General features: G+C 37.6%; 1 protein-coding gene and 2 pseudogenes across 1 annotated transcript; all 3 read left to right on the forward strand.

Annotated features, from left to right (window-relative positions):
• Positions 1-2987: 2987 nt before the first annotated feature.
• Positions 2988-10316, forward strand: LOC147508702 (uncharacterized). The gene is given in 7 exon segments (XM_086597546.1): positions 2988-3547; positions 3708-4433; positions 4521-4799; positions 4890-4995; positions 5197-5403; positions 9697-9930; positions 10104-10316. Coding segments are annotated over 7 exon segments (2325 nt in total).
• Positions 10317-16988: 6672 nt separating this feature from the next.
• On the forward strand, positions 16989-24113 carry LOC147508703 (phosphoinositide phosphatase SAC8-like; annotated as a pseudogene).
• A 12-nt stretch (positions 24114-24125) lies between these two features.
• On the forward strand, positions 24126-46682 carry LOC147508704 (uncharacterized; annotated as a pseudogene).
• The last annotated feature ends 25407 nt before the right edge of the window (positions 46683-72089 follow it).

A 72089-nucleotide genomic window follows, 5' to 3' on the forward strand; every position in this document is an offset into this window, starting at 1 on the left:
AAATGATATAATAGCTATTATACCAAATATCTCGGAATAAATTAAAGAAAACAGAAATCCCAAAAAAAAATAGAAGTCTAAAAAAAATTGAAATCCCGCTCTACAGTACTATCTAGCTCAGGAATATCACGAACTCACGATAATGGCAACTGCCGTTCTAATCCCAAGTATCTCGCTCTCTGCTATCTCTTCGTGTATTTTTAATCCCAACTATCTCGCTAAGTATCTCGCTCTCCACTATATATCTCTTCGGGTATTTTTAATCCCAGCTATCTCGCTCTCCACTATCCGTGTATTTTGCCCTCTCTTCACCTCTCGCACCAACGACTCAGAAACAATTTCCACTACCCATTTCAACTCCAGTTCAACAACTCTTATGGATTTTCAGGTACTAAAATGATCTTAGATTAAGCTAGGAGATTATATAGTGTTCAAAACTAGTCAGATTTTTGAAAATTCATGTATAAATAAGTTAGTGCCTAACCTTTATAATCTGATTTGCAAATTTTCCATCAGCTATTCATTCCTTGTTAAAACAAATTGGATCTGAGGAGGTTCTAGTCGTCCTGCCTCAACTTGATTTGCTTTTGAGCAAGTATTACTCTTATCTTTTTTCAGATAAGGCCTTCTTGTACGTAGCGAGCTTTTTTCTTGTATCTATGACTATATCAAGCTAGTGCTATTATTTAAGGTAACGTGATTGCACACAAATAGTTGATGAGAGTATGAGACCAAACAGATTCTTCCGATTAACCAGAATTGAACTTATTCCACCGGCTAGCTTGTCTTCATTATTTAAAATAAGAATCATTCATTCTATTTCCAGTTCGTCTATGCCTTTTCCTTGGTATTTGAACTCGCAGTTTCTGTAACACCCACTGGAGTTAAGAATAGATCCAAGCCTGTAGTATTAGAACATATAGTGCTATCGATAAGCTTGTTAACGAGTTGCCCTCCATAAGACGAAACGAACTTTGTGTCTAATAACATGATTAACAGAAACATTGGCTGCTAGTGGAAGCAATAAGGCATTGATGTACAAATGGTCGGTCACCTGATAATTTAGAGTTCTGGCCACCCAAAGTCAAATACTACTTTTAAATGTCGAAAGCTACCTTTTGCACAACCCCTTAGTCTTCTTATGTGGTCTTGGTAATCTGCATTTTGCTTGGTAATTCATAGCTTTGCAATCTATGTTACTTTATTGCAATCTGTTAAAATTGCAACCCTCATAAGTTTAGCTTTCAGGGTAGACTTCTGCCCTTGCAACTTGGTTTTATGTAAGTTGAGATTGCAAGGTTTTTGTCATGAAATTTTGTATTTGGGTAGTAGAACCATTTGATATGCTTTCTCAATTGTAAATAGGTTCACTCTTGTTTTTTCAGCTTGTTTATTGCCATTGTTATATCCTGAGTAGTGAATTAGCGGCTAAACATTTTATTTATTTATTTGCAGATCTTTTATCACTTCCGAGTCCTTGTTAGAATCGAATTGGACAAGAGAAGGTCCTGATTGCTTTGCTCCAACTTGGGTTGCTTTTAGAGTTGGCACACTTCTATCTTCTTTATCTGATTAAGTTTAATCTTTTTGGGTTAACCTTTGTTCATGTGTATATGACTTTATCAATTTTGTTTTGTGTACATGAGTATGAGGAAACATGTTTTCTGTTATGCACCTTTGTTTTTGGATAGTACAACCATTTTTTTATTGGTCAATAGTCCATACATTTATAGTTTTAGTTGTTACTAAAACTTAAAATGTTGCACTATTGAATTCAAGTATTGTTACTTTCTTGTGTATATGCATGAATATCTATTAATTCAGTAAGTTAACTTTGATTCTCATAGCATAGGTCTTACTTTCAATGATGTTGATATATAGTTTTACCTAAAAAAGAGGAAAACCTGTTTTTTGTACATCTAGTTAAGCTATAAAATGAAGAAGTACCATGGTTACGCATGAATTCTAGTTTGTTCACCTCGTTATTTGTCCCAGTATGTATTAAATAGCTAGTACCGAAAGCAACCCCTAATTCATATAATACGTTAGCATTATTAATGTTTTATTAGAAATAAAGGTTTGGTCATGTAGTGTTCTTGTTAGATTTCAATCCGCATATTAAGTGGGGATTAAAAAATACCTTTTGATTACTTTGTTAACCGAACAATATTGTTTACATTCAGATTACTCTTTGACACATTTAAAATGGATAAGGGTTGGATGTCCAAGGATAAGTTATCTATTGAATTCCAAGTAGGGTTCAGAATTTTCTCTGAGTTGCACCTGGCCATCTTTGGAGGGAAATCCTATACTATGTCCATGCAAACTATCTTGGGAATGTCAAGAAATTGATGGAACTTCGATGTTAAAAATCATTTGTATTTCAATGGCATGTGCCAAAGTTATACTACATGGACATGGCATGGGAAAGAACAACAAGTGCAGCTCCCTCAGATATGGATCTGGATGAGCCTTCCCATCATCATTTTAAGTAGGAGCCTGTAGAGGATGCAGCTGAAACAGCAAAATTGGTTCAGGCCGCGTGAGATCAGTATGCGGGTAACCCTGAAATGATTAAGAAGTTGCTTGAAGATGCTGAGGAACCTTTGTATAGAGGATGTTCAAAGTATACGAAGTTATCTGCCATTGTTAACTTGTTCAATCTGAAAGCGGAGAGTGGGTGGTCCGACAAAAGCTTCACAAAGATGTTACAAATAATGAGAGACATGCAACCAAGCGAAGAGAATGTACTGCCCAAAAATATGTGTGAGGTTAAAAAGACATTGGCAGTGTATGGAATGAAATATGAGAAGATTGATGCGTGTCCCAATGATTGAATACTATATCGGAAGGGGTTTAGTGGCAGAAAGACATGCCCTACATATGGACTTCCAAGATATAAGTTGAAGGATAATATGATTGAGCAAAGTAATGGTTCGCCCGTAAAAGTTTTGTGGTATTTTCCACCGATCCCTAGATTCGAAAAGATGTTCCAATCAGCAGAGACAGCAAAAAATTTAACATGGCATGCCAATGAGAGAGAAGTTGATTGGCAACTACGTCACCCAGTAGACTCACCCGCATGGAAGCTAGTAGATGATAAGTGGCTAGAGTTTGGAGCAGAACCAAGAAACCTTCGCTTAGCACTTTCGGCAAATGGAATCAACCCACATAACTCTCTTAGTAGTGAATATAGTTGTTGGCCTGTTGTATTGGTCACTTATAATCTTCCTCCGTGGTTGTGCATGAAAAGGAAGTTTATGATGTTGACAATGTTGATTTCGGGTCCACATCAACTTGGAAATGACATTGACATATACTTAGCACCTTTGATCGAGGACTTGAAAAAATTGTGGAAGAAAGGGGTTAAGATTTATGATGCTTTCCAACGACAAAAATTTACACTAAAGGCTATTCTCTTGTGGACAATTAACGATTTTCTTGCAATTAGTAATTTGTCTGGTGCTTGTGTTAAAGGCTATTACGCTTGTCCGATATGTGGTGAACACACAGATTCTTGCAGATTGAAGCATTGCATGAAGAATATGTACATGGCTCACGAAAGATATCTTCCGGAAGAGCATCCGTGATCGAAAAGCAAAAAGGCGCTTTAATGGTAAATGTGAGTTTCGATCCGCACCAACACCACTCACCGGTGTGCGTATATGGAAGAAGGTTAAAACACTTGTAACTTTTTGGGGCAAAAGTGACGAGTCAAAAAGGTTAATAGCAAATATTGTTCATGATGATCTTACACGTTGTTGGAGGAAGAGGTCGATTTTTTTCAGGCTTGTGTATTGGAGACATTTACTTCTCCGACATAACTTGGATGTCATGCATATTGAGAAAAATGTTTGTGATAGCATTATTGGGACCTTGCTTAACATTAAGGGGAAAACGAAGGATGGGGTTGCTTCTCGTCGTGATCTTAACGAGATGGGTTTGAGAAAGGAATTGGCACCAGAAAGAAAAGAATTGAGAACATACTTGCCACCAGCTTGTTACACATTATCCAAAGCGGAGAAATTACGAGTTTGCAAAACCTTGCATGAGCTAAAAGTTCCTAAAGGTTACTCATCTAATTTCAGGCCACTTGTTTCAATGGAAGATTTAAAATTAGGTGGTCTGAAATCCCACGATTGTCATGTGCTGATGCAACAATTGCTTCCGGTGGCAATAAGATATGTGTTGCCAAAGCATGTGAGATATGTAATTATTAGATTTTGCTTCTTCTTCAATGCCATTTGTGCGAAAGTAGTCGATTTGCAGAAATTACGTGAAACTTAGAAAGAATTGGTAATCATATTATGTCTTCTGGAGAAATACTTTCCACCATCTTTCTTCGACATTATGGTTCATTTAACCGTACATCTTGTGAGAGAAGTCCAACTTTGTGGTCCAGTTTTCTTTCGATGGATGTACCCATTTGAGAGGTAAGTTTGCCAAATATCATTTATAGTTCAAATTATACCAAGTTAAATATAGGAAATTCCATCAATATTCCTTTTCTTTTTGTTAAGGTACATGAAGGTTTTAAAAGGCTATGTAAGAAATCGTAATCGTCCAGAAGGTTGCATTGCTGAATGTTATATTGTAGAAGAAGCAGTTGAGTTTTGTAGTGAGTTTTTATCTGATTTGGGTGCTGTTGGTACTCCACATGTTGAAAGCAACACAGCCAAGGAGATTGTTTCTGGAAAGCCTCCATCAGGTGGTGATTTGGTAGTTGTCGACCGGAAGTCCTTAGAGGAAGCACATGGTTATGTGTTGCACAATACAAATGTTGTTGAACCTTATATCGAGTAATGACATTTCAAATACATTTGAGGAGTTCAATTTTTTTTCTAATTTTTCTGTCATATCTAACCAAAGTTGGTGTTCATAATTTGTAGGGAGCATATGAACTACTTAAGGCAAAACCATCCCTGCCAATCAAAAAGCCAAAAGTGGTTACATGATGCACATATTAGCACTTTTAGTGATTGGTTAAGAAAAAGGGTGAGTTACTAAACAACTTGAATTTTTTATTTACTACTCTAATAAGCGTAACTAATTTTATAAAGAACATAGGTTTCAGATGAAAGGAGCATCCCTGGTAATAATGTCTCGAAAACCTTACGTTGGATAGCTCAAGGTCCTCATATACATGTATTGAAATATCACAATTATGTGATTAATGGTTGCCGTTTCTCCACAAAGGATCGTGATGCGTCACGAGTCAATCAGAATAGTGGAGTGAGTTTAGTTGCTAGTGGAATTCAGATAACAAGTGCAAGAGATAAAAATCCACTCTTTTTAGAAAGTTTCTACTATGGTGTTATTACCGAAATATGGTTGCTTGATTATACTAAGTTCAAACTCCCAGTATTCAAGTGTGATTGGGTTGAGAATCGGAATGGCATCAAGGTAGATGACTTGGGTTTTATACTGGTTGATCTTGGTAGAATTGGGTACAAATTTGATTCTTTCGTCTTTGCCTCTCAAGTGAAGCAAGTTTTCTATGTACCGAATCAGATCGATCCTAAATGGTCAGTTGCCCTAGCAACTCCTCAGAGATATTATGATCATGATAATGAGAATGAATGTAACGCCCGTATTTAAAATACGTAATTATTTATTTATTTAATTAATTAATTAATTTATTTAAAAATTGGTAGGATTGGATTTGGGATACGCGGGCCTGATTTCTGGGCCCGAGTCTGTGTTGGGCTTGGGTTTCAAACCCAAGTATATAATCACATTGTTCTAGAGAATAGGGTTTTTAGAGAATAAAAAAATAATAAAAATGGAGGCAGAGATAGAAGCTCGGTTGCTGGAGGGTGGAGCGCGACGATTCGGACTAGGAGGAATTCGTCGAGCTGTTAGTTAAGGTGAGTAGTTATATTTTTACTCTATTTCACAAAAGCTTTACTGTCAGAGTTTTTGTTCGCGCTTAGTTTTCTACTTTTCCTATGTCGGGTTATTTTTCTCATCGTCACGTGGGATTTTTGGACTGGTTAGATGTTAGTATAGTTATTTAGTTAAGCATTGAAATTCTTTATTTAACTGTTGGAACAAGGAAGAGGTCGGAAATGGGGGCGCAAGTCTAGAGAATAGAGAAATTGTCTCTGCCTACTGTTTGAACTTGTATTGGGTTTATTAGGTTGTTATGTTGGTTGGATGTTTGATTGGGTGCTGGGGAGTGTGGTGGAAGCTTGAACAACTGTGTTAATGGCGACTAGAAATCGCCCAGTTTAGATTAAACTTTGTTGTTTGGGTTTTTGTTTGGGTATTTGAATGGGTTGTTGGTAATGGGATTAGGAGGATTGATTGAGGTTGGAATGAGGGTTGTCGAATGGGAGCTGTCGAAGCCCTGTTAATGGCGGCTCGCCCAAACACTCCAGTACAATAGTTTAAACTGTGTTTCGGTTGTTTATGTTGGTGGATTGAGGAGTGGTTGTAGTGGGGTAAGGTAGGGTGTGTGAGGGCTGTAAAAGAGGTAAGATTGAAGCTTTGAGAAGTCGTTAATGGCGGTGAAAATCAAATCTAGTTTTGAGGAAGATGGGGGTCCAAATGATTTGGGGATTTTGTTTTTAGTAAAGTTATAAGGTTTTCAATTTGGATCAAAACCGTGGGGTTGAAAGGGGCGGACGATCGGAACTGGCGGTGGCCAAATCAGTGGCTGCTGGTGGAGGGAGAAGAAGAACTGTTGATCGGTTTGGGCTTGGGCTTGGGCCAAAGCCAATGGGTTTCGGTTTTTGGGCCTTAGCTTATTAGTTGTTGGGTCCGATTTTGGTTTAAATTGTTAGGCCAGACTAGTTTTGATATTAGTTAGTGGGTTGGGCCATTTTCTATTTGTTTAGTTTGGGCCAGTTTAATTTAAAGTTTTTGGGCCGGTTTCAGTTCAATTTTTGTTTGGGCCAGTTTCTAATATTGTTTGGGGCCAGTCCATAGGACTTAGTAGAGATCCAAATGGGTCTTTCAACATTTAGACTTTCGGGTTCTAAGGTTTGGGCTTGGCCAGTTGGGTCCGAACCATTACCTTAGTCATGAGCCCATGAGCCATGCACATTGCCCTTAGCCATGAACCATGGCTATGACCATGAACCTGTTGAACATAGAAACGACAGTTTGACTTTGACAATAACAGTTTGACTTCGACCATGATGTGTTGACTTTGACAATGACGTTTTGACTTTGACAATGACGTGTTGACTTTGACCGTTGACCGTTGACTGTGGAATGTTGACTTTTTCCAGTTTTTCTCATATTTAAGAATATGGACAAATATAGTAATAAAATATTGTCGAAAATTGTATAACCTTGGTTGTCATTATCTAATTAAGTTTTGACGTGAGTAGTGCAATATAATATTGGCACGTAACTAGAGGGGAATTCTGATAATAAGAATTTGATATATATATTTTTATGAGTATTAAATTATATACGGACTTTGATTGTGGACTGTGGACTGTTTAATTGTGCTACATTTTATGTTGTAAATTGTATGGACAAATCAAATGCTAAAATGCTGTGGAAGCTTGTATAAATTTTGGTTGTCATTATCTAATTAAGATTTGACGTTGATATTGTGACCTTATATAATATATTAGGATATATATTAAATGCAATAGTTTTGGAGACATAAATGTATAAACGCTCTATTATTTTATATGTGAGATGCTACTATGAGGTAGTATAGTATGTGTGGATATTTTCCCATGGGATTATGGCTTAGTGCAATAATATATTGGCACGTGACAGAATGAAAGTGGTTATGAGATATAATTGAGATATTTCTAACTATTGTGGCTTAGTGCAATAAGGTATTTGACCTGCACGTGATATAGTGGAATTATTATGAGTCATTAATGTATGACATTTGATTAAATTACGTAATGAAAATCCTAGAACCTAGCTACCACAACTCATGTGATTTGCCCTGTGTGGGCGTGTGCAATTTGATTGGCCCTTCTGGCATTTCAGTGAATCTGAATGGCCTTCGGGCGTAAGTAATGTGATTGGCCCTTCTGGCGTTTCAGTGAATCTGAATGGCCTTCAGGCGTAAATAATATGATTGGCCCTTCTGGCGTTTCAGTGAATCTGAATGGCCTTCGGGCGTAAGTAATGTGATTGGCCCTTCCCGCGCTTCGAATCTGAATGGCCTTTAAAGAAATGGCGAATAGTGGCTTGATTATTCCGTTCGCAAAATAGAACGAGACGCGCGATATTTTATGCCGAATAGTAGCAGTACTTACATAATGACTTTCGTGTGAGGGTTACCTGGTGTGTAGCATCCCGCTCAAGGTAGTTACGCACGGAGTGGTTCATTATGTAAGGGGAGGCATGTGGATGTACATGTTCGGCGTTGGAAAGCGATTGTGGTAGCCAGGGAAACTAGGTAAGATACAGATACGACGTGATTTTAGGGACATGCAAAGAAAGCCTTAAATAATATAATTATGGTAATATGTTGGTTATTTGTTTAGTTAGAACCTAAGGCGCCTCGATGGAGGAACTACATGCCTTATTTATTATACGTATAGTTTGTTTTGTGGTTAGTGGGAAGTTAATGTGCCTCAGTGGAGGAACTACCTGCCTAAATTACTGTACTTAAGGATGTTGTATTAGTCGTTAAAGTTAAGGCGCCTCGTTGGAGGAACTAATTGCCTTATGGATTGTGTATATATTTGTATAAGAATATGTTGTATTTTAGAGCTACTCACACCAGCATTTTTATAATGCTGACCCGATTTGCATGTTTGCTTATCGGGTGTGTTCATTAAATGAACATAGTTGATAAGTCTTGACAGGTTTAGTGTTGAAGAAGATTGGTTGCTACTTGTGGTTTGCGTTAGCGTCGCATTTCAAGATAGGTCTTGTTTTCGTTTGAGGTGATATAGATTTTCAGTTGAGATAAGGTTATTTGCATTTTCATTTGTGAAGTTTTGTAATGAATAGGACTTTTGTTTAAGTTAAAATTTTATTGGTTTTTAATTATCCGCATATTTAAAATGTTTATGGGTTTTTGGAAGTTGAGAGTGCGTCACACCTCGGAGATCGAAGAGTCGGGAACAAATATTGTTTTTCCGAATTCTGTCGAAATTCGGGGTGTGACAATGAAGATGATGACTTCATTGATGATGGTATTGGAGACAACATTCGCAACGAAGTATTTCCAGATATGGAATCTCTGGATGTGAATGACGATGAACAATCAATGTATGGACGTGAAGATTGTGAGGGGATCTGGATTGCTCACAAGCCTTCAAAGAAAAGAAAAGTCCATAAACGAAACATTTCAGCTCTATTTATTTGATTATTGTATCTTTTATTTTCTTTTTCTTTTCTGTTAGTTCTAATAGTGTAGCTTGAATTTTCGTGATTTAGGAGAATCTTGAGATGATCCAATAAAACTAATAAAGCTTTCGTGCCTTTGTTTATATTCAATTGTCTTGTTTATCTTGTTATTTTCATGTCATTGCTTGGTCATAATTCAAGCGTGTTTTTATTTTTAATTTTGCACTTCTCTGCCTTTGCCTTTTTTTTTTTTTGGTAAAGATAGTCTCTGCCTTTGCTGTTGGAAATGCTTATTGGATGCATTAGTTTCCTATATTTTTGTTTATAGATTGTTGATTCACTGTCCATTTTCTTCCGAAATTAGAAAATTGACCGACATAGATTTAACATGTGTTGTGCATTTTTATTTTTGCCATGTAGGTTATCATGGGTACAGAAGAAGATGGCCAATCAAATGACAACCGAAAAAGGAACGATGCAACCGAAAAATCGAAAAAGGGAAACACGAAAAGAGGAACAACAATAATGATTGAGCTTAACAAGAAATGGGATGGAAATAAAATTAGAGTTGTCTATGATGAAAAAGGAAGGCCAAATAATCGGGTAGTACGGAGAAAACTTGCTCGTATGGAAGGTGCATTGGCAAGGTCCAAGGTACCATTGAGTGAATTTGAAACTTAGCATGATTTACCAGAACCTTTGAGAGATGATTTATGGGAAGCAATGCAGGTATGTAATCGTATAATTCTATGTACTTTATATTATGAACAATTTGTTTTTTGCTCTTCTTCCTAAAGCTGATGTCTTACATGTTTTTTTATGTCTAGCAAATATTTGATATTGATCCAAATTGTATGGATAAAGTCATATCATCCACTGGGGAAAGATGGAGGACTTTTAAGACCAATTTGACTAGGAAATATATTACTCCTTACATAAATGACCGTAGCCTACTGGAGAAACCACCAAAAATTTATGATTTTATTCGTCAAAATGACTGGGAACAGTTTGTGAAGTCAAGATTGACAGATGAGTTTTAGGTATGTATAGTAATTGTTTAAACTCGGGATGAATGAAATTCAAATTGCATAGTGATAGTTAGTTATGTATGTTCATCCCTTACTATACTTAGTTATTGTTGTCTTTTTGAATTCAAAGGAGTATAGCAAGCTGCAATCTGAGAGGAGAAAGAAGAATGTGTATAACCACCGACTCAGTAGATCAGGCTATGCTGGTCTCGAAGAAGAGATGATAATCATTTAGTTTTCTAAATTTTATGTTATTAATTTGTTTTTTTTTGGTCGGTAAGCGAGGTTTTTACTTTCTCTATATACAAGGTTGATGCTGAATTGCTCCATCTCTTCCTTCATATTTTGAATTTTTCGGATCATCTTCTCTGCTGCCCATGGGTACTTGGTTTTCTTTTTCAGCCACGCTATAACATTTGTTGAGTCTGTTTGTACCGCTATCTTACTTACTCTTTGTGTTAATGCCATCATCATTCCTTGCTCTACGACCTGTAGCTCTATCAAAGCAATATTCTGCATGTTTGACTTGCTGCAAGTACTTCTCCTCTATCATTACGTAGTACTGCTGCCCATTCTCCCTCTGTTCCTTGTAGAGTCCCGTCAGTATTCAGATTGTGTATCTCCTTCTCTGCTCTCATCCACTTACAGTACTCATACTTTTTCTGTTTTACTCCAACCTCTATCTCCCACATTTCCATGAAGTTCTGTGCTTCCGGTCTTTGCTCCATTCTTATGTTAAAAGCCAGTAGTCGTCTTCTTACATCTCCGATCACTGAGTTTACTAACTGGTCTGCATCAACTTGCTTATTCTGAAAAATCTTGTCATTTCGCGTTTTCCATATCCCGTATACAAAAGCATTCCATGTAAACCTGTGACTATCTTGTATGTAGCCTTTACCTCGTAATAATTTTTTAGCCCATTGTACCTCTTCTTGCCACATATGGGCCATGGGCCTGCTGAATCCTATCTTCTGAAGCAGTATAATACATAATGTTTGCGCGACTATACATGTATGAAAGAGATGATCTACAGTTTCAGTTTCCCGCCAACACAGCACACAAACATCAGTTTCTACTTTCTTCCACTCTTTTAGTTTTTGCAACGTCTTGATCCCTCCTTTCAATGCCATCCAGCTGATGAAGGAATTTTCTATTATTAATTGACTTCACAAGTTTAGGTGGCTGTCTGGTTTAGGTGTCTGGTTCATGTAGGATCAAGCTATTAATTGATTTACTATCTGGTTATCAAATCAATTCTCAGATGTCCGATTAGGTGGTCAGAGGGTCCAAGGTTTATCACCTCACCTTTTGTCCAATACTCTAGGTCTTATTATATGTTACCGTTTGTAGCAATGAATATACTCTCTAGTCTAATTTTTTTTTTTAATGTTTAATAGAAAGAAGAGTTCGGTTCCTCAAGAGAACATGATGATCGGAGTGTCAAATGGTTAAGGGCTCGTCAAAAGAAGAATGGTGAATTTGTGAATGATGCTACTATGGAAATTGCGTAAAAGAATTGTGAGTTTTCTTGAAGTTTTTGTTAATTTCTTTTTTTTACTTTTATATATAAAATAATTGAAATGTATTAACATAATTCTGTCATGTAGGCTCAATTGAAACTGAAGGAGAAGGAGGGGAATTTAGTAACTAAGGGAAAGAATGATATACTTACTCAGGCTTTAGGAACCCCGGAGCATAGTGGTAGAGTTAGGGGGGAGGGGAGGTTTGTAACTCCAACAGCATACTTTAAACTTCCTAGACGTACTTGGAAGAGAAATAGAGAGGAGCTTGAGACCCAACTACATGAAGAAAAAGCAAGAAGGATGGAAGCAGAAGAAAGGGTGAGGTTTCTAGAAAAGGAAAGTGCATTAAGGAAGAAAGAGATGCATAAGTCGCCATCACCTGAGAATGTTGGATCTAATAGTGCTAGAAGTGATAATAGAGTAAACCAACAGGTATCAACTTAGTTATGCATCTGATTATGACTTGTTTGCGTTACGCATTCAATTTCTTTCTTTTTTCTTTGTGGGACTTAATTAGATCTATCAAACATACAAGTAGAAGATGGGGATACACTTAGCAAGATGTTGCCCAATCTTGAAATCAGTACACCCAAGGTACTTATTCTTTAAATTGATATGATTCTTATCACGATATATGCATAAGCTCTAACTCATATCCATGTTTCTTATAGGCTATTAAGTGTTCTCTGGCTTTGAGATCCAAAGGCAACATTGTTGCTAAAGGTTTACTTTTCAAGAAGAAAAAGTCCACAACATTCCTTTGGGAGAACACAATGTACGAGTATAGATTGACCTAATAATGAAACCTGATCTCCCCCTCCCAATACCAGTACCAAGTGGTGACTTGAGCGTTATTAGCGATGCATGGCACAGCTTTGTGGCATGGCCAAAAGAATTTGTCATAGTCTGTGATGTGGTAAAGAATCATAGAAAGATTAATGACGTATTTGGTTGATTTACACTTGTTAATTCATTTGATTCATTATGTTGTTTTCCCCACTCATTTATGTAGGAAGGAGATGGTGTTTTTGATGCATCCGAGAAGGCTAGAAACTATAAAAAATCAAGGAAACAGGTCAACATTTTATGTTTTTCACCGATATCTTCTTAACACTTAGCACTTAGTACTTTTAGTGTACATATATTGATTTATTTTTATTAAACATGCAGGAAAGATGCTTTGTATCCCAAAAATGAAGAAGACTCCGACCAATCATGAATTCAAGACACCCAAGGTACTTATCCTTTAAATTGATATAATTCTTATCACGATATATGCATAAGCTCTAACTCATATCCATGTTTCTTATAGGCTATTAAGTGTTCTCTGGCTTTGAGATCCAAAGGCAACATTGTTGCTAAAGGTTTACTTTTCAAGAAGACTGGACCAGAAGAAAAAGTCCACAACATTCCTTTGGGAGAACACAATGTATGAGTACAGATTGACTTAATAATGAAACCTGATCTCCCCCTCCCAATACCAGTACCAAGTGGTGACTTGAGCGTTATTAGCGATGCATGGAACAGCTTTGTGGCATGGCCAAAAGAATTTGTCATAGTCGACGATGTGGTAAATAATCATAGAAAGATTAATGACATATTTGGTTGATTTACACTTGTTCATTCATTTGATTCATTATGTTGTTTTCCCTACTTATTTATGTAGGAAGGAGATGGTGATTTTGATGCACCCGAGAAGGCTAGCAACGATAAAAAATCAAATAAACAAGTCAACATTTTTATCTTCTTAACACTTCGTACTTTTAGTGTACATATATTGATATATTGATTTATTATTTTTTTTTTTAGGGTGTCAAGTGTAGTTTGGCTTTGACTTTGAAAAGCAACATCGTTGCTAAAGGCTCAGTTTTCAAGAATACTCGACCTCAAGAAAATATTAATGATATTCCCTTAGGAGAAGCCAATTTTCAAGTACAAATTGACACTGTAATCAAACCTGACCTCCCTCTCCCAGTACCGGTTGGTGACTTGAGATTTGTTAAGGATGCATGGCATAGTTTTGTGGCATGGCCAAAAGAATTTGTGATAATCGGCAATGTGGCAAACTATTAGACAAAAAGTAATGATTATTGATGTTGACATGCATACACTATTTTTTTTTTCTCCTTATTCATGTAGGAAGAAAAACATGATTTACTTGGATCAGAGAAGGCTAGAAAGGATAACAAAGGCAAACAGGTCAAAGTTTACATTATTGTATTTTTATATGCATTTTGTACTTTTAATATATGACTTAGATTTATTACTATACTCATGCAGATAAAAGATTTTGGTGTTATGGCTAAAAGTAAGAAGACATTGCCTAACTTTGAAATTAGTACTCCACAGGTATTTAGCTTATTTCATATGATCATAATCACATATATTTACTAATTGTTATTTATAGACTTTTGCATAAAGAAGAATTGGTTTTTCTAGGAACAATCTCATTTCTAGCATTCCCCAGTACAAAGAGTAAATTTACATAGAGGAAGGTACCAATGAAAGGCAGGGAAATGTTCACACTGCACTCATAGCATTAGATAGGTTAATCTAGTAAATAAGTAAAACTAGTACATTGGTAATCAAACACTATGTGCCGTTAATTATTATTAGAGTTTGGTGAACAATCTAAATTGGTTCTAGGATGACTAGGAGGAAAAGTTATTTCATTTTGTATAAACTCGGGTTGTTGTGCCTCCTGGGTAGTATTGAGTTTTTATCTTGCCGCTATTCTGGAAACAATATTGGTGGAGAAACATGACTTTTATGCTTTCATAGCTTGAACGACTAATACTATGTTGATTTAACCAGTATACAGACTGATGTTATTGTCAGAATGTATGTCTATGGACACTTATATTCAAGTAATTACACATAATTTATAAGTGTGAACTGTTGCTTTCTAAAGATGCAAATTGTTATCTATTTGATTGGTCATATTCGGGGGATACAGTTATTTTTTTCTCCAGCAAACATATTTTCAGTTCATATTGTCTTATCAATAACACAAGTCCCTGTAACATGTTATTGGAGTAAAAATTATTTTATATAATTGTTTAACTGCTTAAAAACATGTTTTCTCCATTAAAAAGATAAGCAAGCAATTGCACACTTGTGATGTGTTTGATTGCTTGCAGGAAGATTGAATTTACCATAAATCATATTTCCAATGAGTACTAGTTTTTAATAAACTATATTTAACAGTGTTAATTCGCTTTTATAAAATCCATGGCAGTGATGACACTTAGCCACTAAGGCAAAGCAAGTGGTCTCAAGCAGTTGGGCCTATTTCCCCTGTTTTAGTATAGAACACTCACTCCCTTGGCAGTAATATTGAACTTATACAGTAATGAAAGTAAAATGTCTTAAATGTCTAAATGCACTAACTGAACTATCTATATAGCAATTTTTAAGATGACAACACATATCCGCCATACTATGTATCGGCCTAACTAAGTTGAAGAAGCAATTGCAACTATGCTTCAAATGAGCTTCCTTCTCAAGTTCTCAGAGCATTCTTGTATTCAAAGACTTGCTTCCAATGGATGCAGCTTACTTATGCTCCATATTCTATATTGATTTGAGTAACACGTTTTTCTAAAGTTTGGCTATAGTAAATTAGTAATGTTCTCAATCTTGGTGTGGCAGTGGTTTCACTAAAGATGCAAATTGTTATCTATTTGATTGGGTAGCACTTGCATTAAGCCAACAATATATCCAATGTCTTAAAAAATGATAGCATGTTGTTATTTAGGTCTTGCTCTAAGTGCAATATTCCAGTTTTCCACAAATCCTGTTGTGACTCCCATACTGTTTATAAGTTGAATGATACTTGACAAGTTTCCAACCACTTTTAACATTTTCATTTGTGTCAATTGTATTAGTGTTTTGCATTGTAAACTTCTTTTTTTGAAGATCTTAACTTAACTTAAGTTTCATCCTCATAACCTAATGGTTTCGCAGATGCAACTAGTTTTGGCAGGACTTTAGATTATTTAAACTTCAATCGATTTGAAAGTATGAGTTGATTTTTTTCTTTCTATATTTAGCGATGATGTTTATAATAATAAGTTGTGAAGTTCTATCCATGTGAATTAACTTATTCAAGTTAAATTTGTGCCCTTGTCCTTTTATTCTCTTCAATTTCTTTGGGTTTTCAATTTCAATTTCTTTTTGTATAGTTTAGTGATTTTTATTTTTTTTTCTAGTAGCGTCAGTGATATAAGTCCATATCTATGTTATGCCCATCAATATTTTGATTATTTCACATAGGAAAAGGAGGAAACACTTGATGAGATAGAACGTAGTATCAGAGAATATGGCGATATGCTTGACAACACGATGGAATCGTCTGATAATATTGTCATCCCTATAGAAAGGGAGCTTTTCGGGGAAGAGATTGAGCTAGGCCATTTTTCCATTGAAAAATCTGATTTGTTGGATATTTGCAGCATGGATTGGCTAAGTGTCAGCTGCATGACTACATACATGAAGTGAGCTAAAGTTGCATGCTGCTTTAAACATTTGTATTTGATTAGTAGATGCAATTATCGTAACATTTTTTATTTTTAATTTTTTTAGATATCTTTGTGGGAGTTTCATGAGTTCTCAAGAAAGATACACATTTGCTAATCCTTCTAACTTCACAAACTATGGGAATGATGATGGGGAGAAACTTCAGCATTTGCAACACATATTAGGTTATGTAAGGCGGAATCAAATTCTATTGATTCCTTACAATTTGGGGTAAGTGTTTTGTTTGTCTCTTAATCATATTTATTACTTAAATGACTATACCCTATACATTATGGATTAATTATTATCTATTTATTTCATTGTAGGAGGCATTGGGTATTGATTGTTATTGATATATCATCACAATAAGTTTACTGGTTGGATTTTTCTGGAAATCCGACTCCAATATTCAGAATAAAAGTTCTTGTTGACAAGTAAGTTATGTGTTTCATGTATTTTCTTGTATGATTATAATCTTTTTCCTTTAAAATACCAACCCTTTAAGTTCTCGACTTTATTAGAAACATATTCAAACTCGTATTGTCTTACATGATGCTTCTCGCTAGCATCCTCCTTTAGTATATGTTGTGTTAATGCGTGTGCCCCTCGCCAAAGTGAATGCAATGTGAGCTTGGATCTCAAAATGTTTGCAGCAAGGTCTTATATGAATATGTGTATACCCAATTTAATTTCTTTTTCTGTAGTGCTATTAGAGCTTTCACTTATCTTTGGAGGGAAAAATGATGATGGCAGGACCAAATTGGCAAGTGGTCAAGGTAAACAAAGCCAAATTAAGTATATTTTTTTACTTTTTCCTTCCAAGTAAGTATGACTAATCTTATTATTTGTCTTGTGTAGTGCCCAAAACAACCAGGAGGTGTAGAATGTGCCTACTACGTTATGATGTTTATGAGACACTTTCTTAGGGATCTTTCTCAATCTTTAACAAATAAGGTAAACACATATATACTTCTTTGTCATATAATTAAATTAGAATATTAATGCCTTATAATATATTAGTTACGTTTTCTTTCCTTCTCTAATTTAGATCCAAGAGTTGGGGAAGATAGCAGCATATACCAAAGATGAAATAAGAGACCTTCGTTCGGTTCTACTTGACTTTATTCAACAATTCTCATTGAGTATAACTTGAAGTGGTTAAAGGCATTTGGGAGCGAAACTTTTGGTGCATGGTGAGTATTTTCTTACATTGTTTTTCTTTTTTAGAAATTATTTGCTAAATAGTATGCCTTTGTTTTGTCTTGACAATCAAACCTATCATGGAAAAATGATAAAGTCAAACTCTTTAAGGTGTTCATTTTGGCTTTGTAGGTTTTGGATCATCACTTTCAGTTAGAAGATTCTGGAGATAGCTAGCTTTCAAGAATTTGGAGATTCTATTAGTTTTCTTAGGTTAAATGTTATTGAAATCACCTTTTGGCTAGTGATTACTTTTATTACTTGACGTAGTTATTACTTTTATTCGTATTTGACATATAAGACTTTTTTCTTAGTAAATAAATTCTTGTAAGGAATTTATGTATGCCATATTGCTTGTATTAATTGTTTTGATGATCAATGTGATGCTGGTAAGGGAAATCCTATACTATGTCCATGCAAACTATGCGGGAATGTCAAGAAATTATTGGAAGTTATACTACATGGACATGGCATGTTGATACAGGTCAGTTTCTTCTCTCTTTTGTTTCCTTGAAGGAAGACTGCAAAAAAGCACAAGAAAGCTATGCCAGGCGTGAAGGAAGACTGAAAAAGCACTTTGCCGCACCCCATATGGCTTATACTCCCTTCAGCTTCATGGAGCCCTACACGAACTATATACTACCAAAAGTGCAGAGGTCTCACCTCTTAGGTATGTTGTTGTAGTCCTAGCATCCTCCTAATCTAATAATTTACTCTTTGCTTCACAAAGACTGGTATTAGAAGCAGTATACTAATGCATAACTTTTCAGGTGTTGCCTATACTGCATGGTTCAAGCTGATACTGGAGCCTGGAAGTCTGTCAATTGAACCTCTGATCTCGCCTTGCATGAGATGTGGCCTGTATATTGATAGCATTTGAAGTGTGTGTGCTGGGTCCATGAGAATTTTTGGCTTAGGTACATCAGGTATTTCTGTTCTCATATTACCTATTGTTGGAAAATGACGGTTTAAGAAAGAAGAGTCACTGAGTCAAAGACTTCTTATATTTTCAATAATCTTCCAGGCCATGTACACCATTGCAACGTGGGAGGTCCCTACTTTTTTGTGCGCTTGGAAGCTTCCAGACCAGCTCATTAGTTGATCCTATTATCATCATCTGAGTATGAAAGTTCTCTTCAATCAACATTTTTTTCATTACACATTTATGCTCGGTAGTGAAGGTGAAGTGATGTTTAAAGGGTAAGAGAGACGATGACAGATAGGAAACCTAACTGACCAAGCTTTCTGGTTAGGCAACACAGAAAGCGCTTCTTGTGTACAATACTTTGAGCGTTTCTGGTAGAATGATTCTTCTGTTTAAAAGAGAAGTATCGATTTCTCTTTGAAATTGTTCACAACCATTTCTGGTTGAGGGATTCTTTGTTCCAAAGACAAAATATAGTTTTGTAGCATTCCTGAACTAACCATCTACAGCTAACAGACTCGGATTAAATAAGAAATCACTTGTACAGAGTAACGATATCAGAAACCTCATCTTCTTTTTTGTCCACCACACATACATTGTGAACTTGACTTGGATATATGCATTTTATAGCATTCTCAAGGAGTTCCTCAAGCCTGAGCATTTTAAGAGGGACAGACTTCAAGATTCTTGTCCCAGATTAAGAAAGTCAGCAAGCAAGAAAAGTAAAAGAAAGAGAGAGTAAAAGACAAGTTGTGGTGTGCATAGAACTAATGATACTCGACGAGAAGCTGATGGTATCAGGTAGGGTTTTGTAGACTTCAGTTTCTTTGTTCAAACTTCTAATTTCAATTTATTCAATAAATATGCTTCAAAAGGACAGGTCTACTTATACATAAAAAAAGTTCAGGTGTGGCCTATACTGCATGGTTCAAGCTCACACTGGAACCTCAAAGCTCCTTTGATTTAACCTCTGATCTTAGTCTTACATGAGGTGTGCACCTGCACATAATACTTGGAGCATTCTGACGTTGATAACAATGAGCATCTCTTCATTCAGGTAACCAATACTTAACTGCAATGAAGTGCACTGGTAGACCAGGACCATCATACAATAAGTTACACAACATTTAGTATTTCTGTTGTCAGAATATCTGAAGTTGGAAATGATCAAGGTTTAGGCAATAGAAGTTGAAGGCCTTTTATTTCTTCAATGACCTTCCAGTCGGCATGCACCCTTGCAGCTGGAGTCATGCTAGTTTGATTTCACTCTGCGCTTGAAAGCTTCCTGACCAGCTCATTAGTCGATGCTAGTACCCTCGTCACTGAGATTCGCAATAGTTCATTTGATCACTTCAAACTGTATTTTATTTGTTAGACAGAGAAGTGAATAAGCGGCATAATCTGCATTATTTGCAAGTGAATTGTATCTTGTTGCCTCTATATATTCTAATCACATGATGTTTGATTTTCCCAGGTCCGTGTTCGTATCAGGAAGCAATGCAAGTCCTTGTCAGAGGACCAGTACAAGAAGGTCCTAGAGAAAAACTACATGGATGAGCTGTGCTTTCCAGTGGACTAATAAAGTTTATATAATTTATGGTGTGGTTGGAACAATTAGACTACTGGCTGGTAAGTTTGGATGGATTCCTTATATTAGTTAATTTTTTATCTTGTAGTCCACTAGAAAAATTGCAGTAGTATAATGGGAGACTACTAGGCTAGTGTGCTATTATAGTTCTTATCATCTTACATTAATGCAATCTCTCTGCCATATTGTTACTTTAGATTCTTTATTAAGCTATTATGCTAGTAAGATGGATGGGGTGATATGTGCCTGGTCATATTGGTGAAGTCAGTTGAAAAAAGAACTTTTTAACCATATTTTTGGTACAGTAACATATTTTCTTGTAATAACTTCTCGCAAGGAGGTTGGCACTTATCTTGGTTTCCCCATTTTCCGAGTAATGTCTATGAAGTTTATGGCCTGCAATGGGATTTTGAGGCTTTCATCTTGTCAAGAAGTAAGAACTTTTGTATTTGTGGAAAAAGGCCTCCTTACTTCCACTTCATACTTCATGGTTTAATTCCCTTTCAGAAGAGGGGGGGACAAAAGTCTAGGTTTATATCTGTATTCTGTGTGCACTTAAATTCAATCGTTCCTGTAGTTTGATTGGACAATTATTTGAATAAGAAGCGCCGCTTTTCTGCAAAAAGAGATGAGGCTTACTTTATGAGCCTGTTAAGGACAGTGGAATCAACACCGGGTTGTATTATTCGTATGAAACGGACCTTTACATTAAAGTGAGTCCTTTAAGCGATATTTTAAAGTAGACAACAAACTAGTATGAGAATATCTTCACTTATTAGGTTCAGATTAAATGGTCATATTATTGTCAAACTGCATCGATGGTGTCGCGGCTTCGATGTCTACCGACTTTTGCGCCATGAATGGGGAAGTTAGCATGCTTGAATACATAAAATAACTGATGAAGGGTCAGATTGAGATGGTCATAGGTTCTGTTCATAAACGCTGGTACAACTTGTCCTGTTCGGCTTTTAAGGCCTTTTCATTTTTGTTAGTTTTTTTGTTCGTGTTATTCCACAAAGTGGCCCTAGTTGGAGAAAGTTGTATTGGACTATTGGTAGCTTGGCAGCCAATGCTCAGAATGACATGGTTTTATAATGTGGCTGCTATGCAAAATGCGTACAGACTACAGATGTCCAATTTCGAACAACAAAGGCAAGAAAACCAACAGTGAAGTAATGACATCAGTCATTGGCGGTTTCGGCAATTGTATGTGTCACGACTGTCATCTAACTATTAAATAAAAAAACAATTTGGAACACTTGGTATTTGGTATTAGTTGAAAACTTGAAATGCATTGAGGAAAAGGAAACCTACAAAATCATTCATCCTAATTGTTCGTCACCGGGGCAGAAACAGAGATGCATAGAGACTGCAATCTAGACTGTCTAGATTAGGTCCATTTGACGCCACATTAAAAAGAGTGGCAACAGTCCCGTTTTTTGCTTCCAACCGAGAGTGGCCAACTTGCCCTGCTGCTGATTAAAATGACTCCTAACACCTTCATGATGCTCCCTAATTCGATGCAACTAAATGACGACTTCATTCATCGTCAAGCGTTCTACAGGTGAATGAGTGGAACATGCGACTCCAAGAACTAATGCTAAGGCAAGGAAACCACTTTGGAAACAGGTCTGTTAGTATAGTCTATTGCAACAGTCTCCTAGTCGGTCACAATTTCTTTCATTCAACCTGACAATCCGTGCTCACCTCTGACACATGATAAATTCACCATTTATTGATTTGCTTGAGGAGCTAAACGCGTTTGGTATGCATACCGGTGATCCTCGATTTGTTTGGAAATCAGGAGTTTGTTGGAAGAGCTAATCGAGTGTAAGGTTATACATATTTTTAGTATAAAGTTATAAATTATTCTCATATGGGTGAGCTAAGAATGCAATTATTCTTATATAGGACTAAAAAGTACTTTTCTTTTTTGTTTTTGCAGCTTGATGCATTCATCATCCTCTAGTACAAGGAAGTATCCTAAAGAGTATTACCGGGTTATGATTCCAAGCATTTTGTTTTCCACTTTTGTATACTTCAGAAGTTGCTATAAATGTTGGTCTTTAAGATTGCAAATAAAACCGATGGAGCTATCGCCACACGAAAAGAGTTGTTTCACTTAACCGAGTCTTAGGTTTTCGGTACCGCATGAGATAAATCTTAAAGACACTCCTGCTAAAATTACTTTAATCTCGAGGAGGTGCACAAGGCGTTTAGGTACAAGAAGTGAAACCTGTTGATATACATTAAAGTCTTATGGCTATATAGAAGCACTCCTAAACTTAGTTAATCTTGACATGGTTAGCGGAATTTTAGGAACAAGAATGTGGAGACGAGGAGCTAACCTTGAAGGGGACACTGCTAAATTTATTGAGACAGAGCAATTGTTGGAGATTGAAGGTTTTAGGTACTCATTTTTGCAGGTACTTTTTTTGTACCTTTTGCAAACTCTACTATTATTTGCACACAGTGTAAAATCTTGCAATCTTTTTATTTTAATGAAGAAAAAGCTTTATGTTAGCTCCCTAGGTTAGGGAAATACGTTTCCTAACTATTTGAGATATGAGATCTTCTGGGAAACCGGAGGGGGTTTCCTAGGAAACCACTAGTTGATTGGGAAATGGTTCCCGGTAACTACATGTATACTGTATCTAACAGTTCCACCTTAAGCATTGGTGACTTCAGAATTTTTTTGGGATAAAGCTGTCCATACCTCACACATGAGAAATTGCTCCAAACTTTCTTTACATATGCGGGTCATTTGCAACAGAAGATATACTAGATTTCCATTGTGTTTTTTCTTGGATAGATAAGTTCCTCTCTTCATAACGGATGCTGAGAATCTGTGTTTCAGGTTCGAGGATCAATTCCACTTCTTTGGGAGCAAATCGTGGATTTGAGCTACAAGCCACAGATCAAAATCGTCAATCATGAAGAAACAGTATGTGACTATTTATTTTTTTTGTTATATGAATGTTGTAGTATTTCCAACACAGTGCTTCTATAATGATATGTAGTAATCTTTTCTTTCTAACCTAAAATCGTTCAACGCCATTTTAATGATCTCATTCAAAGATACGGAGAGGCCATGGCTGTTGATTTGACTGACAAAGTAAGGTTTTGTGTTCATGTATTTTCTTTTTTTATTGTGTCATTTACCTCTTCTTTCAAACTTTATCAATTTAAATGATTAAAGGTGAAGTTTTATCAGCCTTCAGTGAACATCATAATTGAACTGGATACAATGTCTAACAATTGATTATTTTGCCTGCTACTATTGTCCCTTTTCTGAAATACCCACTCGCAGACTTTTATTTTACCTTTCCAATGGTTTTTTTAGTTGATTGGTTTGGATAAGAGAGGGAACACTAAAATAGAAATTATGGGGAATGATTTGGTAGAGGATACAATTCTGGAAAGAGTTGAATGGGTAGAAGTGATATTCCTTTTAAGGTGACCACCGTTGAATGGTGGTATTGGGATCATTTGGGGATAGTTAGATGGTGAAGGCTTTGAACATTATTCATAGCTGTGTCGGATATCGGTGGTTTTGTTGGAAATTTAGAATTGTTCACTTTTGGATGTGAAATGGTTCCTTTGAAGGATGAGGGGGCTGGTGAGACGTTTTTCATATCAGCAGCAACAATTTGGTTTGAAATTTTGTACAAAGTGTTTTGAGCTCTTGAAAGTTCGAAAGCTTCCTACATGAGTTATGCTACATTGATTACAGTGTATGCAGTTTTGACATGTTACAAACAAGTGTTCAACTTTCAAGTTTAATCCTACTTAAAAATCATTGTATGCACTGTTATTAACTTATTGTATCCAGTATAGAGCCTGCAGGTGTTTTAAAAAGGTCATCTCATCCTGTAGTCATCAAGTGATTGGTTTATTTCTGTATATTCCTCAGTTTTTAACTTATAGTAATTGTTATGTATTGTTTTAGCATGGCGATGAAGGTCAACTAAGCATGGCATTTGCGACTGAAATGCAAAAGGTTCCCCAGATTAGGTGATTTTCTTGTTTACAAAGAGAGAGAAGGAAAATAAAATGAAACTGACAAAATGGTTACAAAGCTATTTTTCTTCACTATTTCTGATCTTCACTCTGTTATCAGTTTTTGCGATGATTCTTTTATGTTTGTTTGCAAGTTGAGGGTGAATCGTGGAAATCAGTGGAGTGGAACATATTATGGAAAGTCAGATTTCCGAAGGATATGGGTATGCTGCAACCCACTTCCAGACTCGGACGCCGTCAAGGGAGCATATGGGACTTATCTAGTGTATGGCAACCACTAACAACAAGTAAGTTTGAATGTCCGATCAACTCTCATCTTTTTTCTCCGAATACGATCAGGCTCTTATATAAAGTGTTGACAGTTAAATCATCATGAATTGCAATTAGTGAACTATATTGTTGACTTTGAACTATGACTTAAAGTTAAGCTGAGAGTCAATGGTGCCTCATCGTCTATGTGAAGACAAATGTTATTTCTGCAATTCCTATCTCTATTATATTATTTTAAATGCACAAAAGCGTCTATTTATTAACAACATTTTTCGCTCTTAGGTCAATTGGTTTAAGAAAGATGGAGATTCTGTAAGTAACGGGACACAGTTTGCCAAAGTTTCTGGTAAGGTCACTGTTGCAACATTTTTATACTTGTTCAACCCTTCATTTTTCTGCCCTTCTTCTTTTGTTTATATTCTCTCTTATTGTGTAGTTCTATTGCTTATAAGCAATGTGAGGAACCTATATCTATCCTACCAGAGCTTCATTGGGGTGAGATAGCTTCCAGTGACACACATAGTAATGATTCTTGAGCAATCAAATAATTCTGTTCAGGCAGGGGCCTCCACTAAAGATGCACCTCAAGTTGAGTCCTTGGTTGCCAAGCGTGGAGATATTCTTATTGACATCAATGATCGATTCCCTCGGGATTTCCTGTCAGATATATTTTCAAAGGAAAGATTGACTGAAGACTCCTCTAGCATAAGTCTGTTGTACAATGATGGAACTGGATTGAGCATAAATATTGGTCATTCTTTCAGAAGTTAGTACAGGATGAGTTTGTTAGAAATGATGTTTCTCTTATGGATCAGGACCATCTTGGATATTCGTCTCCACTTACTAAAGTTGATGAAGATAGTCTTGGAGCCTATAACTTTTCACAGTTGATGACCGACGTGAATACCTTGGGAGTTGTGGATTCTCAAATTTTTTTTGAGTAGGAAATTCAGCAGGAACCATCTGTCTCCTTTCCTGAATATATAAAGAAAGATTAAAAAATGTCTTATTATAGTTCGAAGAATAATAGTTGATACAATATTTGAGTTTCTATAAATAATTGACTAATCACTAGTACTTTTTGAAAGTTAAGTTCACACATGTTCGACATTGTTCTTTCTTATCTTAATGAAATAAGTTCTTCAAAGAATTTATTTATGTTGGGTTGTTTTTGTTAATTGGTGTATGTTTATGAATATGAAAGGGAATGTGGTGGTTTGGGACAGGTTTTTATTTGCTGGTTAATTGTCATGAGCAATACCAACAAAAAATGACAAAGGGTGAGATAAAAGGTTGTCCAACAATCTCCCTTTCCAAAAGAATTTATCACGGTTATTTTTTGATATTATCTCGGTTTCAATAAAAAAACATCTCAGTTTTCTTCTATACTAATTGGTTTCAATCAACAATTTATCTCGGTTTTATTCTATATAATATCGGTTTTATTTAGAAAACCGAGATAATATATTTAGATAAGATGTCAGACTTTTGAGATAATTCAGTAGCTTATTATCTCGATTTTATAGAACTCTATTACCTCAATGGATTTTACCTCGGTTGTAGTTTCCTAGAAAACCGAGATAAAAATTATAACATCTCACCTTTTAGCTGAGCTTATAAGCCCTTTTTTTAGTAGTATTGTAACCAGACGACCCATCTGTGAAAGACAACAGTTCATGTCCAGCCGTTGCATCCACCAATTTATCAATTCGTGGCAGACGGTAGCTGTCCTTCGGACACGCACAGTTCAGATCTGTGAAGTCGATACATATTCTCCATGACCCATTTTTCTTTCTTACTAGGACAATATTAGAAATCCAAGTGGGAAAATTAATTTCTCTAACAAATTTAGCTACCTTCAGCTTTTCAACTTCGACTTTTATAGCTTTGGAACTGTCAGCACCTATTTTCCTTGGTTTCTACTTGACTACTACTGCATCACTGCGGACATTAAGTCGATAGCATGCCATATGGGGATCAATTCCTAGCATTTCTTCAAACGACCAAGCAAACATGTCCTTGTGCTCTCAGAGGAACTATATCAGAGCCATGTGCTCTTCAGAACTCAACATGGTGCCGATGAAAGTGGTTTTTGGCGAGCTGCCTCCCCCAATATCCACTTCCTCCAATGGCTCTAGTGGGGGGGATCCTCCCTTTTTCTTGGGATCAGGTCTGGGAGAGGGGGGATCCAACTGTAATTGCTATTTGGCAGGTGGTCCAACCTCCATTGGTTCAAAAGGGAGTAGGGACTGCTTTGTTGCCAAAGCATAACATGTCTTGGCAGCCACCTGATCTCCTCTGATTGTCTCAATTTTCCCATTATGTGGGAATTTTAGACATTAGTGATAGGTGTTGGGAACGGCTCTGAGTCTGTATAGCTAGGTCCTGCCTAAAATCATGTGATATGGTGTGTTCGCTTTTACCACAACAAAATTTATGATAAGGGTTGCTGGACCAGTGGCTACAGGTAACTAGATCTCCCCAACTGTGAGAGCTTTGTCCCCACTGAATCCATACAGGTTGGAGCTGGTGGCAACCATCTCTGCATCTGGGATCTGCAACTTTTTGAATGCATCATAGTAGAGTACATCTGTTGAACTGCCTGGGTCTACCAATATACGATGCAAATCATAATCTCCAAAAGGGAGTGTGAGAACCAGTGCATCCTCATGTGGACTTTGGATGTTAAGGCAGTTAGCTTCAGTGAAAAGAATGAGTGGATCTTTTCGGGGTACTGCGTTCACCTAAACTCCTGTAGTCAACTCGTTGTTCATGATCCTCATCTGCTTGGTGATGCGCATTTGATATCGCGCACCCTTGTCAGTGACCTGTCCACTTCGTTTACTTGTTTTACCAGAAATCATATTTATCTGGAGTCGACCATTGAGCGGTCCAGTACCTTGGGTCCTGAACTGATGTGCTGATCTCCTCAGGATGTACTGCATTTGCCTATTCGTTTGCAACAAATTGCTTCAAATACCCCCTTTCAATCAGATCATGCAGTTCATTTTTTAGGGTCCTGCAGGCTCTGGTGCTGTGACCCTTACTCTTATGGAATTTGCAGTATGTTCTTTGGTCTCTAGTATCCAAGGAACTTGGCTTAAGCGGAGCTGGCCATTTGAGGTAACTCTGATTTTTTATTGAGTCCAGAACCTCATCCGGCATTTTGTTCAAAGGGGCGAAGTTTCTGTCCATTGAGGGAAGAGCTTCTTCAGTTCCTTCCACATGTGGCTTCATCTGTTGCTTTCCATCTGCACTACTGGCTACATTCTGGTATTACCCTCTGGGCATTCGTCCCTTTGATAGAGATTCAGCCATTTGGTAACTGCGATTATAGTCTCTCTTTGATTTTCGAGGGGAGGAATTTCCATTCCCTTCTTGAGGAACTCCAGGAACTGTCCGACTAGCTTTCTTTACCTCTTGACATCTGTTCAGGACATCTTCTTCCCACCCCCTTCCCACCTCGCATGAGTTTCAACCCTGTCAAGGAGCTCCTCTAAATCACAGGGTGGTTTCCTGGAGAGAGATCCGAATAAGGCATTGTTTTCATCCAACCCTTGTTTAAAAGCTATTATAGCAGTCTGTTCATCACAAGACTATATTTAGATGGAAATTTCCATGAACCCTTGCATGTAGGATCTCACTGCCTCTCCATCCTTTTTCTTGATGTTGAACAATTAATGGATTGATTTGTTTAGGTTGATGCTTGTTGCATGAGTACCTGTCTATAAAGGTCCTAAATAGTTCTTCTAAGGACCTGATTTGACGCTCAGGTAATCTATAGTACCACTGGAGCATAGATCCAGACAAGGAGGTTTTGAATTCTTGACACATGCCATGGTCATATCTATCATATTGTCCCATAGTGGCACGATACCTGAATAAGTGATCCACCGGATCTGGTTTGCAACTAAAGACACTGAACTTCAGTTGTTTGTAACCACGGGGATATGGTTTCCTCATCACCCGTGATGCGAGAGGAGATCTGCCTGCCCCCATTATGGCAGATTGAACAAGGGAGTCTTGCATTTTTCTCCCCTTGCCCGTCATCCGATGCATCTGACGGATCAGGTCATTCGTCTCAGTTTCCCATGCACCTTCTTTGGTAGAATGCTTCTTAGTCTGAACTCTTTTTATATGTAGAGGGTCGACTTCACGATCCTGGTCTGTTGACTCTGGTTCGGATGCTGTATATGAGTCCTCATCTGAGTTGCTGTATTCCAACTCAGATGTCTCGTGTTGAGCGGGATCCCCACGCCTTGGGTTCTTTGCACGACCACCTTCTGGAAGGTCGTCATTATCGAGATCGATGAGTGGCTCATTCCCTGTGTCAGATTGATACAAATGCCTCCACAACTGTACTTCTCGTTCAAGATTGATCCTTTGCTGTTCTAGAGCCTGGCTTGCCTGAACAGACTCTGGGTTGGTGAGGATAGCATTTATAACATTCTATTTTTTTTCCTAGTACCATAATAATAATAATAATAATAATAATAATAATAATAATAATAGATAAAAACCAAAAATATATGATAACTATTAGTTAAGGATAAAAGCCCCGTAGGTAAATAGATCACTTTCATCCTTGTTTTTCGGTGGGGGGTTTTAAAAACAAAAAGGAGTTCACACGTAGAGATTTTTTTACCCAGAAAAGAAAAAAAAAAAATGGAAAGGAGAGTAACATCAGTGAGGGGTTGCTGTGTAAGAGTAAAAAAGAAAAGGTTTTGAACGAGGAAAACCTTCTTCTTCGCACTACAGTCGACTTCGGTCTTTCGGGGTTTTTCCACTTTCGAAAATCTAACTATTCAGTTTATAAACAGTGAATAGTCTGAACATGTTCTTTTAAATTTTTACTGATCATATCTGTTACTGATTTTTCTTATCTAATATTTTGGAACGTTGTGATAAAAATGTTGATTTGATAAAAAAAAAAAAGATGTAATGGCCATTCATGCGAACTCAAGCCTCACTTTGAGTAGGCATAAATAGGATTCCTCGCATGTTCTCTGTAGTCAATCAATGGTGGCCGACTTTTATAAATTTTTTGAAGTACTGCATCTACGCCAAATTCTTAATTTTTCCTAATTGTTATGATGGGATGATGATGAGTATGTTGTATTAGTAGATGTTGGTTGTTGTTGGGTATTGTTGAAGCTCTGAAAGAGCAATAATGGCATTAACTCGCGATTTGAGATTTGGGGAAAATCAAGGTTTGATTATACAATAGTGTTGGGCTTTTGGTTGGGGATTGAAATCGAGTGGTTTTGGTGTGGTTTGATTGTTGTTTAAGTGTTGTGAAGCTTTGACAAGAGTGTTAATGGCTTCGAAACGCGACTTCTGACGAGTGATGGAATTGGGTTTTAGTCTTGTCAAAAGATTGGGTTTTTTGTGAGGAGTGAAACCGATGGGGTTAGAGTGGAGGAGGGTTAGTGGTTTGTGGTGGCTAATAGGTGGAGGTGGCGAGATGTGAGGAAGAAGAAGAAGAAGGTAGCGATCTGTTCATTTCTTTTTTTTTTTGTGGGCTTGGGCCGAAATCAGTTATGTAGGCTTGAGTGTTTTATTCTTTTTTAGATTTCACTTATGGGATTAAGTTTAGTTGGGCTTGGGAAAGGCTATAGACATTTGGGCATTAGTCTTTGGGTTTTTGGGTTAGATGAGTTTAGGACTGGTTGACTAGGGTTGACTTTGACTTTGACTAGTTGACCAAGTTTGACTTTTAACTTGAATTATGATTTGGTCTATTAGTATCGGTCTAGGGCTATTAGCGTGCTTGGCTTTAGGATAAGACCTATATATATATATATATATATATATATGTACGTGTATTAACTACTATGTGATATTTCAGTCTTTTATGATATACGACGCTATGACAATTAGACATCAATATAATTAATAGCGCATAAACAATAATACACGAAACAAGATCTCTTCCGTTCTCTGAAATAATATATGCAATAAAGTTCAATAATGCGTACACAAATGAGATTTTATGATTGATGATGTCATATGTTAGGTGGGCATTTATTGAATGTGTCATAAATGGCCTGTTAGCGTTATAAAAGGTTATTCATTGAATGTGCCATGAATGACACGGGTATTCATTGAATGTGTCATGAATGACCAGATTGTTTGGAATTCCCTAGAGAGGAACTAAGGTATTCGCCTTGCGGGTTAGTTGTATTCCTTGATTGTACGAGAATGTAAGGTTGGGTATTCCTTGAATGTGGCAAGAATGACCTAAGGTATTCATTGAATGTGTTATGAATGACTTGAGTTTTATGCCATAAAAGGCTTGGTTTTATGAGCATTAAAAGTCCATAAATGGCTGTGTCTCACAAGTATGAGTTTACAAGAGGGATTTATGATATTTATGCGAGACAAATAAGACTAAGAACTACAAAGGCTTGATTCCAATCTTGAAAGATTTGAATACGTAGGCAGCTTTGAGCAAAAATGCAGCCACCATATTACATATTATATATTAGTTTAGTGATAACTATGTGGTATCAATTAGACTTCAATGTCTTAAATGATGTTTTGATTATGAATGGAAATTTGATTGGTTGTGCTAAATTCTTTTATTGTGATGTCTAACTCTGTTTTTGCAGAGGGGTAGGGTCTGTTAATCTTGTATGCAGGGACATAAATATCCTACCCTAAGACGATGTGCTGGCTTAAAGGTAAAGTGTATAAAACTCATATTTAAATAAGTTATCATATGTGTATTTAATGAGTGGAATGTAAGTGGTTTTTATACTGTGAGTTAATTTTGGAAAAATAGGTTATTAGGGTTTCATTTCATCCTGAGTTTTCAGATGATTGAATAGGGTGACGATTGAGATATTTATATCCTGGAAAATTTCCTATTTAAGATTTTTTGGAAATTTGGGGTGTGACAACATTCTCACCATCTTGACGCTCTTCTTGAGCGTTATTCCTAGGCCCGCACTGTTCTTTGCCGCGCGGTCTTGTCATGGTCATGGGTCTCCAGAGGGGGTTGTTCGCGTCGTGGTAACCAGCATTGTCCCCTCCTTCATGTGTCTCATGCTCTTCTTCTCTCATAGCGACGCTGCGTGTGGTAACGCCACCCTTTGTTTTCTTTGCTCCTGCCATCACAACAGTAAGAGTTTTTAGGCTAAATCAATCGTCTGAAATGAATATTTACCTATTTTCGTCCTCACAGACGGCGCCACTAGATATAGGGGATTTTTTGAGATTTCCCTGATCTTCCTCTGTGCCGTGTGATCTTGGAACCTTTAAATGAATGGAGAAAGGATGAGATGATGGTAAGTTCAGGGTTGAACCGTCTGACAGCTGCCTACATATCTCCTTGTTTATTATGGAGAATCAAACCCTATTTTGCGTAGTTCCTATAAGCGAATCCCTTTGGTTTATATAGGAAGAGCTACGAGAGTCCTAAGGTTAGGGTTATCTTCACCGCTTGTGAGTTCCCTTCCATCTTTGGACTCTGCCTTCTTATTAGGATTCCTCTTCTTATGGAAGTCTGAATCTAGACCATATCTTACAAGAGGTAAGTTTCCTTGTTGATAGTAATGTCCCATCATGTATGAGAAGATTATATCTCAGAAGGAAACTCCTAAGATATGTCATCATGATTCCTTCCTTATCATCAAAGATCACCATCTTCAGTTTCCTTCTATTCATGAACTGTCTATGTCAGTTCCTAACGACTGGGTAACTGCTATAATTGAGGGCGGTCAGTCATGTGCTTGGCACATGTCTACTAAACACTCATGCTAAGCACGAGATCACTTATTCACATAACTGATCAGATGGTCCTCGTCTCATTCTGGACATATATAGTCTTAGGTTATTTCCCATACACGTGTCATCTGTTCAGTGACGGGAAATCCCCCCTACACAAGTGGTAACAACTTTTGGGTCATTGACTCAAGAGCTTCTTATCATATGACAGGTAATCCTCAGTTGTTTTCTAATCTTAAGTATACTCACACACCATCATATGTCACATTAGCAAATGGGGCTAAGGCTAATATTCTTGGTAGGGGTACTACTCAGTTAACTCGTAATATATCACTTATCTCAGTCTTGCTTATTCAAAATTTTCCCTTTAATCTATTGTCTGTTCATCGTCTCATCTAATCTCTTCACTGTAATGTCATGTTTTCTTCCACTCAAGTTGTGTTTCAGGATCTATAGACAAAGACACTAGTTGGTGGGGGGTATGAGCACGGGGGCATATATTACTTTCAAGATGGTTATGGGCACTCTCACCGTATGCGGACTCTCCTCAGCCTCGATCTCTCCCGCTTTCGGGCATAGACGTCTTGGTCATCTTCCTCTGGCTAGTTTGCGAAGTTTAGTTCCCAGTATTTCTTCTAGTATTCAGTCTTTAAGTTGTGAGGTTTGTGAGTTAACTAAACATCGTTGTACTACTTACAAAAATAGGTTAAATAAGTGTTCTAGTGCTCCTTTTCAGTTAGTTCATTCAAATGTTTGGGAACCTTGTAGAACCACTGGACATTTTGGAGCCAAGTATTTTATTACATTAATAGATGATTTCTCTCCCCTGTTTGTTGGGTATATATTATAGAAAATAGTTCTCAAGTATTCTCTGTTTTTCAAAAAATTCTATGCTGAGATTACTAATCGGTATTCTGCACACATGCATGTTTTTTGAACTGATAATGCCATAGATTATACATCTACAATATTCAAGTGTTTTTTAGATGACCATGGCATTACACATCAAACCTCATGTGTGGATACACCTCAACAAAATGGGTTGCTGAGAGAAAGAACAGACCCATTATTGAAGTTGCCCGATGCTTAATGTTTCAAACAAATATCCCAAAGTTTTATTGGGCAGTGATAAGAGTCAAAAATTGTAGTTTTAACCCCTTAATATCATTATATTTAGACCAATTATGTGTATAATAAATATGAGTTAGTATTGTTTACGTGCGTTTATGTATTTTAGGCATTGGAGTCAAATATATGAAGAAACATGTCACTTTTGCCAGATAAAAGAGCAAAGGTTGGTTACTAAGAAGTTCTATGATTAAAAGCCAAGATTCAAGGAGAAAAAGCCTTTTTAAAGCCCGGTCAAAGCTGAAAAGTCAAAGCCAACGCGGGCAGAAATAGAGCAGAAAAGTCAACAAAATTTCCACATGCAGTATCTTTAGACTCAAACCTTAGAATTGGGCCTATTATATTTCAAAACAACCGTATCGGAAAGAGCTTTCTAACGGTCTAGGCCTTGACTCAATCGGAGGAGCAAAAGTGGACGAAAAGGTTGTTGCAGTAATTTCCAGCAGAGAAACCCTTTTTGGACTTATGTAATTAGATTTTGGGCTTGATTTAAAGGCCCAAAACATGGCTCCAAAGCCCATGCACGAAAATGTAGACCTAGCCTCTCTTATATAAAGAGGATTAATGCATCACTCTCAATATACTTAGACTTAGATAGATATAATTAATTAGAGATAGATAATTATGAATTATACTTAGTTATTAGTTTAAACCTTAGTTAATTATTGTTTTTCAATATTCATTAGATTAATAAAAGTTCATTATTGTTCTTTATTATGTCTCCTTCTTATATATTTGTTTATGATAGTCTAATGACATCTAGCGAAACCTCCATTATAGGGGTTTGATAAAGCTTGATAAAGACTTGATATGTTAGTTAGAATTATTGCTTGTTAAGAGTTTCACTCTAGAAGGACAGTTGATTTGCCATGAGAATGGGTTGGACTTCCCTACATGCTAATTATTAGTTGGCAAAGATTGTCATGAGTAATTAGGGATAAACACTTAATCTTATTTGATTAGGACTGCAATAATCTACACTAGCATATTAGGAGTACATCAAGTGGATTCAAATCTCCCTAATCCCTTCTCCATATTCACATGTCAATACTCATTTATCATAGTATAAGTTAAACATTTATTTAAGTTCAATTGCCATATTAGCATAATTCAATTCATTACTCTCATTCATTTGTTAGTATCGATTAAACTAGTAGAAACTTACGTTTAAAGGACTAGGAGTGGAACGAATTCTCTACTCCATTTATTGCATGATTCAAGAGAGTAGATAACTTTGATAACTAAGAGTAAAATTATTATTATTTACTTCTGTTTAAGTTTAGTAAGTTAAATAGGAGTAAAGGATAATTCCTATTTTATCAAATGGTGCCGCTGCCATCTTAGTTATGTTAAATTTGTTTCCTTTAGTATTTTCGTCCCTACCAAAATCCCATTAAACCCACTCACCCTTGTTTGGTTATGACTGTGTTTGTTTGGCTCAGAAAATATATTTTTTCAGAATTCTACATGGAGCGCGCCCGCGCTCATAGTAGGCTATCTCGAGAGAGTGCGCGACCTAAAAACACTGGACATTAGTTCAGGCAAGAGCGCGCCCGCGCCCTTTTATGCCTAGTTCCGAACGCGCCCGCGTCCACTTTTGAATTTGCCCAATTTTCACAAGTTAGTTTCCAACTCATTTCATTTAAGTTATTCAGTGTTTCTATCTTCGTGAATACACTGTGATCGCGTATACAAGACACTATTCAAACGCGTAGCAAGGAGGCATTCAGGTACTCCTCCTTCCACTCCTCGCCTCTCCTGTTAGAGGATTTTTTCTAGCATATCAGGGTTATTTGACTATTTGTTCGGGGTTTGTTTTATATTGGCCTTACCCTTGTATGAGATTAAGGTCCGGTACTAGTAAACCATCTTCAGTTATTTATCGTAAATGTCAACGCACATGTCTATTTAGAATACCACACACTACACCTACACCAATGGCTGACGAAACAGCGACTCCTCTCTCTGATTTTTATAAGACCCTTAACAATAGCCCTAAGTCATGCATCGTTCTTGTAGACCCAGTGGGGAATTTTTGAATCCCCCCAAATATATTTAATTTGTTACCAGTTTTTCATGGGTTAGACCATGAGAAGCCTTATCAGCATATGTGTAGGATAGATCAAGTTTTTACCACATTTCATCATCATACTGTTGGTTCGGTGCAAATTAAATTGAGGGTGTTTCCTTTCACCCTCACCGATAAGGTGACATCTTGATTAACTGCCCAAGCGCCTAATTCTATGGACTTATGGGCCAAACTTGTTCAATTATTCATGGAACAGTTTTACCCACCACTAAAGACAGATAAAATGCTTCAAAAGATTCATTTCTTCCGCTAGAATCCTCATGAATCCTTTTCAGAGGCCTGGAATTTGTTCATTGATTTTCTCGTTGAGTGTCCACATCATAACCTTGCGAAAGACATACTTGTTCGTGCCTTTTTCAAAGGGCTTTTACATCACCATAAAGAGGTTCTTGACATAATGACTGGGGGTAGTTTCCTTAATAAAGGTGCCTCTGAGGCTTATAGGTTTTTGGAAGATCAATCTAAACAACAAAATAACTGGGGGGTAATGACATCCCCCGCTCCAGTAATTCTTCTTCCACAGTTAAGGCTGCCAATATGTTTGAGGTTAAATCTGATCCTGAGTTTAAAACTTTAATCGAATCTCTCACTAAAAAGGTAGAAGCCATTTTTGTCCAACAACAACCTACTCCTATCATGAACGTCAACACTCTTCCATGTAATTTATGTTACATCCTTGAGCATCCCAACTCCTATTGTCCTCTAGTCTATGAACAACCATCCGCTCAACCGGACAATGTTTATTCCATTAATAGCGAACCTAACGCGCCTTGGAGACAATATCCTAACTTCGGTTGGAAAAATAATCATCATGTTACACCTCCAGGGTTTAATAATCAAAATGTTAGGCAAGCGCCAAATTACAATCAAGCTCAATCAAGACAAGGACAAGGTAATTATAATAATTATTATAATGCTAATAAAGGTATCGTTCCGGTTACTAATAACTATCGCAACCCACCCGTTAATAATCAACGTGAGATAGTTCCAATCACACCACCTGTGACCACTACACCTACACAACCGGATCGTCTCGACGGCTTCATACAGGTTAGCCAACAGCTTATACAATCAATGAATTAATCTAACCAATAGGTTTTACAATCCATTAATCTTTCCATTCAGTAGTTAGCCCAAGAGAAAACCCAACCAAAAGGTGTGTTTCCAGGTCAAGCCGTACCTAATCCTAAAATGCCAACACAGCCTTTGAAGTAACAGGTAATCCTAGTAATAAAAATATCAATGTAGGTGAGCTAAATGCATCACCACTCTCCGTTCTGGCAGAGTGGTCGATAATGCCATAATTATGCCTGTTGTTACCCTACCAGTGGTCCCTACACCTGATATTTTACTAGATACCGAAGTAGTAACTGATGATCCTACTCCTGTAGAGGTACTAGTTAAATCTCAACCCAAGAGGAAAACGGCCAAGGTTAAAACTCATATTGATCCATATGCTAAATATAAAGAGAACCCACCGTTTCCCCAGAGACTAGCCATGTTATACAAGGATACTAACTTTGATAAGATTAGGGAAGTTTTTTAAAGTCTAACGATTAACCTACCTTTTCTTAATGCAATTAAAAAGTTACCACAACATGCTAAGTTTCTAAAAGGGTTGTGCACTACTAGGCAGAAGACCAATATACCAAAAGATGCCTTTTTAACTGAACAGTTCCCAACTCTATATGAACATAATGGAATCGTTAAGTACAAGGACCCTGGTCGTCCTACTATACAATGTACCTTGGGGGATACCCATACAATGACTGCACTATTAGACCTGGGGGCGAGTGTTAACTTACTCCCTTATTATTTATATAAGCAAATAGGTCTACAAGAGATGCAACCTACTAAAATGACGTTGCAATTAGTAGATCGGTCTATTAAGTATCCTAAGGGTGTTGTTGAAAACGTGCTGGTTAAGGTTTATGATTTTTACTACCCAGCAGACTTCCTTATCCTAGACACAGAAATCGCTAATGACTCTGTTCCTATCATTTTAGGGTGTCCTTTCTTGACAACTGCCAACGCACTCATAAACTGCCGCGATAGTTCGATGTCCATGTCCTTTAGTCATCTTTCCATTGAGGTAAATGTTTTCAAGATGATGAAACAGTTACCGAATTTGTCTATAGATGTGGAGGTTGGCATGATCGAGAGCTTAGCTTAAGATTATTTCAACAATACATTTCCAGAAAATCAGATGCACCAGTTCCTTTCTTTCGGTAGCTCCGACTTCGACGATGACTCCTACTTAGAGGAAGTCAACGCCCTTTTCGATTCTACCCCTATCTTAGATCCTTTTGTCGCTCCTTTTTCCGAGTTTGAAGACCTCTTACCTAAATAGGTCTTCACTACTCAAGACAAGGATCCTCCGGAATCCTTTTTACCCATTCCTCCCACCCCTGTGCTTAAACCTCTTCTTGCTGGGTTGAAATATATCCAGCTTGATCCAGATGGTAGTCATCCGGTGATCATATCTTCTCAGTTATCTGCTCATGAAGAAACACATTTGATTAGGGTGATTAGGGAACATCGTTCCGCAATCGGTTGGTCCTTGGATGACATTAAAGGGATTGACCCTGGTGTATGCACGCATCGTATCTATTTGGAGGATAATGCGAAGGCTTCACGCGAACCTCAGCGTCGCTTGAACCCTGCCATGAAAGAGGTGGTCAGGGAGGAAATCTTACGGTTACTCGATGCGGGGATCATATATCCCATTTTCGATAGTGAATGGGTAAGTCATATTGACGTAATCCCTAAGAAATTGGGGGTTACCATTGTTCATAATGCTGCAGGTGAATATGTTTCCACACGTGTTCCTATGAAATAGAGGATCTGTATTGATTACAGACGCTTAAATACCATGACACGAAAGAATCACTTTCCTTTACCCTTTATAGATCAGATACTTGAATGTCTAGCTGGTCATGCTTATTATTGGTTTTTAGATGGATATTCTGGCTATTTTCAAATCATTATCGATCCTGATGACCAAGACAAGACTACCTTCACATGTCCTTTTAGAACATATGCGTATAAACGGATGCCTTTTGGTCTCTGTAATGCTCCTGGTACCTTCCAGCGGTGTATGCTACATATCTTTAGTGACATGGTGGAGCGCTTTATGGAACTTTTCATGGATGATTTTTCTATCTATGGAGACTCTTTTAGTGAGTGCCTGTCTAACCTTTCCCAGGTGTTGACACAATGTGAGAAGAAAAATCTGGTTTTAAATTAGGAGAAGTGTCATTTTATGGTTAAGAAAGGGATAGTACTAGGTCATATTGTATCTAGTGATGGCATAGAAGTAGATAAGGCTAAATTGGATAAGATAGCGTCTTTACCTATACCACGGACTGTCCATGACATTAGAGCCTTTTTAGGCCATGCAGGCTTCTATAGGCGTTTTATCAAGGATTTTTCGAAAACAGCTAGGCCTTTAACTAATCTTCTTTTGAAAGATGTCATCTTTGATTTCAATTTTGACTACAAGCAGTCTTTTGCAACTTTAAAAGTCGTTTTAACATCTGCATCAATTATACAGCCTCCCGATTGGCCTAAACCTTTTGAGCTTATGTGCGACGCTAGCGATTATGTTGCTGGTGTTGTATTAGGACAAAAACTAGATGATAACTTGACTATAATTTATTATGCTAGTAAAACTTTAAATGATGCTCAACGCAATTACACTACTACTGAAAAAGAATTTTTAGCTGTAGTTTATGCTCTAGATAAGTTCCGCCCTTATTTGGTTGGCCCTACGACCTTAGTTTACACCGACCATGCAGCTCTTAGGTACTTTCTTGCCAAGAAGGATGTTAAATAGAGATTGATTCAATGGATTCTTCTCCTACAAGAGTTTATCCTAGAAAGTAAGGATAAACGAGGGGTAGAAAATGTGGTTGCAAATCACTTATCTAGAGTTACCAATGACAGTGATAGTTAGTCAGAGTCCATACCTTATTCTTTTCCTGATGTGCATCTTTATGCTATTTTTTCTACACCATGGTATGCCGACATTGTGAACTATTTAGCTTCTGATATTATTCTTGATATTTTGTCAAGAAATGAACGTAAGAAGTTTTTTGCCAGAGTTAAGCTATACTACTAGGATGAGCCCTACCTTTTTAAGTATTGTGCAGATCAGATTATTCGTTGTTGTATTCCCTAGTGGCAGTGGGAATATCATGAGGCTTTATCCTTCTGCCATGACAAAGAGTGTGGTAGCCATTTTAGTGGTATGAAAATGGTAGCTAAAGTTCTTCAATGTGGTTTTTATTGGCCTACCCTGTTTAAAGATGACCAAGTTCATTACAAGATGTGTGTTCCTTGCCAACAACTTGGGCATATTACTAAATGTAATATGATGCCATTAAATCTCATTTTGGTGGAAGAAATTTTTGATGTCTGGGGCATTGATTTCATGGGTCCTTTTCCTGTTTCCCACGGTTTTGTTTATATTCTTGTTGTCGTGGACTATGTTTCCAAATGGATAGAAGCCATGGCCTGCCGTAGCAATGACCAAAAGACAATTGTGTATTTTGTTAAGGAATACATTTTCTGTCGGTTTGGCATTCCTAAAGCCATCATCAGTAATGGTGGAACGCATTTTTACAATAGAGTTGTTGCTTCTTTAGTTAAAAAGTACGGAGTTACCCACAAGATGGCAACTCCTTATCATCCACAAACTAGTGGCCAGGTAGAAGTTTCTAATAAGGAAATAGAGAAAATATTATAAACCACAGTAAATCCTGATAGAAAAGATTGGTCTAAGTGTCATATTGATGCCTTATGGGCATATCAGACTGCTTTTAAAACTCCTATAGGTATGTCTCCCTTTAGACTTGTGTTTGGAAAACCTTGTCATTTGCCCGTTGAATTAGTGCACCGTGTTGTGGGCTATAAAAAGCCTTAACTTCAATTATGCTAAAGCAGGTGTCAGGCGCAAATTACAATTAAATGAGCTTGAAGAAATCCGTAGTGATTCTTATGATCTCGCGAAAGATTATAAAGCTAACATGAAACATATTCATGATAAACAAATTTTGCGTAAGGAGTTTGTGGTTGGTCAAAAGGTCTTGCTTTACAACTCCCGCTTGCATATTTTCCTTGGAAAATTAAAAACTCGTTGGTTTGGTCCTTTTATGGTTACTAAAGTCACCCCTTACGGGGCAATCACCTTGTGAAATCCCAAGGACAACAGTACCTTTAAAGTTAATGGCCAACGATTAAAACATTTTCACGAGTTACTATACCCAGATGTGGATGATGTCCTTTTACAGGACCCTGTCTATGAGGGCTAACCTTTGTTGTTAGTGTACTTCCTTTCATTTCCATATTTTGGTGAGTGCACCATTCAGGTAACCGGACCTTCCCTTTGGAGTGTGTGGCTATAAGTACTGGATCCTAAGTCCATGTTTAACATAATTCACGTTTTCCACTCTTGCATGTTTTCTCAGTTTTTTAGTCATGTTTCTCTATGGTGTGAATTATGTCTTTATTGCTTTATTGTTTTCCTTTATTTTAAAACTTATTCATAAAAAAAAATAGAAAATGTTAAAACCATAAAAATTTGTAATCTAGGAAGTCTCGGAAATCTGACTTTAAAAGGCCCACGTGTTTAAACAAATTTTCTAAACCCTGTTTTCAAAATTTGTTTGGGGGTGGGGTGTTGGTCTTTCCATTCTTGTTCACTCAACTTCCTATTCTTGTTGTTTATGTCATTTAGTCATATGTTGATTCGGGTTAACACTATCTATGAATTTAGATTCCTTATGCACACATAACTTATGTCATGCACGCACTTTGAGGCGTTTTCCATTTTTCTTACATGTTAACCACGGTTAGATTCGAGTTTTTTTTATAGATCATTGGATTGTACTCTCTTTGATGGTCGTTTTCATAGCTCATTCATAAAAATCGGACCGTTAACAAATCGGGAATTTTTGTTTTAATTTCACGAGGCATAGGACGAAATGGGTATTTTGAAATTTGTTCTGGGCTTGGGCCCAACAGGTTAAACCCATGCGTTTAAACCACTTTGCATTCTTCATCTTCTCCCTGCCTCCAAGAATAGCATCGAACCATTAAAAAAAAAAATTCAAAAAACCACACGACCCACTCCAATTTGTTTCAAATAGAGTTCAATTAGAACTTCTCCACACCTTGCATTCCACCCAAATTCAAATTCCAAACCCCAATGACGACCCAAAACCAAAAAATTCTTCCGGAACAAGCTTTTGTTTCTAAACAATTTTCACCCTTTTATGATACTGAGATGATTAGTAGGGGTGGAAAGGGTTGTGGTATTCGGTGAATGATTTTTATCACACCGATTTGGTGTTGAATTTCTATAAAAGGAGGGAGATTGAGGGTAGGAAGATTTTTTTGAAGGTAAATGGTACGAGGAGAGAAGTGTATACAGCTATGTTGTCTAGGATTCTAGGCGTTGAGGCAAGACACAACCTCGTAATCACAATGCAGGGGTTTGCGAGCCAGGGATCGAGGCATTAATGAAAAGATCAGATTGAAGGACGATAATGCGAAATTGCATTGTGTTCGACAGTCGTCTCTGAGAACCAACCAGCTGGATGTAGGTCAGTGGCTTGGTAAGGACATCATTGGCACCTCGAAAGTCAGTGACATCGGCTCGTCCTGTCTGCACGTTCTTTGGGTCCTTTAGGAGAAGAAATATGAGTTTTGCTTCCTCAACTTTTTCATTGCTGAGCTTAAAAGCGTTGGAATATATACTACACCCTTCCCTATTTTGATTACTAAGATCATGCTGCATTTTGGAGCTGTTTCGAAAACTCAGCGGATTATGTTAAAGTTGCATGCAAATACAAAGATTTGTAAAGACTGTATTCAGAGGAAGTGGAAATTGCTTGAGGATAGGGGTGTTGAGACTGAGTCGAGTGATGATGATGAGGAAGACACGACATGTTTTGAGGCCGATGCCTTGGAAAAGGCTACTTCTGATATAGAATGTATGGCATTGCTTCAACGTGGTCCGCGTTCTCTTAATACCATTTGTGAGGATCTGTGGACTAGGCAGGTTAATATCCATCATAATTTTGAGGAACTCAGTACGTGCTAGTAACCGAGAGCTCCAGGCTAACATGGAGACCCTAGTCCAGCGGGATAAAGAGCATGAGGAATCCATGAACACATATATAAAGGGACAGAGGAAGTTCCAAATTGAAGTTCTACGACGCTTGCCACCTAATGGGGGTTCTTCTTCGGATACCTCTGTAAGGCATGAGCGTCGTCGGCGCAGAACGGATGACTCTGGCCCATCATCGTCGTGTGGCTAGTTTTTGTTGTGTTAAGACTAGTTTTCTTGTTTTTCGTAGATTTTGTTTCCGAATTGATAGTTAAGTAGTTAATATTTGGATTCTGTAATTGTTATTTCAATTTAATTTAATTTGAAGCTATTTTTAGTTTTTTCCATATGCTATGTGTTGTTTAGGGGTGGAATTATTTATTTAGCAGTGCCTCTAATCATATCCACGTATTTTGTTGTCAAATTTTTTGCCTGTTTGATTATGATTGAATTATGTGAGAATGTTGCTATTTCGGTGTTGCTAGAATTAGAAAGTGTTGCTTGGTGCAATCTCAAGGAGTCATAACTAGAAGAGTGCTATTTTAATTCCAGCCAAAAAGCTATTGGTTTGGTTTTGGAGTGTGCCTCTTGTCTGTTTCTATTTTGGATTTAAAATTATCTTATTCCATCATGTTGCCTTAACTAGTTGGGAAACTTGTTGAACTTAGAAACTAGTTCTCTATAAATCATTGGTGCACTCTCAACTTCACATCACACCTCTCACTTTGCATCTCTCACTTTGTCTTTGAATTTTGCACTTCATAGCACTCATCATACTCGGAGCACGCACGCCCTCTGTTTTGCCTATACTCAGAGCACGCACATGCTAAAATAGCTAGACATTGAGCAAGGCAAGAGCGCGTGCGCGCCCTTCCACAAGCAAAGTTGAGTACGCCCACACCCTTCACCTCAACAACCATTTTTAGTTCTGATTTTTTGTAGGTTCTTCCAAGGTTGTTTCCAGCAGTTCTAGAGTGTGTTGTGTGATATGTAGTCTCCTCAGATTATACCGGAGATGTCATTCGAAGATTTATTCGCAGGTGACATGTATGGATCTTGGTTCCGCAACGTGATTATACAGGTAGGATGGCAGCCTCTAATGGTAAGCCCTGATGAACTATATTCTATTGCACTTACAACTTATGTTTATGAGCATTGTACGTTCTTTGAAAGACCGGAAGGAGAGCAGGTGTTCTCCATCACCATTGAGGATGAGAGAATGGATATAACCAAGTTCTTATTGGTGTTTGCCCTTGGACTGTCTATGCCTGTTGAAGTTCAAGACCCATGGGGCCATTGGGTAGATAATATGTAAGTCTACACTTATGAGTTTTTGCATGAGGCCTACGGGGCAGGAATTTTCCGTATAGAGGACCAAGGGCAATATAACGTAGCCCTGGGTAGCTTGTCCCAGCCCTAAACGTGGGCACGGTGATGTTTTTTATCATGCTAAACATATTAGGGGAATGACATTTTTCTTCTATGAATGATGCCACTCACAACGTCTTCCTTGCTTTACCCACGAGACATATGCTTTATGACATTCCCCGGGCCTTAGTTTCTAGTTTAGCTCGAGCTCACAGTATGAGGCATAAGTATCTTCTTATGCATGTCTTAGTTTGTCGAATAATGTTATGTTTCTTTCCGAATTTTTGTGCCTGTATCACGGATTGGGTTGGGGTGACATTGTGCGACCCACCAACTGCATTATACGTTTATTCCGTGCAATGACTTGGCCAGGATGGAGGCTACAACCTAATTGGGTTGCCCCTTACACCCCATCCGACCAAGTGATGCTTGACCGATTAGCAATTGTAGATGATAAATGGCGTGAGGCCTGGCAAATTATCATGGCATGGCAGGATGCCAAGGAACCTCAATTCTTTATTGAAGAGGAGGACGATGAGTAAATGCGGGATATGAGGTAGTTTTTATTTTTGCTAGTGTCTACTTCTGTCCCAAGCAATTTACTTCTTGTTAACCTCATAAAGGGTGGAACTCGTATAGAGTTGCGTCTATTTTTCTTTACCTATATTAGTATGTTTTAAATTTGTTTTGCAGGTGTTCTTCAATTTTCATGTGTTTCCATGGTATTTCCTAACCTTCTTATTTTAATACTTTGAGGACAAAGCATGTTCTTGTTTGGGGGTGGCATAGAAACATAACATTAAAATTAAAGCACCTATTAGGATAATCACTACAACAAATATGACATATGACATCACTACTTTACATCACTTTTAGTGAAGTGATATCATATGAAAACTATGACATCACTTTTCTCAGCATGTGATGTAATAATTATCACAATTTTTTTTTTTTAAAATCACTTATTTCAAAAGCTGATATAGTAGAGTTGTACAACATCATTTTAATAAGTGATGTCGTGATAGTGATGTAGTAACACTTTTTTATGTCACTCACCGTATCACTTATAAAGTGATGTCATATCCATGTATTCCACATCACTTTAAAGGTGTTGTTACTCACCGTGTCACTTAAAAAGTGATGTAATATCTATGTATTCAACATCACTTTAAAAGTGACTTTGTCAAGTTTTCGAAATCACTTATATAATGTGACTTCCAGAAGTGTTATTATCAATATACCTCTTAATTAGGTTAATTAGTTAGAAAAAGACCATCGAAAAACATTAGGTTAAATAGAAATGAAACAAGACACGCGCTTGGTTTGCTAGACTAGACTAGCCTCCCTTAAACGAAAAATAGAAGTAAAAAACCGTGATTTGCTTATATATAATTGTAAACCGTTGTTTCACACTTTCACGGTGTTCTTTTTAAATTTTTGGAACTGAAGTTAAAGCGTCAAGGGCCTCTAACAGTACTCGAATACAAAAATAAGCCCAGGTCAACTAAACCGGGTCAACTCAAACAAAAAGTCATGACCCATTTTTTTTTCTAAGCAAAGGTTTTGGCTCAAGAATACTCAGCGGGCAGTGCTATGGCTTCTTCTTCCTGCTCAATCTCATTCTCCCATCCCTCGGGTAACCATATTTACTCAATATTTTCCATCTTAGTATCATGGTTTCCCCAAAAAGAAGAATATTTTTCTATTGATTTCAAGAGAGAGCGAAAGAATCATCGTCTACTCTCAAACCCTAGCTATGTTTTGCACTCTATTTGAGGAGTCGGAAGATTTTTGCTAAGAAGATCCAATTTTTGCTGACCATATTGTAAACAAGTAAGATTATTTTCTATATTCCATTATTTTCAATCTTGTTTGGCGTTTTTAAGGGAAAAAAATTACTCTTTTGAATCTGGCTTCCCCCAATTTAAAATGTTTGTCGAATGTAGTCCTGAACTTGGGACACCATTTACTACAACTGAAGCTAGAACTTCATCAGTATCAAGCTCAGACCCAAGAACTTCACCATTTTTCATCCCGAAAATAAGTAGAGACGTAAAAAAAGAAGATTCATTAGCTTCAAAAGAAAGCAGGAATCTGGATGATAGTTGCTCAGACACGGATAGTGAAGATCTAAGTCCACCTTCAACTGGTCTAAGTTTTGGTGAGACCTGAGTTCTTCAATCTTCAAGATACGCTTGGTTTCGAAAAGGCTAGTAAGACTGTTGAGTGGTTACTGAGACAGGCGGAGGAAGCAATCCATGAGCTTGGTGAACGATGTACTGGTGATACCAAGAGTTTATCTTGTAGTACTGAATGTGATGTGGTTTCTGAAATTGATGAGGGACAGAACGTCATCTTTAAAGCGAAATCTTTAGACCGTGCTATTTCAAGAGGGGACATTTGAGAAGACTAGAAGATTGGACAAATTGAAACCGTACCATAGTCAAGATAGCTCCCATAACTTGAACAAACAGAAGTCTCTGAGTTCCTTGCAAAAGACTGATGAATCAAGTGGTTCCCACAATAATGACATGAAGTCTTCCTTGGAAGTGTTGGCTGAGTTGGAAGAACGATCGTCTCCATAGCACCCAGGCCCTAACAAACATGTCGTCAACCAATCTTTGAGAATCAACACAATAGCAAACCCATATTTGAATTTCAATTACCAATAACAACTTCGTGACATCTCAAGGTCAAAGTTCCAACAACAACAACAACATCAGTTTACCTACTATTCCCTCGAAAACTGGAGCATTGACATTGCCAAACCGCACGCTTAGCTACTAGGCTAATCTTTCGGTAGGTAATGTCCAAGATCCCATTGCTAGATTAAATTTCTTGATGACCTCGGCTTATCGTTTACAGTCTCAGACCGTGGACCTTAACCAATTCTATGGAAAACCTTGGTAGGGGTGGTGCAAGATATATGCTAGATTGATTAGTTCATGTCTTATGTGTCGTAATATTGGAAAATGTATGCTTTGTGAACTATGTCCTACTATCATTTATTGCGTTATATATATACAATTGTGTGATCTTTTGGCTAAGGATATAAACAAATGTGTGATTACTTGTGAATCTCCAATGGCTTCTAGGTTGAAATTGTAATGGATATGATTCTTGTTTACCTATCGATCTACTAGATGACAATTAATCCCTTAAATATACTGAAGAATTCTTAGAACTTATGTAACTATTTTGTGGACAATTCTTCTTCAAGTGTAAGAATGTTGCATTCTGGTATGATTTTCCTTATTAGAGAGGCACATAATAGATTGAGGATGCATATATACTTCTATATTCATATCTTACCAAAATTGGTTGGCAACATTTATATACTTGCTTTCCATTAGTCTTCAGTATATATATATGAGTCCCTGCACATTTTGCGTATGCTGATTAAAATTTGTAGATTTCTTTGTCAATGGGAAAAAGTCACCTCTGTTATATGAATATCACTCTTTCTTAGTTATGGTTCAGTGTATTGCTTGAATTGGTCCATAACAAAAAAGGTTTTATGCAGGGCGTAATCGGCAAAGATTGGAATAGGCTGCACGACAAAAAATTGTAGTTGGAGCTGCTAGAGGGTTACGATACCTTCATGAGGAATGTAGAGTAGGATGCATCATCCACTGTGATATGCGCCCAAACAATATCCTCATTACCCATGATTTTGAGCCACTGGTATGGAATTCATTCATTTATATAGACTTAGTAGGAGTTCATAGTTGTATCTAATTTCCTTCTGTTTTTTGCTCTATTCGAGACCAAAATCTTAAAATCAAAAATTTATATGTTGTCATAGTTTTCAGCCTTTTTACATATCTAACAATTGGTGTTGGGTTATAATTTCTTTAATGCTTGTGGATAAACAACCATTTATCAAGCACATCCAATATATTAATGTAGATAATGCTCTGGTTTTTTGGATACCCATTAATCTTTTGTGACTAGTTGGTGAAAATATGGTCTTTGCACGAAGGGGTGGTCTCAGTTTAAAAGGGTTGCTTATTACCATTATTAAGAAATTTTATCGAAGCCAAAGCAGGAGAAAATAGTTATCATCATCATTTTATTGGTTAATTCTTCCATATGTTTGCATCAATGTTCAAAGTCTCACTTATGTATCTACATGCATGAAGTCCAGAACCCTACGGGTCAAGCCTTGGGAAGTTGGGCCCAAGGTCTTGGGTTTGATTTATGGGGATAGGGAATAAAATTCAAACTATGTAAGAAGAAATGTATGAATTCATTTTTTTTCTTCTTCTTAAAGAATTGTAATTTTATAATATTGAAATCAAATTGGATCTCATATGGCATTCCCATTTTCACAGGTTGGAGACTTTTGCCTGGCTAGATGGCAGCCTGATGGAGAAATGGGGGTGGAGACGAGAGTCATTGGAACATTAGGGTGAGCTAGATTGTTTTTCATTTCGAAATTATGTTATAGTATATACTCTGGCTCTTCAGTAAGCGTTGAAAAATTGATTAATCACTTCTGCCTCTACCTAGGTAATGTCTATTCCTTTGGGGTGGTACTGGTGGAACTCGTTATAGGACGGAAAGCTGTGGATATTAGCAGGCCCAAGGGTTAGCAGTGTCTTACTAAATGGGTATATATTCTATTAAGTGAATGAACGTTGAACACACATGGTTTCTTGTTTATATTGTCCTTAGAGTTCCGTCTCCTTTATTTTAAGTTCTAATATACAAGTTATTTCCAATACATTTTGGCACAGGGCTGGACTTGATCTTAAACACAAGTAACTATCTTCTGTAGAACCTCCTTTGTCATTTAGGTAATTATGTCGATGTTCCGTCTGTTTATTTTCCTTTTATAAAATGTGCATTGATTTTCTAGTACAATGTTTCATACTGCAAAAAAAAGAAAACATAGTGATTTGTTAGGCTGTGATAGGTTCTTGGTTGGGTGATTGTGATATAAATAAAAAGTTTATGATATACACTTAGGAATGTTGGTATTGTTTCTTTCTCTATGATGATAATAGTCTAGATATTTCACATTAGCTCTTATATTAGAATAATTTTTAGAAATTTAGGTTAATATGTAGGTAATAATCATTGCATCTTTCTATAAATATATTGCATGAGTATCTATGATTGTTTGGCAGTAAGTTTCTGAAATCTAGGCTAGAGTACTTATTCTACAAATCCTATGAGAATATAGCCTAAAGCCTTATATGAGTGAAATATTTGAGAAATGACACAAGGGAGAAGTAAATTTTGAATAGAGAAATCACACGTCCACTTGCTTAATCAATATACCATATCCTAAGTGAGAATTTAGGCCCTCTTTAGATCGATATAGCCAGAAATTCAAACCTATATGAAATAATTTTCCGCTAGTCGCCCCTCTGAGCCTTTCTTTAGCCTTTCATAAACCGCAAATCCTTTACCCTTTTACAAAACAAAATAAAAATAAAAATTAGCCTAGACATTTTTAAACGAGTCTGAGAATATAGATGAAATGAAGAATAGGAAAGAGAAAGACCTTAGAAACCAAGAATTTGTTAGTTGCTTCAAATAAGAAAAGGAAATTTCCATCCAAAGAAAAGAAAAGAAAAATAAAATAAAAAATTAGAACTCCAAAAACAGAATAAAAAAAGTCAAAAGCCAAAAGAAAAAGAAAAAAATGATTAAGGGTGGAAACAAAGTGTAGAAACAAAGTAAAGAACAAGGTTTTCTCTAGTTACATAATATGCAGACTCTATTATCTCAGACTGGTTCTTTTTGAATATCCATTTCCTTCATTCTTAAACCATCACCTAATCCCCGCAACACCTAATAAATACCTCTAGCTCAATTAGGAATAGGTTAGTGTGATAGTAAGTGGTAAATGTGTTTGATCGACTTTGGCTTCCTTGTGTGTCATTGAGATTGTAAGATAAACTGTGCCCACTGCGCACTGGAGTGAGCGAAACTTGAGTGCAAAAATCATAGTGGTTTTTGTCTTGACATATATGTGAGGACCTATTTAAGGACGTTATTCCAAAGTTTCAGAAAGGACCTGTTACTGTATTTCATACCATACTTTATTGTATATATATTTATTCGTAGATGATTGATTATTATGCACGTATTAGCTTAGATTTTGACTTGATTATTCTGTATTCGTTGCTAGTGAGATGTATAGATATCTGAGGATAAAGTAGGAAACAGTATTTTTATTTCTTAGTCGTTGTAGTATAGATGAAGTTTGTGAGTACCTTCTCTTGAAAACTCTCACGAGGCTATAACTCATCCACTAGGGAATTCCTAGTGGTTTAAGGCCTTGTTGCATATGGTCAATGCAATCGCACTCGGCGAAAAGAGATTAGTTAGAACTCCATTTTTGGTCACTTATATTAATTTCTCATATTTGCTTGAGGACAAGCAAAATGCTGTTTGGGGGTGGTTTGATAAGAGCCCAAAACAGTAGTTTTAACCCCTTAATATCATTACATTTAGACCAATTATGTGTATAATAAATATGAGTTAGTACTATTTACGTGCGTTTATGTATTTCATGCATTGGAGTCAAATATGTGAAGAAACATGTTACTTTTGCAAGATAAAGGAGCAAAGGTTGGTTGCTAAGAAGTTCTATGATTAAAGGCCAAGATTCAAGGAGAAAAAGTCTTTTTAAAGCCCGGTCAAAGTTGAAAAGTCAAAGTCAACACGGGCAGAAATAGATCAGAAAAGTCAATAGAATTTCTATAGGCCGTATCTTTGGACTCAGACCTTGGAATTGGGCCTATTATATGTCAAAACAACCGACTCGGAAAGAACTTTCTAACGGTTCAAGACTTGACCCAATCAGATGAGGAGAAGTGGACGAAAAGCCTATTTCAGTAATTTCCAACATATAAACCCTTTTTGGACTTATGTAATTAGATTTTGGGCTTGATTTAAAGGCCCAAAACATGGCTCCAAAACCCATGCACGAAAATGTAGACCTAGCCTCTCTTATATAAAGAGGACTAAGGCATCACTCTCAATATATTTAGACTTAGATAGATATAATTAATTAGAGATAGATAATGACGATTTAGACTTAGTTATGTGTTTAAACCTTAGTTAATTATTATTCTTCAGTATTTATTAGATTAATAAAAGTTTATTATTGTTCTTCATTATGTCTCCTTCATATATATATGTTTATGATAGTCTAATGACATCTAGCTAAACCTCCATTAGAGGGGTTTGATGAAGCTTGATGAAGACTTGATATGTTAGTTAGAATTATTGTTTGTTAATAGTTTCACTTTAGAAGGATAGTTGATTCGCTATGAGAATGGGTTGGACTTCCTCACATGCTAATTATTAGTTGGCAGAGATTGCCACGAGTAATTAGGGATAAACACTTAATCTTATTTGATTATAACTATAATAATCTACACTAGCATATTAGGAGTACATCAAGTGGATTCAAATCTCTCTAATCCCTTCTCCATATTCACATTTCAATACTCATTTATCATAGTATAAGTTAAACATCTATTTAAGTTCAATTGCCATATTAGCATAATTCAATTCATTACTCTCATTCGTTTGTTAGTATCGATTAAACTAGCGGAAACTTACGTTTAAAGAACTATGAGTGGAACGAATTCTCTACTCCATTTATTGCATGATTCAAAAGAGTAGATAACTTTGATAATTAAGGGTAAAATTATTATTCTTTACTTCTGTTTAAGTTTAATCAGTTAAGTAGGAGTAAAGGATAATGCCTATTTTATCAGGCAGAGGCAATCCTTACTACCACATACTTGATTAATCGTATGCCCTCTTCAGTGTTAAGCGGAAAAACACCACACTCTATTATTTTTTCGGGTCAACCTTCTTTCCATCTTCCACCTCGTATTTTTGGTTGTGTCTGCTTTGTTCATAATCTTCAACCGAGCCGTGATAAGTTGGACTCTCGTGCTATTAAGTGTGTTTTCCTTAGGTATTCACGTACACAGAAAGGGTACAAGTGTTATAGTTATCATCTGCGCAAATCATTTGTCTATACTGATGTTACTTTTTTTGAAAATGTCCCATTTTACTCTTCAGAAGGGAAGGGGTCTGATAAGAGCCCAAAACTGTAGTTTAAACCATTTAATAGTATTTCTATTTAGCCAATTATGTTATTTCTATTACGTGTTTTTGAGTATTTTAGGCTTCAAAGTTGAATAAATGTCAATTCGTTACTAATTAGATGCTAAAAGGAGCTAAAGTGATTGCTAGAGAAGTTCCATGAAGAAAGCCCAAGTTTAATAGAGAAAAAGCCCCTAAAAAGCCCAAGTCAACACTGTTAAGTGAAAGTCAAACTGGATTAGAGAGCTGAAGAAAAGTCAACAGAACTTCAAAAGGTCATATCTTTGGACTCAGGCCTCAGAATTAGGCCCATTTTATATCAAAATGACCGGCTCAGAAAGATATTTCCAATGGTCTTGGCCTTGACTCAATCAGAGTAGTATAAGTTGGTGAAAATATGAGCTACAGTAACACAATCAGAATTAGAAGTCTTGGATTTAACCAATTGGGCTATGGACTTGATTTATGGGTCCATAACCTAGCCTAAAGGCCCATACACGAAATTGTAACCTAACCTTCTCCTATATAAAGGGGGTTAAGGCTAAAACAAAATTGGCTACTCCCCTCTTTACTTTAGAATAAATTAGGGTTCTCTCTCTCTCCTTTTTAGTTTAGTTTAGATTTAGTTTATGTTTGTAGCCTCCATTAAACCTTCAATAAAAATACCTTCAAGTTCTTTTATTATGTTTTCCCTTTACTGTTTAAGTAATTTCAGTCCAATGAATCAAAGTTAAACTCCCATTAGAGGGAGGTTAATGAAGCCTTGAGAGGACTTGATTTGTTTAGCATAGATTTGTTAATTAAGGTTTAAAGTTTGGATTTTTCTTGACTTAGAGATAAGAAGAGAAAAATCTAAACTAGAGGATTGTGAGTTTTTCCATTAGAATGGAAAACAAACCTTCCTCTCATGCTAATTTGATTATGACTAGAGATGGTATAATTGAATTAGGAATCATAAAAGTCTAAGATTTATATTTAACCTTTTAGTAAGAATATAAAGATTAGGGTTTCTTAATGATCCCTTCTAGGAATTGAAAATTAGATTTAATTCTCTCTCTAACATTCTCTATCTTTGATTCATATCATTATATTGTTAGTTAATTTAGTATAAATTCGTAGTATCATCATAATAGTTAATTTCTTATTCAAATCATTACTCTCATCATTCTTCCTTTTGTTTGATTAGTTGAATTTTATTTATGTCTTGATAGTTTATAAGTGGAACAAATCCGTACTCTTTATATATTGCATAATGTATTGAGAGTAGGAATATTGATCTAAGCACTTGTTTATGTGATTGATTATTTGTATTTACGCATAGACAGTTAGTTTAACGTAAATCTGCTATTATCAAATGGCGCCGCTGTCGTCTTAAACTCTTTCAGGATAAGAATTCAATTGCTTGAATCCAATGGGCAATCCCCCATTCTCAACCTACCCACCCTTTTAATTTGTCATTCTTATTTCTTGTATTTTTTATACTATTCATTGTTTTAGGCATAGGGGTTGCGGTTTGACAGAGGAAAACACTACAGTAAAGGTATTTGTAAATTTTGATAAATTTTGAAAATTTACAGGCGTAATCCTTAAGGTGTTATTGATTTACTGTAATGTTTTTAGATTTTTCCTAGTTGTTTTACTTAGTGAACTAATACAATCTTTACAGTGCTGCATTTCAGTTTTCAAACCGTAAGTTCTTGAAGAATAGATGAGTAGGGTTACTTAGGCAGTTCCAAAAAATTTAAACTTTTTACAGGAGTATCTATCATAAGTCAAGAGTTTATAATAAAACTTTGACGAGTTTTTTATTTGTTTTGACCACCTAACTAGTGGATTGTTTTCAGTGTGTTTCTGCAGTTTTGCAAACACTTAATTTCTGGAACACCAGCCGATAAGGAGAGTTTGTAAAACTCCAATTGATATAAAACTTTATAGGAACATGTAGGATCTGTCAAGAGTCTCCAAAAACATTTTAGCGATTTTTGGCTCTATTTTGATTGGTTAACCATTCGGTTGTTTGTATTGTGTTCGAAAACTGTTTCACAAACTTTGAAGGGAAGTAGAAGGAATTTCATAGCTCCGATTAATCTGAAATTTTATAGGCTACTTGATAGATGTCTTAACAAACTACTGAAAAAATTTCAAAGTTTTTGGAGCACTGTAAACTTACTGGACATTGCCAAAGGCAAGAGCGTGACTCTAGCCGTGTCGGGGCAAATTAAATACCCCCGCCAACTCATCGACATTGCCTAAGGCAAGAGCGCGACCTGCGCCCGTGTCAGGCAAATCCTGAGCACCACCCGCGCTCAACTCACTGGACATCGCCTCAGGCACGAGCGCGACCTGCGCCATTCACAGGCAATTTCGAAAGCACTCGCACTTTTTCGAAACGATCGATCTTCACAAAGTTAGTACAAACTTCCATTTCTTCAAATTATTCAGTGTTTCTAACTTGTTAAATACACTGAGGTCGTGTATACAAGACGTTATTCATAAGCGTAGCAAGGAGGCATTCAAGTACTCCTTCTTACACTCCTCGCCTCTTCTGTCAGAGGAGTTTCAATTCTAGTATAATCAGGCTTGTTTTTTGTAGACGCAATATCACACGCCTATCTAAAATTTCACACACTACACCTGCATCAATGGCTAAAGAGCCAAAGACACATTTATCTAATTTTTATAAAGCACTAAACGATGGCCCTAAGTCGTATCGTTCTTGCAGACCTAGTGGGAGATTTTCGAATTCTCCCGAATATATTTAACTTGTTACCGACTTTCCATGGTTTAGCCCACGAGAAGTCTTATCAATACATGCATAGGATAGAACAAGTTCTCACTACATTCCATCATCCTAGTGTAAGTCCGGATCAAGTTATACTTAGGGTGTTTCCATTCACCCTAGCCGACAAGGCGGCCTCTTGGTTAACTGCCCAAACACCAAACTCTGTGGACTCATGGGCTAATCTTGTTCAATTGTTCACGGAACAGTTTTACCCACCACTGAAGACCAATGAAATGCTTCAAAAGATTCATTTCTTCCACCAAAACCCTCATGAATCCTTTTCAGAGGCCTGGAACCGTTTCACTGATCTTCTCATAGAATGTCCGCATCATAACCTTGCAAAAGACACGCTTGTTCGTGCTTTCTTCAAGGGGCTTTCACATTACTATAAAGAGGTTCTAGATATCATGACTGGGGGTAGTTTTCTTAGTAAAGGAGCCTTGGAGGCTTATAAATTCTTAGAAAATCAATCTAAGAGAAACAACAATAGGAGAGGTAACGACTCTTCCCGCTCCACTCCTTCTTCTGAGGTTAAACCTGATCCCGAGCTTAAAACTCTTATCGATGCCCTCACTAAAAAGGTAGATGCCATCTCTGTTAAATAACAACCCACTCCTGTCATGAACATTAAATCTACTCATTATAATATCTGTTTTAGTCTTAAGCATTCCGACTTCTATTGTCCTCTTGTTTATGCATAACCACCACCACAACCATCAAACTGCAACCAGTTAACTCAACCTCAAGGACAAGAAAACTTAGGTTACCATAATAGAGGTTTAGTGCCCATGACCCAGAACTATCAACATCAAGACATGAATGCTCAACAAGCCTTAATTCCAGTTCAACCATCTACATAAGTAGTAGTAGTGACCTTGTTAGAAAAACAAAATCAAATTATGCAACAAAACTCTAACTTGATGAAAGATCAGCATGATCAAAACTCTAATATGATGAAACAAACGATGCAAATGATGCAGTCTTTATGCCAAAAGGTTATTGACATGTCTCCTAACCAAAATAATAACCAAACATGCGTGTTTCCAGGTCAAGCAGTGCCTAATCCTAAATCAACAAACACCGCATTTGAAATAAAAAGTATTAAGTGTAATGGTAATATAACCCCAGGGGACCTCCAGGCAATCACTACCCTTCGTTCAGGGCGAGTAGTTGATAACCAAGTGACTATGCTTAAAGATTACCCGCAAACTAAAAATGATACCATACCAAATACTAGAATAGAAACTGAAGACCCTACAACTGTAGAAGTACCAGTTAAACCACAACCAAAAGGAAAAACCTTACAAGACCCAATAATAGAAATTGAAGACCCTACACTTGTAGAGGTTCCAATATGGACACCTAGATGGAAAACGACTAAAGATAAAGCAAAGACTAATAATACTGTTGACCCTTATGCTAAATATAGAGATAAACCATCGTATCCCTAGAGACTAATTGTGTCTAAAAAAGACAAGAATTTTGATGAGATTAGGGAAGTGTTTAAAAATCTGACTATAAACCTACCTTTTCTAGATGCTATAAAAAGTCTACCTAAACACGCTAAGTTTCTAAAAGAGTTGTGCACCAAAAAGAGGAAAACCAACATACCCCACGAAGCCTTCTTAACTGAACAATATCCATCTTTATCTGAACATAACGGAATTGTTAAGTACAAGGACCCTGGTCGTCCTACTGTACAATGCACCTTAGGTGATACCTTCATAACAACTGCTTTATTAGACCTAGGGGCAAGTGTTAACTTACTCCCTTTTTATTTATATAAACAACTAGGTTTAACAAAACTTCAACCAACCAAAATGACTTTGCAGTTAGCCGATCGTTCTATTAAGTATCCCAAAGGCATAGTTGAAAACATTCTCGTTAAAGTTCAGGATTTTTACTACCCAGTTGACTTCGTTATTCTCGACATAGAAATTGCTCATGATTCTATTCCCATCATCTTAGGGCGTCCTTTCTTAACAACCGCCAATGCTCAAATGAATTGTCGGGATGGCTAAATGACTCTTTCTTTTGGAAATCTTTCTGTGGAGGTTAACATGTTTAGACTCAAGCAGGGACAACTAGGTTTGCCTATATAAGGAGAAGTGAAATCAATTAAGAGTTTTGTATCTCACATTATTGTGGACGACGCTTTCGTCCCCATACTAGTAGATACCCCTCTTATGGAAGAAGACAAAAATCATAATTTTAACTCCTTGGACGAGATTGATGACTTTTTCAAAGATACAGATGAATACCATAATTATGTATATGCGACCAAGCTAGATGAGGAATTCTATGAGTTTCTAAGAGCCTGTGATGATCCACCCTCTCAAAAACTACCTAGAGCACCACCCGACCACCATCTACTTGAGCTAATCCCTCATAGAATCAAATCATTTTTTCCACCATTTTCTTCTAACACTTATCCACATTCCAAGTATTTTCCACAACCATTCTTTTTTTCACGATCATTCACTTGGACACCATTTCATTCAAAAAAGAAGAGAGTACACGCTCGATTAGGTTCTAGGTCCATCAGATCTCGCTCTCATTCCACTAAATTGCGTCGTAGAAAGTCTTGGTGTTTGATTCTATTTGGTGGTGCATTCCGTGTTAACTATTTATGGAAAGATCCACAATTATTTAGATTATTGATATATGGTAAACTGCATGTTAATACATATATATCACATTAAGTCTAAGGAATCTGACTTAAAAAGACCCATATAATTTTTTGTAACATACCACCTTTATGGAGTATAGGCCAAACAAATATTTTCAAACTTAAAAAGAGTTTTCCAATTTTGTTTGAGGGTGGCGTATTTTAGTATTTCATTTCAAATCTTTTTGTCACCCTTTGCCTGTCATATTTACTCCAGTAGAGTTTGTATTAGTTAGTACGTAACAATTTAATTGTGTTTCATGTTATCATATCATATTTACAATATTTCTATTATAGGTACTACCAATTATTACCACGTTTCTATGGTAAATTATTTTCTTATCTCTTTACACTTTGAGGACAAAGTGTTCGATTGTTTGGGGGTGAGATAGAAACATTTGCAAATATTAGGCACTTTTAGGATGTAAATTACGCACTTTTCTTTATTAAAAATTAAAAATTAAAAATCATAAATATTGTTTATATTAGGCACTTAATGATAATAGTATTGTTCCCTTCTCCATGATGATATTAGTCTAGAAATCTCACGTAATACTTGAATTAGGATTTAATTTTTGAAACATAGGTTAATACGTAGGTAATAGTCATTGCATCTTTTCACGAACATCTTGCATGAGCATCTTTGATTGTACTTGGCAGTATTTTTCTGAGACCTAGGTTAGAGTACTTAATACATATCCTATGAGCATCTAGCCTAAAAGCCTCATAAGAGTGAAATATCTGAGTGATGACACAAGGGAGAAGTCAAATCCGAGTAGAAAAATCACACATCCACTTACTTGATCACCACACCATATCATAGGCGAGAATTTAGGCCCTCTTTGGATCGATATAGCCAAAAATTCACACCTATATGAAATTTATTATCCGCTAGTCGCCCCACTGAGCCTTTCATTAGCCTTTTCACAAAAGGTTATTTAGGTTTTGGTCCTCCTAAATAATAGGTATTTGGGGTTTGGTCCGCACTAATTGGTTTATTAGCTTTTGGTCTTCCTAAATCGTCTTAACTAACAGTCAACCAGTTAACTGTCACATGTTATTAGTCAAAATGATTTAGGAGGACCAAAGCCTAATAAATTGTTTAGTGCGGACCAAACCTCAAATACCAATTATTTAGGAGGACCAAAACCTAAAAAATGATGAATTATACTTGAAAGTTTTTTCTTTCTTCACTTATTTTTTTCTAGATTACAAGGGAAGGAGATGTCCCTTAGAGCATCTCCAATGGGGGGGTGTAAACCGTATAGAGTGGAAATTTTACACTTAAAGTGTCAAAAAACTCTATCCAATGGGGGTGCTAAACCGTAGGAGACTATTAGTTGATAGAGGGGGTGGAGAATTCCACATCTCACTATCAGTTGATAAATAGCCCAGGCGACACTTGAACACACGTCTAAACAAAAGAAATGAAGTGACGTCCCTATCTATTTCTAAAGTCACAATTTGAAATTTTTAAACTCGGATGACACTTGAAGTGACGTCCCTCTTCAAGTGTTGTCCAAGTTTAAAATCAATTTTTTTTACACTTCTCCATTGGGAACAATAGAGAGTGGATATTTATGGGCTATACAATTATTTGCAATTAAAGTTGTAAAATCCTAATGGCACCTAGGTGGAGGTGTAATTTTATACACCCCCATTGGAGATGCCCTTACTCAGTACAGCAGTAAGTTCTTACATTGCTTACCTTAGTGATCATAGTTAATGTTGAACACCTATTACTTTTAAGAGGGCATGCAACTAAAAACATTGTCCTGATTCCACATTGCGAGTAACTTCATATCTATTCCATAACTTATATGTCATATTTATGTCCCTCAATTGATCTTTTCAGTTGTAGCAGTTTTATATGTCTAAAGTTGTATTAGGGAGAGTTCATTGATTGGCTAGTCTACCTACTTAAATATTCGAAGGCATTACATGTCTACTTGCATTGGTATGATTGTTTGGAGTTAATGATTCAATCTAAAAAGATTAATGATAAAAGGATTTTTCCATAATTGAAACAACTTTACTAATAAGATCAAAGTTTGTACTGGGTAGAAAAGATAGCACACGTTTAGTTCTTATAAATGATTAACAACTTCACTGTGAATCATGGTTATTAACTTATTTATTGTACCAACTATCAAAACACGTCTTTCCTACTGCATGATAAGCTTTTAGTTGAACGACATAAATATGACAGATAAATTATGAAACAAATATGAAGTTACTCACAAAATGGAATCGAGATGAGGCTTTCAGTTGCATGCCCTCTTAAAAGTAATAAGTGTTCCGCATTAACCTTGCTCACTAAGGTAAGCAATGTAAGAACTCACTGTTGCACTTAGTAAGGGACGTTTTCTTATATGCACCCCTCATCTTGTAATCTAGCAAAAAATAAGTGAAGAAAGAAACAACTTTCAAGTATAATTCATCATTCTTTAGGTTTTGGTCCTCCTAAATAATTGGTATTTGGGGTTTGGTCCTCACTAGTCAATTTATTAGGCTTTGGTCCTCCTAAATTATTTTGACTAACAACTTGTGACAGTCAACTTGGTTGACTGTTAGTCAAGGCAATTTAGGAGGACCAAAAGCTAATAAACCGATTAGTGATAACCAATACCTATTATTTAGGAGGACCAAAACCTAAATAACCCTTTCACAAACCACAAATCCTTTACCCAATAAAACAAAAATAAAAAATAAAATTAACCTACCTATCTAGATAAGTATGAGAAATAGAATGAGTGAAGAAAAGAGAAGAGAAAAACCTGTGTAAACAAAAATTAGTTAGTTGCTTCAGAAAAGAAAAAGAAAAAAAGTTTCCATCTAAAGAAAAGAAAATAAAATAAAAATAAAAATAAAATAAAAACTCCAAAAATAGAATAAAATGAGTCAAAAAGCCAAAATAAAAAGGCTAAGGGTGGAAACAAAGTGTAAAAGCAGAACAAGGTTTTCTCTAGTTACATAATATGAAGACCCTATTTTCTCAGACTTGTCTTTTTAAATATCCATTTACTTCCTTCTTTAACCAACACCTACTCCCAATATCACCTAATAAAGACCTCTAGCTTAATTAGGAATTGGTTCGTGTGATAGTAAGTGGTAGATGTGTTTGATCGACCTCGGCTTTCTTGGATTGTCATTGAGATTATTAGAAAACGTGTGCCTACTGCACACTGGAGTTAGCAAACTTAAGTGGAAAAATCAGAGTGTTATGTGTTTTGACACATTCCTTGTGAGAACCTACTTAGGCACGCTATCCAAAAATTTCATAAATGGACCTGCCATTGCATTTCATATCATAGTTCATTGTATAGTTGTTTATCTTAAGATGATTTGATTATTATGCATTTATTAGTTTATGTTTTAGAATGATCATCCTTGTTTAAACACTAGTGAGATGTATAGATTATGAGACAAAATTAGAGAACAATTACTGTTATTTCTTAGTCGTTATAGTATAAATGAAGTTTGTGAGTACCTTCTCTAGAAAACCCTTACGATGCTATAAATCGTCCACTAAGGAATTCTTAGTGGTTTAAGGCCTTATTGCATATGGTCAATGCAGTCGCACTCAGCGAAACGAGACTAGTTAAAAATACATTTTTGGCCACTTATTTTAATTTCACATATTTGCTTTAGGACAAGCAAAATGTTGTTTGGGGGTGGTTTGATAAGAGCCCAAAATTATAGTTTAAACCATTTAATAGTATTTCTATTTAGCCAATTATGTTATTAATAATATAGATTTATCACTAATTACGTGTTTTTGAGTATTTCAGGCTTCGAAGTTGAATAAATATCAATTCGTTACTAATTAAGTGCTAAAAGGAGCTAAAGTGATTGCTAGAGAAGTTCCATGAAGAAAGCCCAAGTTTAATGGATAAAAATCTCTTAAAAAGCCTAAGTCAACATTGTTAAGTGAAAGTCAAACCAGATTAGAGAGCTGAAGAAAAGTCAATAGAACTTCAAAAGGTCATATCTTTGGACTTAAGCCTCGAAATTAGGCCCATTTTATATCAAAATGATCGGGTCAGGAAGCTCTTTCCAATGGTCTTGGCCTTGACTCGATCAGAGCAGTATAAGTTGGTGAAAATATATGCTACAATAACACGACTAGAATTGGAAGTCTTGGATTTAACCAATTGGGTTATGAACTTGATTTATGGGTCCATAACCTAGCCTAAAAGCCCATGCACGAAATTATAACCTAACCCTCTCCTATATAAAGAGGGTTAAGGCTAAAACAAAATTGGCTACTCCCCTCTTTAGTTTAAAATAAATTAGGGTTCTCTCTCTCTCCTTTTTAGTTTAGTTTAGATTTAGTTTATTGCCTCCATTAAACCTTTCAATAAAAAACTTTAGTTATCATATCCAATTCTCCTCTTACTTCAAGTTATTTTATTATGCTTTCCTTTTATTGTTTAAGTAATTTCAGTCTAGTGAATCAGGCTAAAACTCCCATTAGATAGAGTTTTAATGAAGCCTGTGTGAGGATTGTTTATGATTTTGTTGGATATTTGTGTTTATGCGTTTAAAGTTGGAAGCTTTCATATTTTTAGAGATAGAAATTGTTAGTTTTGAACTAGAGTTTAGTAATTCTATACAAGAGATTGATAGAAGTACTATTATCTCATGCTAATTAATTATTAACTAGAGAAAGTAATAGTTGATTAGGGATCTTACAAAGTAGGAATCTTTATTTCATTGCATTACAGAATTTGATAGAGATGATGACTTATTAATACATGAACTAAATGAATTATGAATAAACTTGCATATGTGGATTTATTACTTCCTCTATATTATTCTTTTCCATCAAAATCTTATTTATATTAGTTTAGTTTATTTAGTTTACATTTTAATTAATAACATAATCATAATTAGTTTATTATCAATATAATTATTACTCTCACCACTTTTCTCTTGATTTAATTAGTTGAATCCTATTGAGTCTTGGTAGTTTAAGAGTGGAATGAATCCGTACTCTTTATATATTGCATAATGAATTGAGAGTAGGAATATTGATCTAAACACTTATTTATGTGATTGATTACTTGTGTTTACGCATAAATAGTTAGTTTACGTAAATTTTGTACCTCTGAACCTTTTGAGGATTGTGTTCTACCATCTGGTGTTGGTGAATATGATCTTCCTATGACTATTGGTGTTAATGAGGGAGCTAATAATCAAGTTACTGCTATTGATGTTGGAGCTCAAGATGATGGAACGCGTGCACGCCCTACCAATGGCCTTATAGAAGCATGCACGTGCCCCCTTGATGTTCGACTTCCAGTAGATGAAGGGCGTGCGCGCCCAACAGATGGCCTTACAGAAGCGCGCGCACGCCCCTTACCTACAGCTTCTATTCGAGAGTTTAAGGCCAAAAGTTCAACTGCTCCGCTGCCCTCACCTCTTCTATCTGTGTATGTGGATCCTTTTGCCATTCCGTCTGACCTCGATGTTCCTATTGCCCTACGGAAACTTGAACATCCACCTGCCAGTATGCGTCTTCCTAGTAAGTATACCCAGTATTCTATTTCTCAGTATGTTTCCACTACTCATTTACCACCATCTGTCAAGTTTTTTGCTATGTCCTTGTTGTCTATCTCTGTCCCCTCTGACTACAGGGACGCTCTATCCATCCTGGCTGGAAGCAAGCAATGGACGAGGAGTTGAGTGCTTTGTATTCTAATGACACTTGGGTCCTTACAGATCTTCCTTCTGGGAAGAAAGCGGTTGCTTGTAAGTGGGTTTTCACTATTAAGCATAATCCAGATGGTACTATTTCTCATTTAAAGGCTCGCCTGGTTGCAAAAGGCTTTACCCAAACTTATGGTATTGATTACTCCGAGACGTTTTCTCCGGTTGCAAAGTTAGCTTCTATGCGTATTGTTATTTCTCTTGTTGTTCATCATCACTGGCCTTTATTTCAGTTAGATGTGAAGAATGCCTTTTTACATGGAGATCTCTTGGAGGAAATCTATATGGTACAACCTCCTGGTTTTGTTGCTCAAGGGGGAAAAGTCTGTTGATTAAAGAAGTCTCTTTATGGGCTCAAGCACTCTCCTAGAGCTTGGTTTGCGAAGTTTAGCTAGGTTTTGATGGCTAATGGAATGACTAGGTGTGAATATGATCATTCTGTGTTTTACCAAAAAGACCCAGCAAGGGATTATTGTCTTAGTTGTGTATGTTGATGATATCATTATCACAGGATCTGACAAATAGGGTATTGATCGACTTAAAGTCAATCTCTCAAGACAGTTCCAAAACAAAGATCTAGGAGAATTGAAGTATTTCCTAGGCATTGAAGTTACAAGGTTCCCTGGTGAAATTCATCTCTCACAGAGAAAGTACGTATTAGACATGCCCAGTGAGACAGGTAATTTAGGAGCTCGCCCAGAAGAGACTCTTATGGATTCGAACGACAAACTCCAGTCAAATGTTGGAGAGTTGTATGTTGATATTGAGGGATACCGTAGATTAGTGGGAAAGGTGATCTATATATGCTATTGTCACTCACCCAGATATCTCATTTGCAATCAATGTAGTATCTCAGTATATGCATGCACCACAGATTCCTCACTACCAGGCAGTTATTCGAATTGTGCGGTATTTGAAAGGTTCTCCTGGTCGTGGATTGGTATATTGACCTTGCCTATTTTTTGTGTATGTAGATGGTGTATGGTCGTTGAACAAAACAGAAGCGTATCAAAACCTAATTATCCCTTAATAAGTAAAGGATGAGTAGGGTATCGTTCCACTTTTAAGTGTATGTTATGTGAAGGACAGGACTGGAAAGGGGGTTTAAGGGATTAAAAACTATGATTGTAGAGATTTTAGATTCTAATGCTAAACTAAACTAAATTAAACTAAACTACTCTATTGAGAATTTATAAGATAGGGAATTCAAGATATTGGAATCCACCAATACTTTTAATCTATGACCTTCTACTTCATGGTTGTTCTTACAAGTAGACTATAATTAGGCAATCGAGCGAGTGTCGATGCCCTCTTGGACGAAACATCGTTAACAATTAACTCTACTTAAGTTTGTTCTTATGTTTATGCTATTAATATCTTCTTTCCTTTTATGTAAGCTCGGGCAGCCATTCAATGTATTACCGAGAGCAACATCAAGGAGTACTTCCTAATAGGGCGGCCATTCAATGAATCACCACTTAAGGCAAACACAAAGAATACTTCCCCTAGGCAGCCACTCCCTGAGCTACCCCTTCTAAGGCAACACAAAGAATACTTCCCTAACTCTAAAGAACTATACTACTAGAAGAAAAGTAAAGAACACTAGCATGATATTAATATTGCAAAACATAAATCCTATTCTATACTTCTATCCCCTAGTGTGGGCAATGGAACTAACAACTAAAAACATAAAGAACTAACCTAATTGAAGAACACCATGAACCAGAAGAATCATTAAACCTTAAGCACTGACTTCATCTCCTCCCTTGAAGGAGAAGATTAGCCTTCCATATAGAAGGAAGAACACGAAGAACGAGAAGAAGAAGAGTCGAAGAACATAAGACTAGAAAGACTAATTTATTAAGACTCAGCTAGTTAAAACCGATCTTTTATTATTAATCTCTCTCTGCCTCAAGTTCTGGAGACAAGAATATAAGTGAATTGGCAAATTACATGAGGCACTTAGGTCCTCTATTTATAGAGGTTACAATGAGCTCCAAACCATCATTTGTTTCCTAATACAAATACACTTCTTTCAGAGTCCAACTTCATCTCCAAAACTGAGAAGAAATTGGCTACAGTGTCGATCCATGCATCTGGACGCACTATTCATGCGTCTCAGACGCAATCAATGCGTCTGGACGCTCGATCCATGCATCCCAGTCGCATAAGCCTATTTTCTCTCTTCTGCTCTATCCTTCTATCCTCTTTTGCGGGCTTTGGTCCAAGCAACGAATCCTTTGGCCTTGGGCTTCCAAATAGGCTTTAAAATAGGTCCAAGTCACATCTTTAATAGCTCCAATTCCTTGGCCTTCTCCAAGATTGTCCACAGGCCTCCCATGTGATCCTTAATGCTCCGAATTGATCAGTTTTACCCCTTTTTCTCTAATATTCTACAAAACTCTCTTTTTCACCTGTAGAATCTTAAAACATAACTTACAAACGCTATTAGTTCACTAAGATGGCTAAACAAGAGGCATAATCGAGGGTTAAATAGCGTTTATCATATATCGTTCTAATGGAAATTTTGATGTTGCTGGATATTCAGATGTTGATTATGCAGGATCAGTTTCAGATAGACGATCCACCACTGGGTATTGTACCTTTCTTTGTGGAAATTTGGTGACATGGAAGAGTAAAAAGCAAATAGTTGTGTCAAAGTCTAGTCTTGGAGGTCGGATATAGAGCTATGGCTCAAGGGGATGGTGAGTTAATGTGGATTCGTAATCTGCTACATGAGTTAGGTTTCCAGGTATAGCTACCGATCCCTCTTCATTGTGACAATCAGGCAACCATTCATATCGCTTCTAATCTAGTATTTCATGAGTGAACTAAGCACATAGAGGTAGATTGTTATTATGTCAGACATAAGGTTGAAACAAAGGAGATAAGTACTCCTTATGTGGCGTCTCGATATCAGTTAGCTGATATCTTCACCAAACCAGTGATTCCTCCAATTTTGAATTATATTGGTAACAAGCTGGGCATTAGCGATATCTATGCTCCAGCTTGAAGGGGGTGTTGAAGTATGTAGAGTCGGTCTCACACATTCTATAAGTGTGAGATCGTATCTTATTTAAGTAGTTGCTATTTCGGTGAAGTCTATCACCCCAGTATAAATATATGAATTGTAGGTTAGAGTGATACATACTCTAAACCTTACCTTCTTCTTGTGCCTCCATCCTTTCTTCTTCTTCTCCACTACATCTCTGTAATCTAACTAGCTAACCACTATATGTATGATGTATCTCCTAGGATAATTTAATAGAACAGACTATGGACATGGAATTATACCTTACTTCACTGATGCATTTCGGAGGATTAAGGTACATGTTCCTTATAGAAGTGTTATTGCTCCTTCTGCCAAGGATGATGAAATTCTCATTGAACTTTGTATGGACCCTAAATCTCTCTCTTACACAATCTCCTCTTTTTCTCTTTCTTTTCTCTTTCTCACTGTTCTATCTCTTTTTGCCCTAGCGGCCTCCCTTTTCTCTCCTCATCTTCTCCTTTTTATATCCTCCCCCCTCTCATCTGGACCGCCCATCTATCTTGATATCCTACGACCCTTCTGCCGACCGTACGCCTGCCACATCCGTGGACTAGGGTTCCGCAGTCTTGATTCGCTACTCCTCCGTGTCCTTACTTATGTTGCCTCCTATCCCCTGTAATGCGAACTTAGTCCAATCTTTCTACATTGTGCCACTACAAATGCCCCTTCTCGACTCTGTGGTCCCGTTAAGGGATCCGGGGTCGAGAACCCTCATTGTTATTCTTTTTCCACTGCCCCTACTCTTTTTTCTTGGTTTGCATGCGAATTGGACTGCAATCATCACGCGCATTTTCAGCCGTCCCTCGTTCCTTGCGCTTCCACGTGTCTCGCACTGGCTGGGCTATCCAACTGACTCCTCGAGCTCCACAAACCCCCAGTAATTACATTTTTACCCCTTCCCTATTTAAACCCCCCTCCCTCTCCCTCCTCCTCATTTCGTTTCCCCTCTCCCTTTGCTTTCCACTGCTCACCCTTTCACTCTTTTCCGATCAACCTCCAGTTTGCACGTGCTCTATTGGCTTCTTGGCGGTTCTTTCCTCCTTTCGAGCCTCTACTCAGGAGTAACCACTCTCCTTGCTTCCTTCGGTACATTTTCTAGGCTTGCTTTATTTTTGTTCAAGCTAAATAGTAGGTTCTTTCCATATTCTGTGTTTGTCCCTCTGTTTTTCCGATGTCGGGCTCTAACTCCAGCGATTCTTCCACTTCCCATTCACCCCAAGTAGCGTCTCCACCTCCTATTGCCCCTACAGCGGCCCCCTCCACCTCCGGGCGCCCAGTCTCTTTGATACCTCCACCCTCACGATGCTGCCGCCCTAATTTGGACACAATTAGGGCAGCTTATGGCATTCCAGCCAACATAACTTTAGAACATGTGCCATCCATCACACACTACCCTCACCTGGTTCCCCATCGTCCCGGGCACCTTGTGATCATGGTGGATCAAATTATTGTCGGTCTACGGCTGCTCCTCACTCTCCTGGATGTCGAGGTGTGCAATCACTTCAACATCCCCCCCTGCCAAGGCATAGGAAACTTTTGGAGGACTATGTATGCCGCGAATGCATACAATAGAACCAGCGAGCCCAAAATCACCAGCCGCGACATCTTCTCCCACTACTTCATCAAGAAAAGTACCAAAGACGTCGGTGTGGGATACCAGTCTTTTTGTGTACGCCCTCAGAAGCTACCCCTCTTGCTCTGTACAACATCCTCAGACAAAGTGTGGCACCATTACCCTTTATATGTATCAGGACAATTTCTGTCCGCAGACCTTCCTTCATATTTAAATCTTAACCATCTCGCCTTCATCACCCGTGGTGAGTATCCTTGTCCTTCCCTTCTTTTTTATTGCATTGTTACCGTTATGCTCTAACTCGCTGTTCTTCTTTGTTCTATAGGTTGGCGGCCAGACTCCAAATCCCAACTTTACTCCGGCATATCTTGTCCCATTTTTCAAAGACTCCGCGATCTTGGACCCGCTTAAGCCAGTCACTTAGGCATCCACCCTACCACTGCCACCCCGCTGTTGCAAATCCCCAGTCTACAAACTTTTCGTGGCTTCTCAGCTCCCTTTTACCGCCCTCCCCCTCCCAAAGAGCAGAAACCCAGAGCCTCTCCGCCTACCAGAAAAAGATCCCACGTTTCGTCCTCTCACCACCATCGTCCTTGCACCTCCTCTCAATCCCTTAGATCCCGTGACTCTCCCGCAACCTCCGCTCCCGAAAACATCCCCTCCTACCGCTCCATTTCCAACTGGGATGACCAGTATATCTCTCCCAACTCCCCCACCGACGACATGGACGTTCGTAAACAAAAGCTTTTTGACAGCGACTCTGAGGATGATGATGTGACAAAGGTTTCCCTAACCGAGGTGAGGGCTCCTGCCGAAATGCCCCCGTCTAAGAGGCAGCGGACATCAGCCTCTGAAGGGTCAGTCCTTGTAGTTCCGTGCACCTCTGTGTTCGAAGCACCTGCCCCCATCACCTCGTCACTTCAACCCACAGTCTCTTCCCCATGCACCCGCTGGCCAAGCAAAGAACTGATTCCACCGGCAGCTCCGGTTTCTGAATCGGCCCCTGCAGAAGACTTCTGCCCCATTTTCAAAGTGCGCAACCGCCGAGTATCCACAGCTGACTCCACCCTAGACAATGCGGCGGTTGCCTCTTCCCTATTCTACAACACCCATCTGCCCAGGGACATCGCCTATGCCGATGGGGGTTCATTTAATTAGCACCGCACCTCTTTGTATACTAACTGGGAACAGGTACACTCCTCGGTTTTTTTTTTTTTTTCACCTCTCTATTTCTATTTCTAGGTAAGCTTGGACATTTCATTCATGATCCGCGATCTTCTCAGTGCCAAGAACAAGTTGGCTGCCTTGGAGAAAGAAGTCAATGGCCCTTCTGGTCTAAAGGCTGCCTACGCAGGGCTTCAATCCGATCTCGTCGCTGCTAACTTGGCTAAACTCAAGGCTCAGGATGAACTGCAGTCCGCGGAATCATCTCACCAGAACTACATGGATACGGTCAACGACCGCCTGAGTCGTCAGCGGGAAATGCTCCTTGAACAACATCAGCTCAACCTATCTGCCTTAGCTCAACAACACCAGGCTACCATTGACACCCTCAATCAAGAGCAGAAAGATGCTACCGCCGCCCTACTTCAGCAACACCAAGATGACATGGTTGTCCTTCGCGAACACTTCAAGCTTCTCGCTGAAAAAAGGGTAACCAAGAAGATACAGGAGGAGCTCGCCCGACTCACATAGGAAAGACGACTTCTGCCTGACAGGACTACCATCCTAGTGGTCGCCTCACCAGAAGATGCCAGGGAAGAGGTGGCAGCCACCGAGACCCTTCCCCACTCACCGGTGCATGAAGAAATCCCCAACCCTGCCGCAGCTACGTAAGAGACCCCTGCCGCAACCTTGGAGAGCATTACTGCAATGACCACCACTGTACCCCCCGAAGAGGTTCCTGATGCACTAGATGCTACCAACACTCCCTCTGAAATGCACTAGACCTACTCTTTTTGTACTGCTTTGTAATAACTCACTTTTACCCCATCTCGGCCACTTGTTGCAATACACTTGTTTTGTTTATATCTAGATATTACTCTCTTGCATGTGATGTTTGATTTTGTCTAGAATGTTAGTTATCTCCTTGTCTCTTGACTTTGATACTTCTTTAAATCATATTGTATCTCTGTCTACACTCTTTCCCCCCTTCCTCTATAGTCTAGTCTCTTGGTCTTAATCAAACGTAGCCCTTGCCCAGCCCTCTTCTCTTAGTTTGGGCTATCCAATCAACTGTAAGCCGGTCCCTATGCCCCACGTGTTATTAGTATCTCTAATCCACGAAGGGCTCATCCCACTCCGTGGGCTCCCAAGCTTCAGCGGGTCGCTTGAGGCAACTCATCTTGCCCACGACTCCCTCCAACCTTCTATTAGTGAAGCGCTCCTCACCTCCTCTGTCTTTTTCCACGCTTGGATTTCATGCCCCCTGTGTGCTTTGCCTCTCTCCTCCGCGAAGGGCTCATCCCACTCCGCAAGCTCTACAGTTTCATTTAGTTCCGTGGGGCAACTCATCTTGTCCCAGGCTCATATCTAGTCTTGTATCAGTGAAGGGCTCATCCCCTCCGCTGTCTTTCTCCACACATGAACCCTATGCCCCATGTGTAATTTACGCCTCTCATCCACGGAGGGCTCATCCTACTCCGCGGCTCTATAGCTTCCGAAAGTAGGGCAACTCATCTTGCCCCAGGTCCAATTCCAACCTTGCATCAGTGGAGGCTTCATCCCCTCCGCAGCCTCATTGGTATTCCCCATCCTATGTTTATTTTGGATTCCTACTCTTAAAATGATAATCTCTTCTCAAAAGTGTTGTCATATTATATATTTACATACAGCTACAGATTTCAGTCTTAGCTTTCCATTACATTTAAGTGTGAAATTTTTTCAACATTCTCACGTTCCACGACTTTTCTATCACTTTGCCTTCCTGCGTCCGCAATTTGTATGTGCCAACCCCTCCAACATCCACCACCGTATAAGGTCCCTCCCAGTTCGGACCCAGCTTTCCATCTTTCTCTTTCCTGGTACTAGGTGTCACTCGGCGGAGCACCAGGTCACCTATTCGAAACTGCCTTGGCTTGACCGTCGTCCTGTTGTACTGTCTTTGCCATCTCCGGTGGTACTCTTCCAGCTTTATACAGTCAATATCTCTTCTCTCCTCTGCTAAATTCAGATCCGCTGCTAGAATTCTCCAGTTTAAGCCCTCCTCCACGGCATTTGTTACCATTGTAGCTACCACCATCTCTGATGGGATCACAGCCTCCACCCTGTATACGGCCAATAAGAATGGGGTCTCTTGGGTGGACCACCGAGGTGTGGTCCGGTATGCCCATAGTACATGATTCAGCTCATCGGCTCACGCCCCCTTCTTATCTTCCAATTTCCTCTTAAGGTTGTTCATGATAGTCTTGTTGGATGACTCTGCTTGTCCATTGCCCTCGAGATTGTAAGAGGCTGAGAACCCCTGTCTCACTTTATATGCTTGTAAGAACCTGGCCACCTTCGCTACTATAAACTGAGTCTCATTGTCTGCTATGATGGTGTACGGCAACCCAAACCTGCAGATAATATTCTCCCATAAAAACTTGATGATTTGCACTTCCTTCACCTGCTGCAGGGGCACGGCCTCAATCCATTTTGTGAAATAATCTGTGGTCGCAAGCATGAACCTCCTTTTGCCACTGGCCATGGGCAGCGGCCCCACTATATCCATTGCCCACATAGCAAATGGCCACGAACTTGAGACATTATGGAGAGGTTCAACGGGGGCGAATATCAACTGGGAAAATCTCTGACATTTGTCACATCTCTTAGCAAATTCCACGGCATCCCTTTTCATGTGGGGCCAGAAATACCCCTGTGTCAGTAGTCGATGCGCCGTCGTTCTCCCCGCTGAATGGCTCCCGTAATCCCCCTCATGTAATTCTGCCAACACCTCATGGGATAGTCGCGGACTCAAGCATTTTAACAGTGGTCCATTGAAGTTTTTCCGGTACAGCTCTCCTTCCAGTAGAATGTATCTCCGAGAAGTTTGTTCCCATCTCCTTCTTTCTTTCTTATCTGTCACTTTCTTTCCTGCCAAAAATTCATTAATTAGCTCCATCCAACCCTCTTTTTCTTCCACGACCTGACAAATCTCTATCACATCCTCGGTGCTTAATTGGTTTCTCTAACCTTCCTACTCATATCGTTCTCTCTTCCGACCCGGGAATTGCGGCTGCTACATACGCCAGGGCATCGGCGTGTCTGTTCTCTCCACGGCCCAAATGAAGGAAACGAATTTTTGTGAACTTTACAGATCGTTTACGCACAACATCCAAATATCTTGCCATCTTGGGGCATCGTACGGCGAACCCTCCATTCGCTTGACACACCACTAAGTTTGAATCAAAATATACTGTCAGCTCCTTCACTCCCAAATCTTCGGCCATTCTCAATCCTGCTATCAGTGC

Source organism: Coptis chinensis, chromosome 3, assembly GCF_015680905.1.
Source record: "Coptis chinensis isolate HL-2020 chromosome 3, ASM1568090v1, whole genome shotgun sequence".
In the NCBI taxonomy this organism is placed as follows: domain Eukaryota; kingdom Viridiplantae; phylum Streptophyta; class Magnoliopsida; order Ranunculales; family Ranunculaceae; genus Coptis; species Coptis chinensis.